The sequence below is a fragment of the Orbicella franksi genome, chromosome 7 (assembly GCF_964199315.1).
Source record: "Orbicella franksi chromosome 7, jaOrbFran1.1, whole genome shotgun sequence".
Classification (NCBI taxonomy): Eukaryota; Metazoa; Cnidaria; class Anthozoa; order Scleractinia; family Merulinidae; genus Orbicella; species Orbicella franksi.
This window is the reverse complement of record NC_138151.1, coordinates 8385554-8456334: the sequence shown is the minus strand read 5'-3', so window position 1 is coordinate 8456334 and position 70781 is coordinate 8385554. Positions and strand designations below refer to the sequence as shown.

General features: G+C 40.4%; 6 protein-coding genes across 6 annotated transcripts in view; 3 read left to right on the top strand and 3 right to left on the bottom strand.

The window, feature by feature from the left end:
• LOC145493315 (beta-1,4-N-acetylgalactosaminyltransferase 3-like) overlaps window positions 1-623 on the top strand; it is a 13938-nt gene extending 13315 nt beyond the window's left edge. The window contains exon 5 of the mRNA XM_081472754.1: window positions 1-623. This exon is cut by the window's left edge and continues 1739 nt beyond it. The gene's annotated coding sequence lies outside the window, so the exon portion shown is untranslated.
• Window positions 624-1402: 779 nt separating this feature from the next.
• On the top strand, window positions 1403-10243 carry LOC145493322 (cholesterol 24-hydroxylase-like). The gene is made up of 4 exons (XM_081472765.1): window positions 1403-2173; window positions 4223-4556; window positions 5961-6033; window positions 6666-10243. Exons 1-4 carry the CDS (start codon window positions 1571-1573, stop codon window positions 7159-7161), a joined length of 1506 nt encoding a protein of 501 aa, XP_081328891.1. The 5' UTR covers window positions 1403-1570; the 3' UTR covers window positions 7162-10243.
• Window positions 10244-11996: 1753 nt separating this feature from the next.
• On the top strand, window positions 11997-21636 carry LOC145493349 (etoposide-induced protein 2.4 homolog). The gene is made up of 10 exons (XM_081472812.1): window positions 11997-12329; window positions 12797-12866; window positions 13845-13911; window positions 14642-14781; window positions 15723-15796; window positions 16139-16214; window positions 17084-17189; window positions 17450-17561; window positions 18239-18310; window positions 20742-21636. The coding sequence occupies exons 1-10, from the start codon at window positions 12124-12126 to the stop codon at window positions 20857-20859; spliced, it is 1041 nt and encodes a 346-aa protein (XP_081328938.1). The 5' UTR covers window positions 11997-12123; the 3' UTR covers window positions 20860-21636.
• Window positions 21637-22020: 384 nt separating this feature from the next.
• On the bottom strand, window positions 22021-27219 carry LOC145493317 (heat shock 70 kDa protein 12A-like). The gene is made up of 4 exons (XM_081472757.1): window positions 26247-27219; window positions 24222-24449; window positions 23868-24033; window positions 22021-23249 (listed from the first exon to the last, which is right to left on the bottom strand). Exons 1-4 carry the CDS (start codon window positions 26544-26546, stop codon window positions 22171-22173), a joined length of 1773 nt encoding a protein of 590 aa, XP_081328883.1. The 5' UTR covers window positions 26547-27219; the 3' UTR covers window positions 22021-22170.
• An 11-nt stretch (window positions 27220-27230) lies between these two features.
• Window positions 27231-64033, bottom strand: LOC145493293 (multiple epidermal growth factor-like domains protein 8). Its single transcript, XM_081472722.1, has 34 exons — window positions 62878-64033; window positions 60141-60304; window positions 58515-58727; window positions 57037-57211; window positions 56238-56329; window positions 55222-55435; window positions 54320-54509; window positions 53693-53832; window positions 52453-53345; window positions 49734-49934; window positions 48682-48915; window positions 47501-47604; window positions 46784-46915; window positions 45640-45750; window positions 44308-44376; window positions 43649-43807; window positions 42873-43027; window positions 42027-42237; window positions 41149-41761; window positions 40064-40387; window positions 39638-39727; window positions 38775-38946; window positions 38000-38163; window positions 37447-37591; window positions 36777-37090; window positions 35981-36473; window positions 35147-35395; window positions 34375-34573; window positions 33815-33998; window positions 32761-32925; window positions 31964-32097; window positions 31102-31210; window positions 30652-30977; window positions 27231-30089 (listed from the first exon to the last, which is right to left on the bottom strand). Exons 1-34 carry the CDS (start codon window positions 63044-63046, stop codon window positions 29303-29305), a joined length of 8094 nt encoding a protein of 2697 aa, XP_081328848.1. The 5' UTR covers window positions 63047-64033; the 3' UTR covers window positions 27231-29302.
• Window positions 64034-65582: 1549 nt separating this feature from the next.
• Window positions 65583-70781, bottom strand: part of LOC145493295 (histone-lysine N-methyltransferase 2B-like) — a 26681-nt gene continuing 21482 nt past the window's right edge. Inside the window, exons 27-33 of the mRNA XM_081472725.1 lie at window positions 70157-70206; window positions 69766-69888; window positions 69018-69107; window positions 67954-68083; window positions 67386-67481; window positions 66582-66649; window positions 65583-66008 (exon numbers count right to left, since the gene is read on the bottom strand). Coding sequence (XP_081328851.1) covers window positions 65903-66008; window positions 66582-66649; window positions 67386-67481; window positions 67954-68083; window positions 69018-69107; window positions 69766-69888; window positions 70157-70206 — 663 coding nt within the window. The 3' untranslated portion in view covers window positions 65583-65902. The remainder of the gene's footprint in view (window positions 66009-66581; window positions 66650-67385; window positions 67482-67953; window positions 68084-69017; window positions 69108-69765; window positions 69889-70156; window positions 70207-70781) is intronic.

Genomic DNA, 70781 nt, shown 5'->3' with positions numbered 1-70781 from the left:
CCCGGTACCCTGTTCTCCCATTTCCCGTTCCCGAACCTTTATCTTCCGACTCCCGGCCTTGTCTGTCTTGCTCCCATCCCCTGAAAATAAGGAGACTCAAAACACATTCCTTAGGTGTTTTTTTTCCCTTTGTTTTCAGCCTTGCTCCTCTTACTCACATCTTTTGACAACTTAAGTGACAACATTTCATGACCTAGGACATCACCACGGGAAAATGGTTTCCAATTTTACCGGAAGTAGGCCTCAGTTTCAACCCAAGGGGAAATTTTCATTTTTCTGTTGGTCCAGAAGTCTCAAAATAAGCTAAACGTAAATCAAAAAACATTTTGGGTTCTTATTTTTGAAAGTATTTTAACACTTAATAAATGATTCCCGCGTTCTTAAAACTCCCGCTTCCCGCCCTTTCCTCTCCCGCTTCCTGCCCTCTCCTATCTCGCCTACCGGCCCTATTCTCCCGGGCTCCCGCCCCCTGTCCCCCCAACCCTATAATTGTTATTGTTTAAGAATATTATGAAATTATTGCTATCAAATTGATGTATTATTTGTTTTTATATGTATTAATTTATATTTGAGAATTAAAGTCATCATTCCTTTTACCCCTTGTGAGAAGGATAATATTAAAAGTGAAGCTGCAGATACAGTTTTGAGTTGTTTTTGATGCCTTTCTTATATCATGTATAAACAAGTCTTCATAGCCTGAGCTCTTTCAGGGGGTCAGTTAGTTGGCGCGCAATAGCGCAAAAATTTGCGCAAAATTAATTAGGCGAGAAGCGCGGCGCGGGAAGGCGAGAGAACCTGGCACCAGGCCTCTCTCTCCGTTTTTCGCTTAGCCGTTTTTTCGCGCCCTCGTTGCGCCCCAACCAACTGAACGCCTGAAAGAGGCGCAAATAATTCCTTGCTTACCTCATTTCCAGGGTCTCTCTTCTTTGAGTTCCTAATATTTGATCAATTTGCATGTTTACAGGTGACTTTGCGTGGTTATCACATGCAATATTTTTTTTCTTATCCACTTCGTCGATCACATCCCAACCGTCTTTGTAAGAAAAGCAAATTGATCCGTAGCCTGAGAGCAGGCTCACATTTGAGTCACACGCGCAAGCGGCGAAGAACAAAGCGATCCGGCGGGAAGGAGTCTGGTGAAGAAGCGCCAATATGGTTGGCGAAATGGTGCAAAATTCACAAAGTTTATATTCATTCACATTTAATGTTGTTATTATTATTCACGAATATATTTATTCACATTCAACAACTAAATTTATATTCAAGAAATATACTAATTCACATTTAACGACGTATTTCGTATTCACGAATATATTTACTCACATTTACGGGATGTATTCCCTCCGTTTCTCCGACCACGTGACCAAAAGAAACGGAGGCTCTGGGGACGAGAATGCCACTGTATGCTTATGTGACAATCTGGCATTGCGTGACCCCAAAACACGTGATCTTACGCACGAATTGAACAGGAAGTCTTTAATCATGTTCATATGAAAGCAGGCACGTTTGAACTGATGTGAAAAATCAAACACAACCATTGCGTCATTTTACTGAGCTTTTTGTTTTCTACATGATTTCTTTGAGTGTAATCTTGCTTTGGGTAGCAACAGCTATCTTATGTACGACCATCCTTGTATTCACCGGCTTTGTTATCTACTTGTACTATTTACACGGAAAATACGACCATGTGCCTGGACCAAAGAGAGATGACTTCTTCAGAGGCAACATGAAATTAGTATACGAGAAAAGAACGAAATCCAAGTTAACAATCCACCAGATTTGGGTCGAACTTGCGCACCATTATTCCCCGATGTTCGTATTCTGGTTTTTCCATCGTCCGGTTGTCATGATCACAGACGCTGAACTCGTGAAAGAAGTGCTGATTACGAAGAATCTACCCCGAGATGAGTTCGGCTACAGTCATTTTTCCTCGCTGTTTGGTCAGAGGATGCTTGGCCGAGGACTTCTTTCCGAGGTTTCTGAGGAAGAATGGCATTGGAAGAGAACCACCTTGGATCCGGGTTTTCATCGGCCAAATTTGATGAGTTTAATGGACAGTTTTACAGCCATTTGCGACTCGTTCTTACAGAGGCTGGAAACGCTTGCGGATGGAAAGACGGAGGTTTCCATGGCTGAAGAACTCGTGAGGATAAACCTGGATATGGTAGCTAAGGTAAGCCTGTCTGCTCAGCTTGGGGTCGGAAGTGGGGTGGAGTTGCAGGTGGGTTGGGGTATTTGGTACTTCTAAGGTATAGGTAACATGTAAGGCCCACATTAGTCATGTGTCACAATACTTTTTCGGTTATTTTAGTCTCAAATTGTGTTACAGATTAGAGATATCAACAAACCTTCACAAAAAGATGGCAGAATACAGTCAGAGCATCCAGATTACTGCCGACCTGAAAAAAAGAAAGTTCGGGATTTTTAGTTCTACAACAGGGAAGGGATGTAAGATCAGAACTGCACTGTTTTTTTTGTTATCTTAATTGAATGCTTTTAATCATATTTCTGCCTTTAAAACATCAGCAAAGTTTAAAGTTTATTTATAAAACTATTGTAGCCTTTTTGCATGCCCCCTCCCCTCCACCAAAGCTCATCCAGCTTGGGTAGTTTAACTGAAAGCAAGTCAGAGCAGCTGCACTCTCTGAATGGTGTACAAAACAGATTCCCAGTCCTTAGCATTATATGACATTTCTTAATTTTCATAACTGGAATAATTACATCATCACAATGTTTTTCCATACACCTCACTTGCATGGGAGATTTCCCCCTCCCCCCCCCCCCCCCACCCCGCAAAAAAAATGGAAATTTTGGTTTTATTTAAACCTCCTTTAAGATTTTGCCTTTTCAAACCCCTTTCTTCTTGATATTTTGGTGGTCTTCCTTGGGAAAGATATTTCCTGGAGCCACACATGAATCAACCGAAATCAGATGTGGGCCAGTCCTAACACAATTCTTTCCCAGTTTCAGACCAAAACACCCTCAATGACACAACATTCAGTCAAAATTCCTATAAGGGCCCTAGAAGGGAGGGTTTTTTTCAAGACCTTTGTAAGTCTTGAAAAATTGATATAAAATCTGCTAGCTCATAGTTTAATCATGGCAGGGGGCTTAAAGGAAACTGACCTTTTAAAACAAAATTTTTCATTTGTTAAGAGGAAGACTTATTAGAGAGAGCACGGGAGGAGGGAGATTTTATATTACCTTAAAGTGCCTATGAAGTAAAAAATAATTGCTGCTGATTTGAAAGGCTTTTCAAAGTGAAGAAGAATGGCATTTTCCTTTTTGGAATATCTTTTTTCGTTTTAGAGATACTCACGTTTTTGTATTATAAGTGATGACGTCATAGGTGGTTCCACTAAAACAGTTCAACACTTAATCAAGAATATCTCTAGAAATATTAAAGCAGTGTTCTTTAAACTTGGCACCTGAAATGTAAATCACAAAAGAATCAAAATGACACCTGTTGTGCCGTCACCATGACAACAGTTATGCCGCTGGTCCTGTTTTAATTAAAAGTAACATGACCAGATTTTATCTTAAACAAGGATCATCCACTCCCAACAATCTAATGGGGAGAGTTAAGACAATATGGGAATCAGGTGTGTTCTGAGCAAGACCCTCTGTCCCTTTTCGAAGGGTTGCATATTGGCATATTTGGTTTTTCACAGAAAGAGACTGGAGCCAAAAGTGTTGCCATGGCAACAACACAGAAGGTGTCATTCTGTTTCTTTTGTGATGCACATTTGTGGTGCCAAGTTTGAAGAACACTGCTCCAATATTTCTAGAGATATTCTTGATTCAGTGTTTTACTGTTCAAATGGAACCACCTATGACGTCATCACTTTCCTCATTTGCATAATACAAAAACGTAAATATCTCTAGAACGAAAAAAGATATTCCAAAAAGGGAAACGCCATTCTTCTTTACTTTGAAAAGCCTGTCAAATAAGCAGCAATTATTTTTTACTTCATATGCACTTTAACGTAGTAATTGTGTTAGAGAGTAAGCCCTACCTTGGACATGGATTGGTCTTTTCAGACATAAATTTTAATCTAGATTATTCCAATTAGAAACAGATATTTGACTTACTGGGATATGATACCTTTATACATTTAGACTGTAAAAGAATTTGCTACAGTATAATACATATTTAAAATGAGATAATCAAATTAGCTGCATACAATGTTCATGTAACAGTGAGCTTGTTTGGAATTGATAGGTTGCCTTTGATCTGGATTTGAACTCGACAAATGATCCTAACACCCCCATTCCTACAAATGCCAGGATAGCTCTGGAAGGCCTTGTTCAAAGTTTCCGAAAGCCTTTCATGCGGTTCCAGCCCTCCACCTATGCTTATCAAGCCAAATGCAGAGAGGCTGTACGTTTCCTGAGGGAGGTGGCCCAAGGAGTGATCGAGAAAAGACAAGAGGAGAGCAAGACAGGGGAGGACCAACATAATGATATGCTGTCGCGCATTCTTCTGTTGCCTCAGAAGGACAGCCGCACTACCATGGAGGATATGATAGATCATTTCATCTCGTTTGTCGTTGGCGGTAGGTGATGATTGCACTACCCCACATAAGTTATTAGGGGTGGATCCAGGATTTTTCATGGGGCTGGCTGGTACCTTGCAGCTGCAAAATCAATGGGGCATATTTCCAAAATGTTACAATTTGAGAACTGGGATCTGACTGAAAACTTTTTCACTAGAAATACCAGCAATGGAACAAAGTAGAAATTACAATGAGGTACCTGCCTAGAGAGTTTTCCTTTATTTCTGCCATAATATTCACAACCTTTTTGTAATTTTTTTGTGTTTTGCTTCTCCAAAAGGGGAATGGCTAGCTGCCCAATCCATCCCCCCCTCCCCGTAAATGCACCCCTTGTTATATGGGTGTGTACTACCCCAAATAGTATGAGTTTTGGGTTGTTTTGTCTGAAAACTGGACAAAGAATTTGCTCTTGTCTGAAACTAGCTGGAACTTCAGTGATACCACAACCTTCTATGGAATTCTTTTATTTTAAGTTGAGCTGTAATAGCATGTCCCAAAATCTCACATCGGGCCCAGGAAGATGGTTTTTGGAGGATGACTGGGGGAGGTTTTAATCTTTTTCCAAGCAGATTTTTTTTTTATTTATATATAAAGCAATAATTTGTCCTTGGCTTGGCTGTTGTCATTGGTTAAATCAAAGGGCACATGAACACGGAAAGCCTGTTCAATAATAAGGAGGGGGATGAATAGGTTTTCAGATTGACAGATTGGGCCTTAAAAAGTGCATGGATTGTGGGTTTTTGCGTCAAATTGAGTGGATTCACGGATTTTGAAAACACAGTGGTTGTGAATCAGCTGTGAATTTTGGCGCAGATTGCGGATTCTGCCTGTCTTGATGTTCGGATCTTAGGTCCTAAATGAAATTTGGATCATAGATCTTTCTTCATCCTTGGTTGGTATATTAATGAGTTCATCCAAATTAGCTTTTTTTCCAACGAAGCTCATTTAAACAGTCATTGGAATTGTACTGTGTTATAGTCATCAAGGATGTTGCCTTCTTTACTATTTGTGCAAAATTAACAATGGCATTCACATTTACCAGTTTACCTTTGAACTTTTACACTTCTGTTTCTGAATGTGATTGTGGTTTCGGATTTGAACAAAAATATTGGCGGATCGATGGATTTGGCGAAAAAATGGCATGGATCGGCAGATTTGCATACCCCTATTCACCCCTCTCAATAAGCATGTATGACTTTGATTGACACTGAGGGTCCACTTGAAGGCTTTTAACCAACAAAAATTATACAACTTTGTACCACACCCCACCCAATTTTCTTGACCCATTAAGAGAGTGACTTTTTATGACTTGTTTATGGAAAGAACTGCTTCCTGTATCTTTTCTCAAGGAAATTGAATTTTCTGTATAATCTTAATAAATGGTGAATTACTTTTATTTTCCAGGTGAGGAAACTGACTCCACCCACTTGACTTACCTTCTCACTGCAATAACCTCCCATCCAGAGGTGGAGAAAAGGTTTGCTTTCGTTTATCATTTTCTGTATCTAGCATTAAGTACGTGAGGAGCCCAGTCACGGATGTTGAAAAACGTAGCCTAAATCTTTTAAGCTTGTCATTTGAAATCCCTTTAAATCTTCCCTAGTAGCAAATATCCATGTTCCTTTTTGTTTTATTTTCACCAATTAAGTATTCTTTCACCTTAGAAACTTTCTGTTTGAGATTTTCGTAAGGAGATTGTTATTCATTGCCAGATAGTCACTCGCGGCTACTCAAGAACTAAAACCAATCAAAAGTCGAAGCAACACGCGGACGGCGAAAAGCGCGGGAAAAGTTACGTCAGACAATGACCATTGGTCACTATGCGTACCATTGGCTTTGGTTTTTGCACGTGTGAATTTCTTCCCTGTGATTGGTTAATGAGCGCATTGTACGCAATCAGAAAACTAGTCGAAGAAAATTTTACGTAGAATTCAGCCTCTTTATGGAACATCGGTTGATTTTGCTAAAGAAGTTCAAATAACAGAAAATTTGCGCAAACCACAAAGACAAACGATGGCAACATGAATGTGAATTAAAACTAATAACCACCCGGAAATTCTGCGTTCAAAACTTGACTCGGTTGTTAACTGATTGACTTCTATTCTTTAGGATTGTGGCTGAAATTGACGAAGTTCTTGGCAGCAGGTGCGCAGTGAAATACGAAGACCTCGCTAAGCTTACATACCTTGAACAGGCAAGCAAGGAGGCTCTGCGCCTGCATCCACCACAGCCAGCGGTCACACGCATGGCAAATGAAAATATCACCCTGGGCGGCTACCACATTCCCGCCAAAACCAGCATCATGGTGAACGTGCACGTGCTACATCACCATATAAAGTACTGGGACGACCCAGAGAAGTTCGACCCAGATCGCTTTGCACCGTCCAATCATGAAGAGGTTGAGCACTACGCGTACATTCCATTCTCTCTCGGTCGCCATACTTGTATTGGGATGCACTTCGCTCAGATTCAGGCCAAAATGCTGCTGGCTCGGCTGTTTCAGACCTTCAAACTGGAGCTACTTCCAGGTCAAGACCTGAAAGAAGTAGAGCACATGACACTGAGGCCGAAGAATGGGACGAGGTGTACACTAACGCTCAGATGAACAAGCGTTTATCTCATAACCAGTTATAACTGCATGTAAAAACTGGTCAAAACTATGCCTAATTATTTTCAACAGCAACAACATCTTTTATGTAGTGCTTTTCAATTGAGTGTCCTAAAACCAAAACCAGAGTAATAACGCTGGCCAATCACTAAGGACACAGACAATCCAATTAACTAATCAAAACTCGAAGTAATTTTATGAAGCATAGCGCGGGAAAACGTGAACGGAACCATTTACGATTGGTTTTGGTTTTTCTTCTGATTGCATGAAAAAGTGGCGCGAGTTTTTTTTAAGCGATTCGTGTAGATGATTACCTATTGACACTCAAAAGAAAACCGCTCTATACGTGATATGGGTGAAAGCAAAGACTTGCGTGCCAAACTAATTTCAAAACATGTAATTCGCGGCTTATCACGCTAACTAGTAAAAAGGACATTTTTCAGTTTTTAACAACGCAACATTACTCACAAGGCGAAATAATTTACTTGCTAATTTTGTTGAAGTTATTTTGAAAATCCTACTTTAAAGAGGAAGGGGGGAAATGAAATTGTTTCTGGTACTTGTTAAAACGAATCATATTGCAATTATTTACTTTATATTATATTACTATTATATTTAATACTAAGTCAAATTATCCTCGTATTTTGATTGGTTCTTACTTATGGTCAATCGGAGGACAGATGCATAGATGACGTCATTAACACCAATCTATCGCCTTGTGTGCCACTTTTTTTGCCGTTATCACATTTTGACGTCATCTGTGATCAATTACTGGACGTACGCACGGCAACATGGAGTCTATTTATTAAAGACACTTCAAATCGATGTGCAAGTGCGTCATATTGAGAATAACTTTTATTCTTAATTATTCTCGGATTCAGACCCACATTGTTGTTGACGTATTCCAGTATTTATCGAGCTATTTACTGCGTGGTGAAGCTAGAGAACATGAGCTACCATGTAAAACATGGATCAGTCCTGTTACAATGCCGAAGATGTTAGCTAAAGTTTACAATACTTCCACATTATTTGCTTTCAAAGGTTGTCAGAGGAGCTAACGTTAATATATCGATCTCCGCTCAAGTACAATGGGGTTCAAAAATGCCACACTTGCTTTGAAAGGCGCAAATAAGTTTGCAAAAAGGGCAACTGATCTTTATAAAGATTTTGAATCAATAAAAGATACTCATTCTGCTATCTTTTTCTTAACCCATAATTAATAAGCAAGGCCAGCTAGGACTTGAGAGAAACTTGTAGGACTTGGTGGAAATAACAAATTGTTTTATAAAAATTACGCGCCCTCTCATCGGTCGATAGGTGTTTTTTAGATGAGACTACGTAGACACGGTTGTGACGTTTTAGATTCGCGCGTATTCTTGATAAATATTTTATAAAAGCAATAGAGTACTTTTTCCGCGTTTACACAGCCTCATCTAAACACTTAGGGGATTGGGAGAATTCTCGAAAGTTATGCAAACCCTCGCCTGCGTCTCGAGTTTGCATATAAAAGACATATAACTGACTCGAATTTACCATTTTTTATCAGGTGTATTTCACACCTGATTCAGGAAGGCCGTCGTGGTTCCACAAGAAGCCCAAGCTCGCAAATTAGTGACCCCGCTGTACATACATTACACAACAGTCAAAATATAAGGATTTGTATGGAAAAGCGGTTATATTCCTAAGCCTAAAAAATACGAAGGACTATGAATAGGGATTTATCAACCTTGCTTCACTTGAGTTGTTCCTTAGGCCCAGTTCATACGTCGCATTTCTGCCGTGTCGAATTCAATTCAATTAAGTGCGGCAGTAATGCGACTGTGGATTCATACGTCGCACTTGTGTCGCACCTAAGGTGGCCGAACACAGTTTCGCGCGCGCTTTTGCTGATGCAATTCAGCGCGCGCGCAAGGATTGCGCGCAAAAAACAAACGTGCCGTCAATAGAGCGATCATTTTGCTTACTCAACACCCGCAGTATCTGTGCTATTTTTCTCTATAATTGAACACAGCGTATTGATTGCTGTTGTCTTTTATTACAAAGATATGTTAGAAAAGGTAACGATGCAAAGAACCCAGCAATTCTCAGCTTTTTCTTTGTTACCGAAAGAACCCAGTTAAATGCAGCGCATGCGTAGTAAGTCAAAAAATTGCGATTGAATGAAAATTGAACTCTCGGAAATACGCCTATTTCTCGAGAACCACTCATTAGAATTTCACGAAATTTGGCAGGAAAATACTTTAGGAAATAAGTAACTGGAGTATTGAAAATAACTGAACTTTGACAAAGGAAATTCTAGATATTCCAGTGAACCTTCAACAAGGGATAATTAAAGATCTCTGTTAAATTATTAGCAAAATGGTGTTAACTTGTGAGAATCGTTACAAGCTTGTTCCATGCAAATTGTAAAGAAAATCTAATGACTAGATTTTCTGCAAATAAACAAAACCGGTTTTAAAGGCCTGTTTATATTTATTCATGTTGCCATGGCAACGGCACATACGTCAGTTTAACTATCAAAAAACCAAAGTTTGTGTCAACTAGCTTGCTGCCATTTTTGACGACCGAGGGATCAAGGGTTTTAGAGAAAAAGGTGAATGAAACACAGGTATCAAAAACTGTGTTCAGCCACCTTAATTCAGAATTTATACTGTCGGATATGTCGGCCAGCGGAAAATGTTTTAAACGTAGAGTATTCAATATGGCGGACGAAACTACTGAGCGACGAAGGACTTTAATTTTGCTAAAAATTGTTCGCCAAAGGAACAAGAAGGAGAAGGCTGATAACGCAGCAGTATGTGTTGCAATATGTTCAGGTTGCATTGGGTCGAGAATGGCCAAGTTTCTTCTTTTTCTTTGGCGGGAACACATTTACGCATGCTCAATGCATTAAGATAATGTATGCATTAGATTCGACACGGCAGAAATTCGACACCTGAATCGGTGTCACATTTCTGTCGGATAATGCGACAAGACCAGTCAAACGTGCGGCAGAAATGCGGCAGCCGATTCAGACGTCGAATTTCTGTCGAATTTAATTCGTTGAATTGAATTCGACACAGCAGAAATGCGACGTATGAACCGGAACTTGTTCCCGTGAGGTTTCTAGGCTTATTTATGGCAATTTAGGTTGTTTTTAGCTTCACTGCTTCATTCTCGGAAGATCCTTTCCCAAAGAAATACTTGTAGATATGACAAATGTAATAATTGATCACAAACGTGACAACGCCCTCAAGTGAAAATAAGGGTTTGACCACAAATTTGATAGAAGACAACCCTAAACAAGTGTCACAAATAATGCAAGATTATTACTAGCAACTCTTTCTATGTCACAATAGTGTGACTTGATAAAAAAAAAAAGAAACAACAATATTTGTGACTTGATAGAGAATCAGGAATATTTCCCTCGATACTTCATTTAATTCATAAATGCTTGATTGAACGTAGGATCTCACAGGAGATCTAATCAGCCAAACTTGAAAAGTAAAACGATGAGAAGTCAAAGACTACTGCAAAGATAACTATTACTACTAGTAAACCATTTCCTTCACCTGTTGAGAACGGAAAACTCCGCAAACGAATTCTGAATTACATGGTTTAAGGTAATTCCCCTGAAATAAAAGTGACAATAGATTTTTGTTCAAACTTTGTCCTTTGAATATTTGTCATATGACAACTTCAATTTTGAAATAAAAAAGGGGGTGCCCAGGCTCATTAAGGAGCAGAGAGGCATTGAAAATGCCCCATTTTGGCATTATTTAATGCTTATTATAAGAACACATTCCCAGTAATTGTAAAATCTTTGCGAGCCCAGACTCATAAGAACACGCATTAAACTACAGTCACTACATTGTGTCGGACACAAACAAACATTTTAAATTTGATTCAGACAGAAAGCTAAATCCTGGATTAAAATTTGAACCAAATATCTTGACATGGTTACCAAACTGCAAAATAGAAAAGACCACAGTGTATCTGCTATTTTTCTTATTTATTCAATTTTCAACAATAGAAATTAGATCAGTCTTTTCTCACGCAAAGCTTATGAATAGTTGATTACAATGACTGGAAAAAAAATTGGGGTGCCCGTGCTCGTTGGTGAGCTAGAGCCATTTTTCAACTGACAGAGCTCTATATCAAGGCAAATCCGTCATGTTTTCAATATGCGCGTGGACGAGCGCGCGCTAATGACGCCATTATGCGTAGTAAGGATGCGCGATGCAAATTTGAGGAATTACCTTTAGTTAGTCGAGAGGATACTCAACTTGTAAACAGCTTTAATACTAAGTGAACTTTCCATCTGCGCATGCTTGAAATACTTGGGAAAATGAAGAGTCTTTGAAGGCAGAACTGAAAAGATAAAAGCTGAAATAGGAAGTATTAGTCTTTCCTGAAAAAAGTTACTCTCTTATGTTTTTTAGTTGCATAAACGCTCGTATATTAATCGAGCAAACCAAGAGAAAATGAGCAAACTTAGCTCTTAGGCGCAACGTGTTTAAATGAAGTGTTGTTGATTGATGCCAGGTATCGAAAAGACTTCTGGACCTTGTCGCTCGCTGTCTATTCAAAACTTCCCGACGCCATAGTTGTTTAAATAGGAAAAGTGTTATTTTCTGAATTTATCAAAAATGTGTTATAATGGGAACAGTTCACCAAGTATTTGTCACTGTTTTTAGCTTTGCTATGGCAACACATTGAACATCTTATGCACGCACTCCTGTTCCTTGAAAATTGAGGGATTTTTACATTAACCTTCGTTTCGGCGTTGGTCTAGCTGTCACAAAATGTGAAAGATGGGAAGAGTTAAATTTTTTTTCGAGAACTTCCGGCTGGGTCCCGGAAGTCCTTTGTAGGCTTACGTTTATGCGAGGTTACCTAGTCTAACGAGGGAGAACTGGGAAGAAGTTTCACGCAAAAAAAAATAACAACAAAGCAATTCTACGAGTATCGTTTGGAAATATGAGTGAATTAAGGTCAATAATTCTTGGTATTGGGCATGGATTGAAAGATTCTTTATTGGGCATGACTGCACTACTTAGAATAAGTAGTATCCAGGGTGAAAATCACACGGAAAATAAATTAAAAGCTGACAGCCAGTCGTCCTTTCGACGAACAAGACACAGAGCTAGGACAAGTTTAAATGCGCCAGAGAAGAAAGCTGACAGGTAAGGTGTTCTTTGCACTACGAACAGCCGTCTAAATAAGGCTTAAAATGAACGGAACTCATTCACTCTATGTTGAGTTTTTGTTGTTGAAAAGAAGTGATGGAGGGGCAGAATCGACTGCAGAATCCCCAAACATTTTGAAGGTATGCTGAAGCTTATAAGCTTATTTCCTGAAAAGGCAGGATATTTTTAAACTATAAGTATTTGCTATATTTGTATGCCAAAGAGGTAGCAAGGTCTGCATTACTTGCGTCTCATGAATACACAGCATTCGTTTATTTATTATACTGAGAAAACGATGCTTACAAGAGGTTACATTTTTTTACGTTTTACACCAGGCCATCGTAACATCCTTTGTTATTTACTTTCTTGTCATATTTTTGTGCCTATATAAATGCACAGCAATGTTGTTCAACTTGTGGCATTTGTGGTTTCACACTTTATTTGGGCACTTTCAATTTGCTTAGTTCTGTAGGCATGAAAGAAATTTACAGCAAAATGCTGCAATGCTGTCTTCTAAATGGAGGGATATTTTGGGTATGTTTTAAACAACAACTTGTACATAAACCGTAACACTATTGGATTGAAACATATATTCATTGATGTGTGTTCCTTTCCATTTCTTGTATTAAAACTATCAATTAGACAGTCAGACCGCAGCATGACGACATCATGCAAATATGCTGGTTGTTAATAATAGAATGTAAACTTCATCTTGTTGATGCCAGGAAATAGAGATGAGATGATATTATCTCACCACCCTGTAATTTCAGACAAACATTGTTAGGCATGTGAAATTTACTCATGTTCACCCATTTCCCTCCCCCCCCCCCCCCCCACCCTCCCCTTTCACCAATGTTGCAAAATGCTGCCTCTTGTTGAGCTGGAAGAGAAAAGATGACAGAGTGGGGCAGAGTATGGGGGAGGTGGGGGGGGGGGGGGGGAGTGAAATGGAGTGAGAATAAGATAGCTTAACTCTTGAACTGCTGAGGTCCCTGCGGAGTGCTTGTCTGTTAACCAAGCATAATTTCTCCCTTCTTGTTCTACTGACATGGTAAATATGTTTTTTGCATTGGCCTTTCTTGATCTTAAAATCACCTTGATTAACTAGGATAATACTTTACAGTCTCTTGGTTAACAAAAATTACAACCCTCACATTGCACTTGGAATGGGAATTGGCATTTGGGGAATGCCTGTTTTCAAGAGGGAGATGAGCATCTAAGAGACGACCTAGTGAAAATCCATGACACAATAACACCAGCAACTGGTTCACTGACAGAAGATTATGAAACACATACCAACATGGATTGAATGGGTACATTGCGGTTAACTAACCTTGCCAACCTCATACTCTCTCAATAAGTATTTTATCCTTTTAAACCTGTTTGCAGTACCAAGATTCTTCTTACATCTTGGCATACATTCCTATGAATGACAGCTCTGAGAATGTAGTGGTTAATCCAACATCTAGAGCCTGTCACCTGTGCTTATTGTCTCTAACTGTTTTTCCTTAGATGAGTATTTTCCTTTTTGAGAATTATATCATTCCTGGACTTCAGAACCTCACTTATTTTATATTCAGTAAGTATACCTTTATTTTTCCTTCTATTTTCTAAGTCATTGCTTTATGTAGGGTTGTTTTGACGCCAACTCCATAGACAATGCATTTGGTAACACAAGATTGTTGATTGTATGTAATTAAGAGCATGTAATAGTGGAAAAAAATATGGAATACTGCAATGATTCATTTTAGTGCCCTCTTTTTTTTTTCAAGAAAGTCTCCCTCTCAAATAAAAGGTCCTAACAATTGAGGGAGTTTATGTTATGAGTGCCTTTATAGCCATAGATGCACCTTATTCTGATAAACACTGCAAAATATTCTTTCTTCAACTAGTATATTTATTAGAGACAATTGCAGTGTAGCCAATAAATTATTGATAGTTTGTAGTTTGGAAACTTGGCAAATGCTATTTTGGCAAGTATTTTAGTCTCTGTGTACACGTTTACTTCCAATTAATTATTTGAAGTATTCAGGTGACCATTAATTGTACAAGTCAGTCTCCAGTCAATTACTACTTGTTTGAACAAGGCAATAGTATGAGGTTATCATTTGAATTACACGGTATCATTATTACCAAGTGGGCATTGTTGATACTCATTTTCAGCAAGGTTTTCAAAAACTTTATCCTGGATTATTGCAGACATAATGCAGTTTTGGATTTATTGCAAAGCATTATTGTAGGGGTAAGTCAGTGCTTGACAAAACGTCTTGTGACAATTTTTATTTCACAATGTGCTATTTTATTCCTAGATGTGCTTAGTAGAGGCAATCCTCAGCAGAGTCTTTGGTTATGGAGATGGATGGGACCTTTCTTATCATATTTGTTCAGTGCTTTTTGGGTGTTGCCTCTTTACTGGCTGAGCAAACCACTCAACTCATTATGGTATCAGGTAAATGTCATGTGAAATCTGTATGTCACATGTTTGAGTGAGAAGTGTAGGCTATAAGTAGGACTTGACAGGCTCTTTAACCAGTTTGATCATGTGAGGAGTGAAGGCCAGTTTGGGTCCAGACTCTGGTTTGAGGGATCTCCCAGGCAGCTAGTGGTCAGTACATAACTGTTCTTGGGCACAACACTCTACTATCACAGTCTCTTTCTACACCCATGTAAGGCTCTGTTTCTTTAAGAGTATGACCCGGGGTTACTCCAATACATAAGCTATGTAGGTATGTGGTGCTGTGATGGGTATTTCTTTTTTTCTGTGATGGTTATGGTTTTCAGACAGTTTAGTCTGGGATAGGGTATAGAAATCAGACAGTTTTGCTCTAGAATGGGCTATAATTTACCGGGAAAGTGGCTAGTGGATAAATAATTTAGCCTAGAACAGGGTTCTTTACCCGGAGTCTTAATAGAAATTGAAACTCGGAAGTGAATTTGTAAGATATTGGTTTAATTAACATATATTCGACTACAATAGTGGTAAAGTTTCTCCATATTGAAAATATAGCTAGTCTGTGATACAGTAGGAGTTATTGGTGCCTAGTCTAGAATAGGGATGCAAAATCAAACTTATTATGGTCTAGTATAGGGTGAAGGCTTCAGTGTCCCATCAGCACAACTCTACCCAAAGATTTATAAAGTACCCCTCTGAGGAGTAAGAGTACTTATATTACTGGTAAGTGCAAGTGAGCCTGATGTGAGACTCAGAGGTTTCTCAATGACTGCAGCTGAAAATGGATTGTTTTAAAATTGTTGCCTTAGTAGTGAATCACTATAAATAACATAATAAAATTTAGAGTGAAAAAAATAAATAAAATGGAAAAAACGTAAACATGTTGTTAAACGGCATTTGGAAAATAGTCATCTAATATGTTGTTTCTTATTTTTTAGGAAATTGCTGATTCTGCTTATCGTACTACAAGAGGAAGACCTCTTGGATTCTTAGCTTCCTTTGGAAGAGAAAGGTAAATATCTGTGTATTCTGACACTAATAAAATTTTATATCTCTCAAGATGGATTCTGGACCCATGGTACCAGATAACAGTTTCATTGACAATAAAGTGTCAAAATTGGGTTTACTGCTTGGGTGACCTCCTCTGAAAAGCATCTATGAACTTGTTATGATCATCCTGCCACTAGATAGGCAATTGTAAGGTCAAGTGATTTATGTAAGGAAAAACAGTGCCAAATAAAGTTGATTGATTGATTGACAGAAAAAACTCTTTGAAAACTGATGATTATAATTAAGTTGTAATTGGTTTACAATATTATTATAATCATAGTTTCTTTTTTCATTCCTTTCTCAGTTTGTCATCACATGTTAGCAAAACAGTAGCAGACTTTTTCTTTAGCTTCTTACTTCAGATGTTCTTTCTTGTTCAGGTAAAAAAAGATTCTCTTGATCTATATGACTGTTTATACGTTAAATTTTGCAACCTTGGTGTCCGTTAAGCATTGGGGTCTGGATTTTCTTTCATTTAAAAAACTTTAGACAATTTACTGTGGCAAGATGTAAAGTTTGAGGCCTTTGGCATTTTGACTGTGAAATTTACGTTTAGAATTTAAGTTTCTGCTTGCTGGCAACTTTTGCTACACACATCTTCAATTTTTGAAACTGCTTTTAAACCAAAAGTGAAGCCTTGGAGCCGACAGGCTCATAGCTGCCGGAGCTTATCCTGGCTTCTGTAGCATGAAGTGGCTAGGAGTATTTCTACTTCCCTTGGACGGAATGCTAGTCCATCGCAGGTCACTCCCCCACCATTTGTTAGGTTTCCCCAACAATTCGCTTTTTTTTATACTCCTGGGTTGACAGAGGCACTGTGAGAGTTAAGTGTCTTGCCCTAGAACACAACACAGTAGCCCCGGCCAGGGCTCAAACCTGGACCACTCGATCCAGAAACAAGCGCACTAACCATGAGGCCACTGCGCCTCCCACGCTGTTAAACCAAGCAGAGCCTTGAATATTGCTGTTCATATTAATTGTCATTTGGCTGATTCACATGGCCGATCAAAGGAGGGCAAAGCTTTATATTCCTGATGTATTGATGGTTGGCAAGGACAGAAAAGGCCTCAAATATAAAAGGATTTCGCATCTGATTGGCTGGGGAGACTTTGTTTTGATTGGTCAGAGTATACCCTGACCCATGAGACTAATTCCGTGAACCAATAACTGGGTACAGCAATAAAATATGATTTAGCAAACAATGGTTGGGTAGCTACCTGCTTGCAAATTTTCCTTTTTTGTTTTTCAGGCCATGGTTGTGAGCTTTCTTCCTATCCTGGGACCTCTTATCAGTCTAGGACATATGTGTCTTCTGTATTCACTTTACACTTTTGAGTACAAATGGGTGAATATGGGTAAGCTTTACTCTGTTGTGTTGTTGTTAACCCTTTAAGTGACAGAGGCATTACTAATAAAAATAAACTCTAACCAGGTCAAATTTATATTAAAATTCTTTTCAATTCATTTAAATAAGCCCTGCTAACCTCCTTTGAGGGTAAAACTTCTATTGAATTGTCAACCAAAAACGAGGTCAGTAAGGTTAATTATAATACTTAAGAAGGGATTTTATTATTGGTAGCTATTTATGAAAAGGGTCTTTCTTTCGTATTTCTAGGATGGACCGCACCCAAGCGCCTCATGTACGTGGAATCTAACTGGCCATACTTTGTGGGTTTTGGACTTCCTCTTGCTATTTTCACCTCATTAGCACCTTCTTTTGTAATCAGGTCAGTGTGAAAATACCGTGAAGGATCATTTGAAGCAGCGGTCCAAAGTAATCCCACTAAGCGGTGGGAAAGGCAGAGTCGGGGGGGGGGTGGGGGTGGGGGGGGGGAAATTAAGCATCAAAATATTTTGTGGCTAGCAAGAAATGGCAACGCAGAAAAACGTAACCGGAGGAAAAGCGGGGGAACAATCTGACGAGTTCAAAGCACGGGATAACATATACGCGCAATGATAAGTGAAAATCGCGGAAAAACATGTAGCCAGTGGAAAGGGTGGAAAAAGAAATAACCAATGGAAAACGTGGAAAATATCTAACTTACAATGGAAAACATACAATAAGCCACTATTTCTCGATTGGTTAACTTGGTTTCTTGCACCTAGTATAATTGTCTGAAATGACAGCCCTTTCGCCCGGATTAGCCGGCATGCTAAACTCTCTTCTTCTTTTATTAAAAACGAGTTGACGCTTTGTCAAAGGAAAACCAAACCTATTGTCATTACTATGCGGTGGAAGTCAAAGTTAACCATCTTCGTATATGTGAAACTAGCGGTTTTTTTTGTAAGCAATGGCTTAGATTTCGGGCCAAAAGCCTAGAGAAATGCTTTATTTAAGAAATCTGCACGTGAGTTTCTCTTCAAGTTTTTAATATAATTTCTGTTTTTTTCTCTTCAATCGTAGCGGCTGTGTTTTTGCTATACTTTTTCCTCTTTTCATCATCAGTGGAAATCAAGCAAAAGTTGTAGAGACAAAGTAAGTCATCATTGTAAGTTTTAAAGTGCATCAGATATTTACATTAGCTCATGGTGCGTGGAGTATCGGATCGCTTTGCTGTTCGCCGCTCGCGCGTGTGACCCAAATGTGAGCCTGCTCGCAGGCTAAAATGATCGATGATAGTTGCGTTTCTAAATTTCTCCAGCGTATTGTGGACAGAAAACATTTGATGCGTTTTCAGAGTTAAAAAGGTCCGTTTTAAAATTTGTCCGGCGAAGTGTACACGGAGCTTTAGGGACATTTCGCAAAACACGACGGCAACGGCAACGAGAACCTCGCCAAACAAAAGGTTTAATGAGCAGAACAATGGATGTTAACGTGTATTGTGGTGCATGTGTCTACATTTCGTAGCCGTCCTTTGCACATCAGCAACGTGAAATGAGCAATGTGCAAGTGTTTACCCACAGGGAGCACACGATCTTGTTGGGTGGGAAGAGAGTTATAAAGGAATGAAAAGAATATACAATTTACCTTTGTCTACTGTTGTCATTTCTTACCCGACAACCGCTACCTACAAGTCCTGCGTATTAAACACTGTAGCGCTAAACTCGTACCTAGGCATTTTCGCGCTCTGCAAAAATATTTTTGGTCTACATATAACATTGACAAGGTCAATGACAAACAAATGACATATAACATTGACAAGGTCAATGTTATATGTATTAAAACCCAAAAAATTTTGCAGAGCGCGAAAATGCCTAGGTACGAGTTTAGCTCTACAGTGTTTAATACGGAGGACTTGTAGGTAGCGGTTGTCGCGTAACAAATAGGGAGCTTAAGCGACAACGACGGCGACGCCGAGGACAACGCCTAGTCAAAAATAAATTTATATTTTACCTGCAAAATTCGCGATTGCCTAGATCTGTTCAGTTCGTCAATGGCTCTAAAAACGCGCTTAGGCTAAATATGCAATGACAGCGTTCAATTCCAAATGGAAATACGAAAAACTAGCGGTCGTCGTTCGCGTTCATCAGACTACGCACAACTTGGTCTTTTCACCTTGTTTTACAGAGGACGGCAAAGAAATGTACAAAGATTTATAACGCACGTGCACAGCTATTGTTTTGCTCATTAAACCTTCTGTTTAGTGAGGTTCTAATGACAACAGTAGACAGAGGTAAATTGTATATTCTTTTCATTCCTTTATAACTCTCTTCCTACTCAACAAGATCGTGTGCTCCCTGTGGTTTACCATTACGGTCAACTTTTCGTATTTCTATTTGTAACTTAGAGCATTTGTAGCATATTCAGCCAGGGCAAGTTTTTATAGTGACAGACACACTGAATAGATCTCGATGACTGCGAAATGTACACTTCTCGCTCAGCGATACTCAGCTCGGCCGCGTGTTGTTCAGTGTCTACTTAGCTTGACTACTACTCGAGCTTCTCAAACTCATTAATAATGCATCAAAATAAAGAAAATCGCAGCCGTGAGAAGGAGCTTTGGATATCCGGTCTTAATTAGCTCAAATTTTGACGATTTTACTTATCCGTTTTCTCCTTAGATTTTGTTTCGATTGAGAAGATATATCAAACACCCGAGACAGTGTTTCATCGGCTATCCAAAAACCTCGAATTTCGTCAAAAATACTCCGCGGCGCGTCGTTTTTTCAACGCTCTTTTCGGTGTTTGAAAATCCCGATGAAACACAGTCTCTCGTATTATTTGCTAGTATGCTGAAAGTGTGTTAGGCTTAGTTCACACTGGGGACATGAGGACATAACAAAAAAAAACATAGCGACAAAAGAAGGACGTTATGTTGTTATGTTTGCAGTGTGAACATCCTGACATAATGACATACTAGCAACATAACAGCATGAGCATAACGACATTAGGAAACACCCTGATCTTTTCCTTATGCTTTCATGTCGATGTTAAGCTTACTATGTCGTTACGTCGCTAGTGTGAACTAGGCCTAATAAATCCTTGTGTCATATGATCGCGTCAAAAAACTCGCGATTATATGGAAACACACCAATGCCATCACCTGGGATCACGTTCGCAAGAGTGTAGGAGATGGAAACATGTTGTCATGTTGGCTCCTACCTTCTGTACCATCTTATTTGCATTTTAGTTTTGCGCGTGGAAGACTAAACTTTTGTGAAACTCTTGCATTTCTGCAGAAGCTCTGCTATAAACCTACACAAATTACCGTGCGGAAATGTGAATTAGTACGATTATAAACCAAATTTGGGATCAAGGAAAAATTTGTTTGAATGTCGCGTGTATGGAGTTCCGTAAACGGGCGTGATCTTGCGCATTTTTTGAATATTTTGTCATTTCAAGTTGTTTTGCCAAGTTAAGTCTATATAACGCTGCTCGCGGAGCTATAGAACTACGAACTAAACAGTTTGACTAACGAACCTCTATCTATTTAGAAGAGTTACCTGTCGCCTTCTCTTTTTTGTAGTCAAGTCCCAGTGAAGCTATTCTCCATTGTTATCTGGTTAACGAACAAAGTTTTCACAAGACGACCAGTCACAAGTAAGACCCAGGCCTCTAGCTCCGACTCTACCGTGGGCACGTGACCGACTTCAGATCTTCAGCTACTACTGGTTACCAGTTCACTTCAGCAAATGCGCCAGCGATGTGAGGGAAAGTCACAAAGAAGGGAAACATCACCATGGGAACCTATTTGGGTATTTTTTTAACTCTTTGGCAGAGATCAGCCTATGCTGATCATGAACAATGCTTGTCGAACGCTGGACGAACGAAAATCACGCGAAATATTTGTCAATCCTAAATTTATACGCGTTTGAGGAGTGTCAGGAGTAAAATGACACTGTGCATTCTGGGATTGGATTAACTGACCATAACTGGCGTCTTTAATGACATGTTCTTAAAGGGGCCCAGTCACGGTGTTTTGCCTTCTGTTTTTGGCTACGAACAAAATCTCCTTTAAATGGAAGGAAACCTGAAAATAATAGTTTACTAAGATAGAAAAACATCAAAGAGATAGTAATAAACAATAAAGGAACAAGGATGGCTAAGGATGGCGAAGATTGACACGGATTGCAAACGACGAATTTGAAAAATTCAGGCTAAACTTTTCAAAATGTGCAAACCGTGACAGAGCTCCTTTAAGGGGCTAAGCTCACGATAATCGAGGAGATCCTTGTGTATAGGCTTCAAACTTCGAATGACAGGGAAATTTTGATTAGACAGTGATACTTCATTCATACATTGAAACACTAATGTAACGAAGTGTCAAGGGACTGGGGATGTGTTCGTTATCCTAGGGGCCTCTTTATCAAGCAGTTTTAAGAGCTCTTTTCCAGGGTCTCTCCCTCTCGCTCCAGGTGAGGTCGGGGGGGGGGAGGGTGGGTGGGTTGGGAAAGAAGAGAGACTCGGGCAACGAGGTTGAGAGTTTTCGTTACATCTGGCTCACACTGTTTCAACTTCTGTTACCCAGTTTTAATCTTGCTTGTCCATCTTCCTTGATATGGCAACCTGCAACCTACAACTTCAATTCTCTCTTCCAACGTTTTTAAATTTTAATTGGCGTTTCCAACTTTAACCTTTAAATGACACAAATTCTCCTTAAATAGTGTGAGTTAGTTCCAAAAACGTATAATGCTTCACGGGGTTTCCTAGCTGTAGTAGCTAACATGAAAGGTTTTGACGAAAATCGGGATCAGTCTATGAAACTATTTTTTTATCATCTCCGTGAAGGGACCGAACCTGATATATTTTTGTCATTTTCGTACAGAAGGTCGCTAGGGTTACTTGTCAGTATTTTATAATTTATAATTAAAAATATAACGAAGACTGCAAGTTCTAAAAAAACGCTACTGTTTGATCAAACGTAATGGAACGTTTCCTTTTGTTGTTCTGTGACGTCATGTTAAGTTCTTCGTCACCAATCTCAGCGCGGCCTTGGCAGAACTACCGGAAGTGACGTCAGTAGCTGTAACTTTAATCTCAGTTCCGCCGAAGTAAACGTTCAGTTCTATGTTCCGGCGTAACCCTTTGGAGACATCAGGGCTGACGATCTGGAAGGCCACATTTTCAGCCATGACACCAGGGTCTGTGACGAACTGCACGTTCTTGTTGTGCGTGCTGAAGAAACGCAACGAAGCTGTTGTCTGCTCGGGATGAACGGGCGAGAAGAAAAATGATCTCTTTTCTCCAACTTGCACCTGCTCGTCTTCCTTCACAAGAACATCAAACACATCTTCACAGTAGCTGACCCCGCAAATGTCGGTCTTCTTCTCTTCGGGATGTTTGTTGGAGTCGAAAGCTTCATTGATGTCGATTCCGTATGTTTTGGCCATGACTCGCGTTGTTAGCAGGTCCGGTGCTTGCGCGAACATTACCGCGCCTTTGATGATGGCGAGCTCTGCATCGCGCGGGGTAAGAACTCTCTTGTCCGGGAAGGCCTGGGTTATAGCTTTCCTCAGGGGCAGCGCCTGCGAGAAGCCGCCGACCAGAAACATCGTGTTTACATTCGCGTGCTCCATTTGCTCAAAGAGAGACCTGATGACGTCTACAGTTTTTTGAACGACTGGTTCGAAAAAGCCGCTGATGACCTCGAGACTGAGGTTCAAGTAGCCATCACTGACGTTTACTTGGTTATTTTTGTAGTTAGTCTTCAGCCGTTCGTTAATATCGTCGTCGCTTCCTTGGATGCGCGAATAGGCATTCACGAAGTTAAACGGCAAGACGATGCTGACTTCGTCGTTATCGACGCCCTCCTCAGCTCGTTTCTGAATTTCAAAGTCGTTCATGATTTTCTGCCAGTCGTTGGGGAAATCCCGTCTGAACTTGTTGATGAAGTCCTCGCCGAACACCGCCATGAGCATGCGTTGGAATTCCCTGTCCACGTGCATGCCACCCAGTTGGCCACCCGCTGGACAGTGAATTTCGCGGATTGTACCGTCCTCCTGAATCTCGTGTACTGTTATGTCCAAGGTGCCCCCTGAAACGTCAAAGAAAATTGTGTTGAAACATTTGGTGCTTGCGCCGTTCTTCCAGACGTTTAGTTAGTCTGAGCGCAGCGCGAAAAACGTTGGAGCGAAAAACGGAAAGAAAGCTAAGTCTTGATGCGCCGCGCTTCTCGCCAATTTTTCGTACGCGTTCTTCGCGCGTTGCGTCCCAGCTTATACTCACTGAACGCCCGGAAGAGGCTTGTAATTTGTCAACACCAATTTACCGTATACTTAATTACCATTAAGGTTTGCAGTTTGTTCACCTCACATCTGATCGGTTTTCCGTCATGACACAATAACATTCCACAAATGATTATTTTTATTGTTTTCATATGAAGTCAGGGCAGCCATATTGGTGTCCCAAAACAATCCTGTGGGAGTTCAACTATTTTCTTATGAAAACACTTTATTTTGTTTTCATGGCTTCTCGTCATTGTGAGTGGAAACGCTCTACAGTGTTCATGCTTTTCCAATTCGCACTCATGGCCGTGCAGGGAATAAAATACGGTTGATTGAATCTATAGTTAGTCGAAGACGAAACACTTTCACGCACTATCAAAGCACAAATAATCTCATATTTTAGTTACCGAACTAAGAGAAGCTCTAACCTCCGTTGTCAATGACGACGTACGAAGCAAGGCCTTCGTTCACTGATTCGTCGCCAGTCTCCCCTAGAAAATCCTTCATTTGTAACGTTCTGCAGTAAAACGAAGCTGCCTCGGGTTCAAGAGCGATTAGCAGTTGATCCGGGTCATCAGGTGACGCCAGTCCTGCCTGTGGGAAGAAAGACATTCACGTGACTGACTTACGTGACTCCAAATAAGCTGTTATCACGCCAGTCTATTTATCTGGGAGCACCTGTTCAAAGCAGGATAAGCTTGACTTGTGTTATGTCTGAGGTGAACCGTATAAGAGATTAAAATAAAAAGTAAGTAAATTTAAACAAAGGCTTTTTTTCTCACCTTGTAGGCTGCCTCTCTCATAAATTCTTTGGCGGTCGGCTCCCAAATGGCGGGAACTGTCACCACCCACTGCACATCACGTGACTCGTAGGTCTTTGCCCGCTGACCACTGGCATTTATGCACTCCATTGCCTTATCACCAAGATACGCTAAACAAACCGAGAACAAGTCCAGTGCCTTCACTACGGCGCCGTTTGACGCCATCATACTAGTGTCCTTGGAAAGGTCCTAAAAATATAGAATTCAGTGTTTTTCAGTACATAGTGTTATTATTTAAAGGTCCTCCCAATCGGTCCCTCCCGAAAAATGGTTAACAACCTTTTTTTAGTTTGCCTAGTTCCCTATACTCTGCGAGGGGCTACAAACACTTCAAGTCTCCCAAAATTACGATAAAATGCGACCATTGCTTTTTGTCGAACAAAGATGTGAAATTATCGTCGCAAGTCTTATTCTTACTTCACTCGCAAGGTGATTTAATTTGCTACCTGACACTGCTAAGGCGAATTTTGGATTTAGTTTTGTTAGTTTTATTACTAGAGTAACTGGAAAAAATCCCGAGAGAAATTGTATTACTGGCCTGCATAGCAAGCCGTTTTAGAGTTCCAGGGGGCCCGTTTCTCGAAGGTCCCGAAATGTTTTCGCACCCGGAAAACCGTCGCAAAATCTCAAACCTTATGATTACAGAGCTGTTTCATTCACATACTCTTAATATGAACAGAGGTTCTCTTCACACAAGAAGTTTCAGGCGTATAGACCTCTCTGTTTGTACATGCAGATTGACTAAAAATGGCTTTGCGGGCCCGCAAAGTTTCCGGGACTCTCGAGAAACGGGCCCCAGGTACGAAAAGCTTTGAAGGCATCTGCAGGACTCCCGCAAATTGGAGGAAAAAAAAAAAAAAAAGAAAATGGGCGAACAGGGGGTGGGAAAGCGAGTTTTTTTTGCTCTCGTTCTAGTTTGCACTGGGCCAGAATGCGGAAAAAACGCGAACGGGAACGCTTGCTGGATGGCTGTCAATTTAAAATTCTTTTGTTTAATTTTTTTTGTTTTAAATAGGCCTTCTAACCTCGTTTGAGAGTAAAAATTATTTTGAATAATGAACTTAAAAACGAGGTCAATAGGGCTTATTTTTAAAATACTCACAAAAGAATTTAATACACGCGGTAACAACAATTAAGAGCGTAATAAACCACATGAGGTCTTTGGAGTGACATGCAATAGGGGAGAAATTTGTTTACAAACATTGTTTTTGTTATTTAAATGTTCAAAACGTTAAACAAAAGAATTCTTTGTTTTACCAGCTAATAGTTCTCTGGTTAGCATATTAATAACAATAGGTGACGACACTGATATCTTTGCTATTAACCCGGTCCAACAAACAGAGGAAGGAATCTTGTGCTTGGTGCATAAAAAGAGGTAAGGCCTATTTACAGCACCAAGTCTATTAATAACGGGACAAGCTTTATTATTTTTTTTCGTGAACCTTCACGACAACGATCACTTTCCGGTGTAAGTAATCTGATGTGGCTAGACGGGAAATCTGCTCAGGAGAGAGTGTGGAAACGGGCGTGTAAAAAGTCATGTTGTCTTTTTTTCTCCCCTTGTTTCACGTTTCCGAAAACCTCTGAAAACAACAGTCGAAAATATGGCGCGCTTTCCCAGAGAATCAGCGGGTAGAAAATTAATCTCAATGTCTCATTCTAAGTGCTTTTCTTTCGGTAAGTATTATTTTGATTATCAGAGACAATCACCAAGACAAAACATCAGCATGCCCTTTTATTCAGTCTCAAGTTCACACAATCTTGCAATAAAATCTGGGCGCGCATCCCTTCGACTGAAAATCTTTTGTAGTGAATCATTGGCCTATTTTCACGCGAAAGCAAATTATCCGCACAAAAAAAACTATTTCAAGAGCAAGAATTTTCTAGCACTAAAGCAGGAAAAGGTGGGATTTAGAAAACTCGAGCGAAAACTGGAACAAAAGGGGACTGCAATTTAGAAGAAAAAAGCATAAACAAAGCACTTACCTTTGTGTTGTAGAGCACTAGCTTAAATCTCTCGAAATAAATGAAATCCTTGTTGTCGCCTTTGGCGAGATGCTTGGCATAAGCCTCGACAGCCGCGTGACCGAACTTATTAAAATTTCCATCGGGCGAGAGGAGAACGCACGTTGGGGTTTTGTAGAAGCTAAAACCTTGTCCGCGTCCCCAGCCACGAAAAACCTGGATCCCAGACTCGCCCAAAACGTTTGCTTCAGCGAAACCAAACCCAGAATACGTGGTACCGAAGTCGATGGCTACCGTGACCGAACGTTTTCGATTTTCCATTTCAGCTGTGTAAAAGCGGTGTGGCGTCTTCTGTGGCGAGAACCGTTTTCAAAACAATTGAACGATCCAGTTCACTCTTTGTGGCATGACAGTCGAGAATCTAATTAGATGGAATGCTGCTCGATGGTCATTTCAGGGTCATGTTAGGCGTAAATAGACATGACCTCAAAATTCATTGCCTATCCAGAAATGTGATGCGAAGACTAGAAGTTACTAGATTGGAGGTGTTGACAGCGAAATTAATAACAGCATGTTTGTTTCATTGGGTACCGACTCTACTTAGCACGTGACAATAATTTGTGTCATGCCAACTTTTCTGGATTTCATTTTTAAACAGTGATGTCTCCTCCAGATGTCTCTTTCCCCAAATAATGAATTTTGATTGGTATCAAAATCGAAAACAAACAAATAAAGAAAACAACAATACTTTTCAGTTTGAACACAGATTTCCGCAGCCTATGTGTAGCTGTACCCATCCCCAGAGGAAAAACGGGACGTTCCCGTTTTTCGTCGGGGGGAGGGTACGGCTACACGAAGATTTTCGAAAGTAAGCAATGAAGAGCGCAGTGGTCAAGGCAGACCCATCTAATAAAGCTGTATCCTTTCTCAACCACACCACGTGCCAAAAGATAGCCTCCTGCACAGAGGCTCTTGGGCTCGTCACGCAATCTTAATCCCTACGTGACGAGCCTACAGCCCAAGAGCGCCTGAGTAAGGTTAAGAGAGTTAATCTCCCATATTAGTCTTATTCCCAAGGTAATCCCACTTACGTTTTTTTAAGATCACTACCCACTTGAGAGATCCAGGAAGATCTGCAAATAAAAAATCCTGTGAAGCGGATTCTGTTCGCGTAGAGAGGCCGAGCAGCACTAATCTGCGATCAGGCGTTCTTTTTTAACAGCAGGAGGAGGAGTTAGAGGCACACGTGGTATTTCTTTTAAAACTGGGAGTTAAGCAATATTTCACATATCGCGGGTTGACCTTTATATTTTGCGACTCCAGGGGAAACAAAGCGGAACATAGAGAGACGCGATGAACCGATTACACGAAGAGCAGGCACACGATGAACCGAGCACACAAAGAGTCAGAGACACGAGGAACTGAGCACACGAAGTGTAGACACCATGAACCGAGTACAAGAAGAGTCAGACGCGAAGAACCGAGGACACGAACACCACGTTTACCTCCAAGTTTCCTTGAAACACAGGTTTCTTTTGGAAAGCAAGCTAAATTCTACTCCTCTGCGCCGTCTGTCATGATAACAATGACACCATCGGTGATACCACGAAAGGTAGAAGAAATGTAGAAAATACTTTTGACAGGTCACGTAAGTGTGCAAAAATGGATAATTCCTTTCAGGAACATTCGGCTTTTTCGATTTACTCATCTACATCATCTCCTCAGACCGCTGCAATTAAATCGATTGAAATCGATCTCAAAAACTGTTCACGAACTTGTATTGTCGTGCCGAGCAAGATTGTTCAGCAACGGCGTAAAAGCGCGCCGCCACAATGCCGAAATGTATTACGAGCATTGCTAATGCACCATTGCTGTGATCGAAGTTCACATCGTTTCACTTTCATTCACAATGCCAAATATATTACACTTCCTTACTGCAGAGTTGATTGCGAGGTTCTACCTTTCGCCAATGTCGCGTAAGCTTTATATAACTGTTTTCGAGGTGACTTACAGAGTGAAAGAACCTTGTTCACAGGTTCCGCCTTCCTCTCGCCCCCTAGAACAAGAAGACGGGGCACCCTAGGAAACTGCCGTTTTCCCAGGTTCTTCCATTCTCTCACCCCGCCTGGAACAAGAAGACGAGAGAACCTGGGAACGAAGGAAGTTGTGAACATGAAACTGAGCGACTACTTCACGCAGTTTACAAATTACTGCAATTTGCTAACTTTGACCGCGTGACAGGATACACTTTACCTACAAATCTATTACCAATCCTCCTTCATTATTGTTTAATTAAAAAAATATTACTTCTTACAAATTAGGGGGATGGTCCTCACTATGTCGGACGAGAGTTAAGTCGAAGAGTTAAGTATAAATTTAGTCCCACAGGTAAACAATCAAGGGTATGTACATTTTTTGTACAATGTACAAGGGTACGTACATTTTTTGCTGGTTGACATGGAGGTTGGCCCGCACAACTTTTAGTTGTTTTAACAATGAACGAGAACCTCTGGGAACATATGACGTTAGGAAAATTAGAAATTAGAAAATTACAATTTTCAAAATGGCGTTTTCCACCAATGTACTATTCATTATGATTTCACCACATTTATAGCTAGGTTTACCGAGGTGACAAAGAAACAAACTCGAAAATATTGCGAGGTTATCTCCTTCTGTCTTGCAAACTTGAAAACTCATTTCGGTAAAAAGAATTATTTTTAACGCCGGAGCCACTTGGTTTTCGTTCCGACAAACGATATAAAATGGACGTAAAAAAACGTTTTAAAACACTATCTCTAATTTCTATATTTGCTGCTATTTGACTATTTGGCTCTCTTGAACCGGAAATCTATCGAAATTTAAAACAGTTTTGACTAGTCTAGCAAAGGCTCCGAGGCCAAGTCTTAACGTACGTGAATTGAAAGTACTTCGGAAAGTGCGTGACAGAAGTTTCTCACACAGCGGTTGCATTTGGGTCGTCACGCAACGCTTTATATCGAAGTGTTGTGCGACGCACCAAATAAAGACTGCGGATGAGGCAGCTGTGTTGAACTATTTACAAGTTTGTATATTCCTTATTAACTGGTAAACGTGACCGTCCGTCTTGGGACAAATTTACGTCCATTCTGCGCGTGATGATCACCACCACCAAGCGGGCGTTGATGATTGACGACAGTTAATGCAGAGCCCAGCAAAAGCTGAAAATCTGAACACTCGTTCCCCGGAAGTTGAAAGACTACCGTGGTGACGCACGCGCGTCCGTCTGCAGTGGGCTCTTGACTCACAGGGGCTATGACAGGTCGCTGTCCTACGTCCCTGAGTCGAAGATGGTGGTCTTTAGCCAACGAGGAGTCACGCAAGAGGACAGCCGCGGTGTCACGCTTAACGCGCCAGCAGCTCGGCTGAGGCCTTTTCATCTGACAAAGGAACGAGTACGTGGCAAATGGCCTACTCCTCATGGTTTCCAGTTGATGTTCTCGAACTTCAATGACTCTTCTGCGGGTGTGATACTGTTTGATTTTCCAGCCGAACACACTCACCGACACCACGAGGAAGAACGCGGAGAAGAAGACAGAGAAGAACACAAACAGATCGATTTGAGACAGGTCCTGTCTGAAATACACCAAGCCTCTACTCCCAGACGTGTCCCGACCAATAAACACTAAGTAGAATCTTGTGTCTCGGAGTTGGTGCTCTCCGTAAGGAAATGTTAGAATAAGTCGTTTCCGAACATCTCGAACAATAAGCGCCCTGTGATATTCATTGTACGAGACGAAAGTGTTGAGTTTGACTTTTGATGCTGTCACTTCGTCCACCATATTGTCGCTGTTGTTGCTGTCGTCTTCTGCGTCTCGCCGTTTTCTTCTAAGGGTGGAAGACGTAAAAGACACAGCTGTCAATAGTTGCTTAGAGATCGGCACACACTAGGGGACATGTTGAGGGAACATGAAACGACAACAAGCCCCTTCGTTTATACGCATAGGACGCATCTTGCAGGGACAGTTTGCAAGAGCAGAGCACACTGTGCGGCATAGAAATTGAGTTCATTTTGTCCCTGCTTCATGACGCACGAATTCAAGCCAGCTGAATTTCATGCAGTGACAGTGTAGTGCTTCTCTCCACTCCAGCGTATATAAATGGGTACTAGACAATTAAATGGTGAGGTTAATCCTGCGATAGTTTCCCATCCTAAGGGTGGGAGGGGGGGGGGAGTAGAAATACCCCTGGTATGCACAGTAATAGGAGATGTGCGCCGGCCTAACGGACCTTCAGACTCGATCACAGACGAACCTAACCTAAATCTGTCGTGAGGTTCATGCAGATTAATCGTCACCTGATGTCTTCGTTGTCTTGAATAGCTGCTGGCCGGGCTTTATAACCGTTTCCCTCTATTAACTATGGTTTAGCTGAAACTATTAACACTCACCTTGAGGCACTAGCTAAAGATTTAACATTGACTTGATGTTGAGCAGTGGTTTCGTTAAATATCACAGTGAACTGGTCGTTTTCATTGGCCACGTACACATCCACTGCGCCCGCGAACAGATCAATCGTCATGCGGATGTCGACATTGGTAAATCTTGGGTAGATAGCATAGAAGATGGCGCGGCCATGTGGCAGAGGGCTGACTTGTTTATCTTCAGTATCCGCGGTATGACTGCCGATTACGAACTCTTGCACGACGCTGATCTTTCTGTAGCATTGTCGATTGTCGGCTGGCTTTCCCATAAAATTTTCTTTGCATTTAATGCACTGTGTAATATCAATAGTTATTCTATTAGCTTCAATAAATGCAATTAACTCTTAAGGAAATTTGTACCACATAACACCGATAGCCGATAGGAGCTACCTACACATAAAGATATTTTAGTTGTACCTGATTTCTGTAGCAGTCTGATGTACTTGGGCAATCTTCCATGGTGTTGTTAAGACATTGACAAATCCCCTTCTCATCACATGAATCTGCGTGTCCGTTACACAAACATCTAAAACAAAAAAGAAAATGAAGCAATAAAATCAAAGGATTGGTGAAAGTAAAAGATAAATACTAGTATTGGTAACTAACAATTGTTTTCATGGGTATTTAGTGTTGTTCGGACCTTCACAAGTACGTGGTTTTGTCATTAGTCCTACCTAATGAAGCGGAATCCCAATAACTCGGTTTGAGAAATTGGGTAGTAAACGTTTGAAAAATCGGGGGTAAAATTACAGTGATAGACTGAGGGGACTCTGACGGGAGGAAAACGGGTTTTGGATCGAGTTATCGGAAGGTTAAAAAATTCGAGGGTTCAAGAAAATAGGGATTCCACCGTCGTATGCTGCAAAGGTTTCCAACTACAAGCTAAGTGACTCTGAGATATTAAGTCTGTTCTGACATAGTCGGTAAAAAACCACCGTGTGAGGTCTCTGCGCTTCAATGCACCAGAGGACATTATTTTCTTCACGTGGTACAGGTGAACCACTGTTTGGTCAGAGACTGGCGACATAAACCTTTGGTTAAAGAACTTGGAAAGGAAACGAGGACGGCCAAGGCAAACATGGAGGTTAACAGTGGAAAGAGAACGCGCTGAGACGGGATTGATATCATGGACCGCAGTTGTAGCTGTGGCCAAGAACAGGGACAAGTGGAGGCAACTCATTTCTGGTCCTATCCCCCACCAGGGCTAAAGGAACTAAGCTAAAATTTAAAACAAATTAAGTGTTAGAGAGAGTGACTCCCTTTGAAGCATATCACAAACCTAGTGCAGGAGTCGGCAAGGTTGAAAAAGCCTGAAACACAGGAGCCACACTTGGGCCCTTTGCTGTTGTTTTTACACAAACACTCCCCTTCACGCTCAATCTTGTATGGACCATGCTGCAGCCAGAGCTTGACCTGTATTAGAGGAAGTTCGGTTACAGTCAAACTATTTCTAGCACCTTTACAGTGTCTTGTCAGTGGTGTCAGTGGTGTCATTAGGTTAGGTAGGAACAAAAGGCGGTGGAAGGGTGCAATTCGATTGTCATTCAGAGGTCATTCTACAGTGCCACAACGGACAACTTGTAGCGAATCATAAGGAAAGAAATCAACCAATGAAAAATGTTAAAACAACGAAAGGTGAGGAGCCTTTTCTCAAACGGACCTATAACGTTGAAGCGTCGAAAGAAATTTGCTTACAGCACACTTACAAGAAAACAAAGTTTCTGCATACTTTGGAGAATTCTGTAACTTTTTTATTGGTTAGTTTCGATCACAACGTTACGGTTTCGGTGTGGCCGTCACAAGAACGCATTTTCACGTTGCATTTTTCGAGTAAATTTATAAAAATTATGACATTTTGCCGGGTCTTTTACAGGATCTATATACTATAAGAGAGCAAAAGAGAAAGAAAGAGAGCATAGACCTAGTGTTTTCTATTAACGTTTTGTTCAGTCAATTTTCTCCCAAACAGCGTCTTTCAAGTGGTCGCCAGCCGGTTGATCTCTGGGTATGCATGCTATAGGACGGAATAATCTCGACAAAGATCTCGCTACATATGCTGCAGTAAAATTCATTTACCTCAGAAGGTTCAAAAGAGAAGTTCTGATTGCGGCCATACTCCAGCTGGGTCGAGTTCATACACACATTAGCTTTGTGACTACACACGTCATAACACGACTCGCAGCTACCGTTGTTTCTTGCATCTCCAACATACAAAGCTTCACAGAACTCACAGCTCTGACCCTGAATAAATCAAACAATGACCGTTGGGATTATGGATTTCCACACTCAGGACAATTAAAATGTAACTAACGTTAAGCCGAAAAGACGCTTGGGTAAATTCCCAAGGTTCTTAGCGCGCGCTCGGCAAAAACACGTGTGCTTGCTAACGCCAGATGTAAGACAATCGAAGTTATCTTGCTCGTTTGTGACAAAATAGATCATTTTTTCCTTGGATCCTTTAAGATTTAAGACCAGTTCATTGCCCTTCGTCGCTGGACAAAGGTATTTGTAACTCGTTTTCGCTCTGATTTATTGTATTGTCGTAAGATTTTCTTGTATTTTGGCTTGCACATGTACTCGCGAACGGTTCAGTTTCTCATGGAATTTCGTCATGTATTTGCTTTCTAGTTCTACGGTTCTATCCTGCTGAGGAGATTAAAGAATCTGTAATTCTGCCAGCTATGTAATTGTTGATTGTCCTTTGGATCATTTTGGATGAATTTGGAGTCTATTTATCGAGCGAAAGGTCGCCGGTAACATAAAATCTAAAAAACTAATATCTTTGGCTCGTTTTTTGGGTCACCACAGTGCTTTTCGTGACGGGAAGCGTTACGGAACGGATGAGTCACGCAACACCCTTCCGAAATGCACCACGCGTCCGGCAACACTGCGAATTGAGAGTGCAAAGCAGCGCGTGATAATGTCTTCGGCAGCTGTTACACAAGACCTCCTGTGGGGTGAAGCGTTGCGTGACGAGCCAGATTAACGCGAAAACCAGCGCGTGACAACGACCTACCACAGTGTGGTTACGAAAACACGTATCCCCTCATGGGCCGTTACTGGGTTACACTTAGCGTGACGCATACGTGACGCAACTAACAGCAAAAACAAGTACGTGAGAAACACCTACCACTGTGTGGTTGCGACAGTCGTGACACACATCCAGGAGAGTCTCGTTGGCACACTGCCCATGTTCGTTGCACTGACATTTCACAGAGCAGTTAGGAGACGTCCAACCGAAGTAACACTCACAGACTTCAGGAAGGACACAGCGTCCCTGGAGGCAACCTTTCGAACAGAGCGGAACACAGGTCCTGAAAAGAAACCAGAACTGAATTAGTTGAAACTGCAGCAGCTTGTATGTCTTATAACATAGCCCTTACAATTTCAAAAGATTTATTTACTACATTGTAAACTCAGAGGCTCAAAGGATTCTATAGTCCAGTTCCGGTCCTCTGTCTGACACACAGCGTCACCCTCTCCCCCGACGTTGCGTGACAGTGAGAGGACCAGAGCTGGACGAAGTATAGTAATGCGGCCGATGAACTGACAGTACAATGACTTGAGTTTAAGCTCGTCTAAATTAATTGTAGTCCTGAAATATGCAAGAAATGTGACAATATTGGCAATTTTGAATAACAAAAAGAAAAAAAGACCCACTGCTCTGGGTACACTGTGATTCAAACTTACCCTGGATGTCCTGTGTCGTTGTATCCTGGTTTACAAATACACTCGAATGATTCTGGCCGGTCCTCACAAACCTGTGTAGTCATGTTACAATTGTGCCGTCCATTTAGGCACTCGTTCTCCAAGGGGCACAGAGTGGAGGCCCACACGCGAGACACGTGATTAGTAGCGTTCCTCCCTTCACAAGTCTCGAGCAAAGGACCTTTGAGAGGAGAACAACGCAGTAAGCAGAAGGAAACATTCACGTGAGCTCTGTCGGTGAATATCAGCACAGAGAACTCATTTATAAAAAATGGTATTTATAAGACTACGCAAAATTTAACGTATTACAGAATCTAAGATTGCGGTTAAACGAGACTGAGAAAAAGAAAAAGGGTATTACGGTCTGCAGTCTTCCCATCTCTACAATTTTTTCTTTTACACGTTCACTTTTAAAGTCTTGGCGAATCTGCTGGCAAACAACTGCCAGCTTCTGTAGCATGAAGTGACTAGGAGTGTTTCTACTTCTCCCTGAATGGCATGATAGCAAGTACATCACAAGGTTACCCCCCACCCCCTTCCATTACATTCGTCAGTACCTTTTGATACACCTGGGTGAAGAGAGACACTGAGAGTAAAGTGTTTTGTCCCAGAACACGACACAACGTGCTGGCGCTCGAACCCACGCTGCCCAAGCCAGAGTCCTGCGCTATCCCTGTTAGACCACCGCTCCTCCCTCCAGTACAAGACCGCTGCTAAACCTCCGCCAATCATCTAAGATAATTTAATGACTTACCATGTACTCCTCCCTCAAAACACTGTCCCTCGCCAGTAATCCCCTGCTTGCCACACCAGCCACAGTTGTAGTTACTCATACAGCTTGAGCATCGATCATTAACAACACAGCTGTCCAAACAATTCGATGACGATCCTCGAATAATCCGACCGCATCTTCCTCCCAGACACACCAGTGGTATAAAGGAAGGAGAAAAACACTGGCCAAGAGTTTCACTCCACGCGCATTCTTTCCAGCCTGCATCAGCACCTGAGGAAAACAATGACAGCAAACCATGCAGTTACCTCAGTGTCCATGACTAGACTTGAAGCAATGAGATTCCACACAGGACATTTTCGACATAGCTGATGCTAGCAGACTACAGGACACTTGTGAAATATGAATCTAGTTGAAGACCTAACTGAAGCTTGTACGCTCGTTTGCAACAACTGAAATTACATCTTTCTCAAAAGGTAAGTCATCAGAAAACATATTTGAGACCTCCTCCCTTCACCAAAATTTTCATCTGCTACTGCATTTCTAATCAAATGTGCTTTATGAAATCCTTGTTCTGAATCGAACGCATTTGGTGTTACGTCCGCGAAATTGTTTGATGTTTTCAGGCCCGGAAAGAAGTAGATGCTATAGCTCAAACACTACAGATCAGATCTGATCAAACAATTATTCAATAGGCCGTATTCGAATTCTCGGTGTTGGAAAGGGACGAGCTTGCAATGGCGGTGCTGCCCGCTTTTGTATCCGAGGAAAGATTGTTTGACAAGTCTAGAGAACTTCTCTGTAAAAGCGAATCGTGACGAAAAGTGCCAGAAAAGTGTGGCACAAGATCAGACTCACCATGTGAAGAGAGGCAAGTGGAACAAGTCCTGTGTGCTGCGCATAGCTGAGGACAAGTGTCTGACGTCTTGATCATGACTGTCAAATTTAAGCTGTCCTGGTCCATTAGATTTCCCCAACAGTTCCATTTGTAATCGTAAGGAGTTTTGGAAACGAACACGAACGCGTCAACGTTCCACTTGAGCTGTGGAGTCCATAAACATTTGCTAACGAGACCAAGGCAAGCCGAGCAAGTTGTAGCTTCGCAGTTGTTAGCAAGACAGTTGTCTAAGTTTAGAAACCGGATTTGTCTAGTTTCACCACACGGATGTCCCACACTGCAGTTTTCGGATGATTTAATACATTTCCCCCCCGCTTCGCAACCAACACACCAGACACAGTTTGGTTTGAGGCTTGTATAAGGGAAGGAGGCCAGGCATGCGCTACACGAGGAGAAAGTACTGCATGCGCGATCAGACGGCTCAGAGCAGTCTTTACCATCGTAGAAAACAACCTAGAATTGATAACGAAATAATGAACAAGTGATTAATTGACTGACTGACTGACTGACTGACTGACTGACTGACTGACTGACTGACTGACTGACTGACTGACAGACCTACTGACTGACTGACTGACTGGCTGAGTGATTGACTGACAAACTGACTGAGAGCTTGTTTGCTTGAACGATTGAGTCAGTCCAATATTTATCATTATATTTCCGAGATGAATATTTACGAAGAAAGGGCTACCATCATGAAACTGTTCCAGTGCGTCAGCGGGGCACATAACAATAGTTAAGTTTACTTAGCTTTACCTGCGTGACATTTGGTTCCGCGTAACAGATGGCAGGCACTGGTGAAGTCACGGAGAAACAAGCACTCTTATTAGTGGCTAAGGTCTCATTTCCACCTTGCGTGACATTGTACACATCACACCAGCTGCAGGTTCTGACAGCCGTACAGTCCTCCTTGGAGTTAATACTTCGACATAGATCAGCGGGGAAGGTCAATCTGAATACGGTTGCTCGTGTTTGACCGTCAAATCCACCAAAAAGGTAAATTTTTCTGGAGATTTCCACTGCTGCGGTAGATAAACGTCCTCCCGGTTTATTACCCAGTAAGCGGTTATCTACAGATCAGAAAAAAAGGCAAAACGTTAGCCCTGATAAGATTGCGTGACACAGGTTAACGTGCCTGTTGCACTCTTCGGTTTCTGTAAACAATAAAAGTAATGAGGATCTTACACTTTCTTTGTGTCCGTTTTGCTGTTTTCCCCAGCAAGACGGGGAACGATCGACTTACTGCAACTTCTTCGCTTACATGTACCATACGCGCTTTAAAGAAGTTGACTTGTAGCAAGTCTACGACGATCTCAATGATTCTTTTTGCGACAATATCCTCTATGCAAGGGTAATTTTCGCCGCACCCCGGCTGCTCGCATGTGTGCAGAATAAAGGGTTATGTGGAAAGCCAAGACAATCATACCTGATAAAATTTGCCAGTGGTTGCATTTAACGTTATACACCAAGAACTGATCTGAGAAAAGCTGATCATTTGTATCACTCCTTCCTCCAAACACGACCATCAAATCGTCCAAGATGGCTGCTGAGTGGAAATATTTTGGTTGTGGCTGCAGGAAAAGGGCAAGAGAAGGGTTTAAAAAAAGGGTAGACTATGAGCCCCTACCCCCCACCCCCAAGGTCCTTCCCTCTGGCTGTGCCAGACGTTGCTATGATTCGTCACGCACTCCTCGACAACATTCGCGGGAGAGGAAAGATTGCGTGACGACCTTAAAGAACTTCTGTGTAGGAGGCTACTTCAAGCGGTCAGTTGAGCTATTATTAACATTATCATTTATTTCTTTCCACGTCTTTTACCAAAGCCCTGATGCAAAGATTTTGGCTCATCGCGCATTTTTTAGGAAAAAATAGTAGCTAATAGTGCTAAAAAAAGACATTGACAAGCACAACAAGTAATTCTTCTTCTCCTTGCTGTTAAAAGCTGAAGGCAGGTTAGATCAGGATTTTGCGGGGCTCACCTCATTGGAGGGCAAAGCCTGTAAAATATTCCACTTGCCGGTAGCCAGGTCTAGAGAGTACAATTCATTCGATGCGCTCACGGTGTGAACCCTAAATCTGTATCCTCCAAACACCAAGACAATCCTTTTAGCGGGGTAATACACGGCTGTATGGCCATAGATACCTGTGATACAGAAACAAGTGATAAGTAAGCTTTCTCCCAGCTCTTGATCTCTTAAGTCAGCACAGTGAGTACCTCCTTCAGACAGAAACCTAGCTCTTAGAAAGTCATCCTTAAGACTACGAGTAACTTCAAAATTTCAATAAGATGTTTCAAAGCGCGGGAGGAAAGCGAAGTGTGTAAAAATCAAGATGCAAGCAGTAAAGCTAATCTTGGCCTTTTTTGTATTTAAATATTGACCCACATAAATCTCTCAAATGCGACCAGTATAACAACTTAACAGGCATCTTCAGCTTACAGGTTTTCTGTCCATAGTCAACGATAAAACTTTCAAACAAATACGGCAGTTCGAACCGTGTTTGCAACGTTATAAAAATGTTGGAAGACAACGCACACTGTTTTCTTCAAGATTGTGGCCAATGATAGTATCACAACAGTTGCTAAAACCAAGGTTTCATGAAATCATCTACAAGAGGCAATACAACTGAATAGCATAAAAGGATCTACTACAACTTGTCGAAAACATTTAAGAGTTGTTTACTTAATTTTCCTGTGGCAGAGAAAACTGTGGGATTAACCGTTTGTTAAAAACAACATCTCTGTAAGGTACAAACCTTTGGGAGAAGGTCCACTGGTGGTCAAGTTTGTCCACTCCTTAGTGTCAATATTATACTTGTAAGATCTTTCACTGAAGCCCAATATCCGATCATATCCCCCAATAATATACATCTCGTTACCCACGAGAGTTGCAGTGTGACCTGCTACCTTGGGGCCTTTACTGATCAGCTAGAAAACGGAAAAACAAACACAAGTAGCTACAATTTTAAATCCACCATGACGGATCTATGGGTTATTGACCAAGCGCGAGGTCAAGATAACTGGATTTTTGTCAAGTCCGTTTTTTTGCATGTTTATGAGAGACGTAGTCGTACTTACAGATAAGTTATAAATCATAAATAACACCACTGTCCTGCGGGACATAGCGGGTAATCTCGAGTGAGCAATTGCCCACTCGGGCTCGGAGGGACCCATGTACAAGCAGCTTGAAGGAGCAGAGAATTGAGAAGAAATTTGTGCAGACGAGGCTTGAGATGAAGTTTGAATATCAAACGCAATCAAGCATAAGGCAAGCCGTACTGTAATACACGATAAAAACAGGAACGGCCGTTTAAGGTAGTCTCTAGTCACTTTGTCCCAGATTCAAACCTCTGGCTTGTGGTACAATTTTCTAGGGTCGTGCTATTTCACCCTAACCTGAGATAACATATTCCCTTGTTAAGAAGGTACAAGAACGAGGTGAAAGGATCAGCACATCGTTCAATAACGCTGAAAACCGTAATACCGGGGAGCTTTTTTCTGAACACGTCCGAGATTCGACCATATAAGTCTCATTCCACGACGAAGCTCCACAGAAATGCAGTTTGTTTCAATCATGGCTCCACTGAACATTAAATACACACTTAACATTTGTCCATACCTTACTCCAACGAAGTGATGTTACGTTAAAAGACCACAAAGAGTCATCAGTGCCATTCTCTGTCATCCCTCCACATATCAGCATAGAATCCTGAAAGATTCGCACAAAATAAATTATCGCGTTGAGAATCAAGAATAACGAAAAGGTTCATAAGGTTTCAAGTGCTTTACTTCGCATCACTGTGGCATGAACCGACTAAGATAACATCCAGGGGATTTATTCGTTAAGTATCTGAAGCAGTGTCTCAACTAGAGTTCGCTCCATGAGTTGGAGTGTTGGAGCTACATAAAAGTTTTATGCTATACAGTAAATATTTCGGACGCTTAAAAATTTCGGACGGTTCTATTTTCGGACTTTTTCGGCTTTTCTTGTTCGAAATTAAAATCGTCCGAAAATTTTTGCAAGTAATGTATGGTTAATACTCACGATATAAAACACGGCAGAGTGGAGATATCGAGCAGAAGGAATTCTACCTTCCAGCTGATTAACTTCTACAAGTGACCAAGTACTGGAGCTCAGATTAAAACTCTGAAGATCATTCAACAGTCCATGGGTGAGTGAGTAACCTGCATAAGCCAGTAAGACTCCGGGAACATGTACCATGGTGTGGCCCATCCGTGCCAAGTAATCAGTGCTGATGTTACGGCTAGGTCCATGACTGAGGACTTCCCACAGGACTGTACCGGGAGTGATGACCTGACTACAGTCTGGACCGGTGAAACCATCAGCGCAGATACAACCACCTAGAGTCTGTTGATGACAGTTTAGTGAATGAGTGCTGGGACACTGCACCAGATAGCTCAATTTTCATACGACTGGCATGGGTAATCGGATACATACATAGTTGTGGTTTCACTTGGGGTGGAGGCTAGGGAATGCTCAGTTACTGCATGGTGAATTGGGGAGCATTTATGGTAGTGCTTGGAGTGACAAGGGAATGCTTGTGGAACTGCTTCGGGGAAGGGGACGGAAGCTTATGGTGCTGTTTTTTGGGGGAAGTGAAGAGAAAAGAATGCTTATGGTACTGCTTAGGAAGCGGAGAGGGACATTTATGGTGCTGTTTTGAGGGGGTAGGTGGAGAAAAGGGAATTGTAATGTTACTACTTAGGGGATGAAAAGAAACGTTTATGGTGTTGCTTTGGGGAGGTGGGGTAGATAGAAGGGAATGCTTATGGCATTACTTAGGGGGAGGAGGAGAAACGTTTATGATGCTACCTCAAGGGGGTAGAGAAAGAAGGAAATGCTTATGGTACTGCTTGTTTTGTAGTCTGTCCCTGTTTACACCTGCCACACAGGCTACAAAGATCAATGTTCAGGTTAAACAGAAGACGTCTATTGAGTGGGAGAAGAATCGTGTGAGTGTGAAGAGGTCCGCAAATCAGATAGCCCGCGTTGCAGGCGTTAACGGGCCGCACTTTGCCGCCCCCTCCCCTTTTTAACGCCTGCTACGGAACCAAGATATGGCAGAAGCTTAATAATGCTCATATGCCTGTTACAAGTATTCTACTTACAAGGTTGCACTGGCCCTGACCCAGTGATAAACTGCAATTGTTTGGACACACCGGCTGGTCACAGTTGTCCCCAGTCCACCCCTCTAAGCAAACACATTCCTCCCCACGGGACGACATGACACATCTCTGATTTCCATCGCAGAGGCCGGGGCATTTCTTCACACTGAACTTTGCACTGAAACTCTTCGACAGTGCATCAGAACTTAAGTTAGCTGTGATAAGAACTACCATGTTCCCTAGTGTGGCTGTTACGGATTTCAGTTCAGCTCCATCCCAGCCGCAGAACGAGCCAAGCTTGTAAAACGACCGGACTGGTGACGAGTCGCCCAGTATGAATGGCGGCAAACCGTCATACACATCGACGTGATCCGTCAAGCAGCTGATGCGCAGCTCCTTAAAAGTGAGAGTTATCTGTCCTCTGCTCTCCAACGGTGGAGGAGAAGGACCATAAACCACACCATGACTGCTGTTACTTAATGAGGAAATCAGCCACAGACAACTGGCTGTTGCTTTGATCGTGACCCCTGCACCCAGCTGTGTTGAAATGAAACCTTGAGTGACGTCAGTAAGGATACTTCGAGTATCACACTCATGGAAACACAAGCCACCATTTCTACAAGTAGGATTCCAGAGTTAAAGTTAGTCCTGACAAAACTAACTTCGCTCGCTCAAAACGGCAAGATCTCGGTTTGATATTTTCCCATAAAGACCTCACTCTCGGTTAATAAGTAGTTATTATTTTCAACTGACCATTTGGAAAGTTTTGATGTGATTAGAGTGGTTCAAACTTAACTGCCGTGAATTATTCGCATTTGCATTTGCCCGCGGTCGACGCAAATTATAGATTTAAAGAACTAAATGCAAGTTCAACTACTTACTTGGGATCTCCTTTGAGTCCTGGCTTACATTTTTCACAATTGTCCCCCATGGTGTCGTCAGCACAGAAGCACTTCCCTGTCACCATGTCACAAAAGTCCTGCTCTGGATCACCGTGACCATTGCACTGACAAGGTTTACAACCTTCAGCAGTGGTTGCATTACCAAACGTTCCTGGAATGCAAAATTCACAGTGCATACCTCGAGTATAATCTATGATAAAGAGCAAATGCATTGACGTACTAGAAAGGCATGTCTCCCGGGGAGGTTGCAGTGGGTAAACGTTTAGACGAGGAGTAAACATCTTGAGTTTGTTGAAGGCCATTCACGGTTGAAGCTCTCGTAAGCAGACAGCCATAGTACAAGAAAAACTGTCCGCTTAGAAGAGGTGTCATGTTACGTAGGTTAAGAATGTAGTGTCTGTACGTGGCAGGGACCAAGACGAAGTGTCCACTTATTTAGTGTTAACCTACAGAAGGTATCCGTTCGCAAAGGTTAGCAATAGGAAGATTTGAAACTGAGGATGTTAGTTGGTCGGGTGGGCGGTTGGTCAGTTGATTAGTCAGTTGGCCAATTGGTCAGTCAGTCGGTGAGTCAATTGGTTGGTCGATCCGTCGGTCAGTCGGTCAGTCGGCCGGTCGGTCGGTCACGTGCTCCATCAGTCCCCCCGTCAGTCAAACAGTCAGTCTGCCGGTCAGTCGGTGGGTCAGTCTGTGGGCCAGTTGGTCAGCTGATCGTGTGGTCAGTCAGTTTGATGACAATTTCAACCAGGTTTGTAAGCCACGAAGGCGGGTTTTAAGAAAAATTTCTTCTGGCTTACAACTCAACTTATTACGATATCCTTTTACCTTGACACTTGTCACAAATACCAATGCCCTTTGAACAGTCACTGTGTCCATTACAGCCACAATCAATACTGCAGTTTTCACCCAACCAACCAAGATTACAATCACAAACGAAGTCAGCTCCACAAACACCATGATCACCACAGTCATGATAGCATCTGAATTAGAAAAAAAAAGACTGATTAGATTTATTTTCGTTAAACTTAAGTATGTTTCCAACACCAATGGCAACCTCTCCTGTTAAAGGAACTACGTCACAGTTTCGTATCTTGAAAAGTTAAGCCTAAATTCTTCAAGTTCATTGTTTGTAATCCGTGTCAATCTTCTCCATCCTTAACCATCCTTGTTCCTATATGGTTTATTATTATCTCTTTGGTGTTTTTCTAATGTAGTAAACTGCTATTTTCAGGTTTCCTCTAGTTTAAAATTAATTTTATACATGGCCAAATCAAATCCCTTGCATGTGCTTTGTCATTCATTCGCGGTGCGGGAGTTGAACTCTGGGCCACCGAGAACAAATCCAGAGAGAGGAAGGGAGGAGGATTTGAACCAGGGACCTCCAGATTTCAAATCCAGCGACCTAAACCACTTGACCATGCTGCCTTCACCAAACTGTCAAAAGCATTACGTTCACTTGTCAATTCAAGTGGGCAAGTTAATTGGGTATTTTGACCCAAAGTCAATTTCCTAACCTGAACAACGATTGAATATCTCTAGGTTTACAGAACAAACCGGTACCCACCAAACATATACCACACTTCCTGTGAAGTATCACTTACGTTTTGTTACAAGCTACTGTACCATCACCAGTGAACCCTCTGTTGCAGATGCAGTTAAACGAGTTGGGCATGTTGACACAAGTTGCATTATGGTGGCACTGAGCAATGCCTAACTTACACTCGTCCACATCTGGACACTCTGGATACGACCAAACAGTGCTGGAAAAAAAAAATAACAGTAGATTTTAAGATTTACATCTTCAATTGGTATGTTTTCAGGTGTGCAAGGGTTTCATTAAGTGCTGGGTACCGGGTAAATTGACTGGCTGTGGGGATGATTTTGCCCTCCTGGTTTGACCATCTGGAGGAAAGTCGTTCTTATGAAGAAGTTTGGTTCCAAAAGTTTTGCCCACATGTGAAAACCAGTTACCCTCCTGCTGGCCGGAACTAATACAGATATTTCATAACGGAAAACGCCATATTTAATCTTAAGTGGAATTCACTACGGTACCCATAAAATTGCAAGGGGTAGAAATTTGAAAATACTAGCACTTAAAAGCCAGTTTTAGCTCCTGTTCCTCTGTCTCCAAAACTGAAGTATTATAATGTGAGTGAGTTACACAATTATTTAATAATTTCTTTCTCAATCTACTGCACACTGTGAAAACTAAGTTAGTGATGTTTAGTGACAAGGAAAACTGGTAGCAATCTGAGCTTACCTTCCATTTGTTGGAAATATATCTGCACACTGTCCACTGTAAGGTGAGTTGAAATCCCCTGCATAACATCTGACAGAAATTAACAGAAGATGCATTGTAAGTAAAAAATCATGGCAACCATACGCATACGTAAATGGACCTTGTTACCAATACGGCGGCCGTTTTAAAATCCATTGTTTCAAATAGTTATTATGGGATGTTCAGGGGGTAAATTAGTATGTGTTTACCCCCTGGGCATCCCATAATAGCTATTCAAAATGTCCACCATATCGGTAAAAAGGTCTATTCTCCTTAGCTTGTTTCTATTCATGTCTTATAGTACTTGTAGGGAGAATTTGCTTGGACATGACCTAGTTACTGGCACAAAACAGAAACTGAAGCAGTCACAGGCCTAGTGGCACAAAAATGATTGTAATTCTACCCAGTTTCCATTTAAGATTCTTGGAACATTCTCCCAGCAAAAACACAAGCGCAGATATCAGGGCTCAAAGTACAGACTGACATCAAAATCTCAAAGTCCAGCATGATTACTACAAAACAGGGCAACATGAGAAACACTTTTTCCAGTTCTCTTAGAAAAAAAGAAGAAAACTTTAATGTTTCTTGCTAACAATGAGTCTTACAGTCAAAGTGAGTATTTGATTCTAATTTAAAATGTTAAGCCGAATAACTGTAATCATGATTTGCTCACAACCTCAAACCAATAGCTAAGAATTACTGAATGTTTAGACACAATTCAAGATGGCATAACACAATTGTAGTCCACGCTGTTTTCGGGTGTTTCTCTGTTTTTAGACCAATTTGGTAGTTGCAATAAAGATTACGGCAACAAAATAAGGCTATGGTCAAAATGGCAGGAGTGTTCCAAAACTAGCACAGACTTCAACAGAATTACAAGATCTGGATTTGTGTAAATATGTTCCACTCAGTGAAGGTTATTTTACAATTATTCCACAAGTGCATGTTGGAAATGAGATGATAGCCAATGAGACGCTACAAAACGCGTTGTCTATAATCGTCTCATATCCAACATACGCAAGTGGAATAATTGTTTATTAAAATGCCCACAAAATATAGAAAACTAAAATAAAATAAATATAAAACACCCCTAAAAACTAGGCGTATCCTTACCATACTTGTAGAGCATGGTTTAATGGATTATATACCATGATAGCTAAGCCAATGAAAACTCTTGAATTGCATTATCCAATGATCCAGTCATTAATTAAGGTTAAGTGATCTCCATTACTCAGGGTGAGATTTGAAATTTAACTGCTTTGAGAAAAATAACAAGAAAATGAAGAATACAATAGCAGATTGATTTCTAAATACCTTCCAATACGTGGGTCATAATCATTTCCACACCAGCCACATCTGACGTCTGCCAAACAACTTTTACAATTTGTATGCTTGCTACAATTCAGGCATTGTCCCTCCTTGGTACTAAAATAGAAATTGTGCATTTGAAAAACGCAATTAAACATAAATGCCAGCAGCCACTTAATAGAGGTGGCGGGTTAATAGGGGTTTTCTTTGCAGTATTTTAATGACAATAACTTCATTCTTTCATAACTGGCCAGTTAATAAGGGTGGCCGCTTAATAGAGGTTCAGCTGTATCAATAAATAGCCTTCATTTACCCTGGTCAGTGTGTATAGCACAAAGGCTAGCTGGGCCAAGAGATTTTGAGAAACAAATAATTTGAATTAAACACGGCAAAATTGTATCTCTGAGACTTTCACTTCTCATCTATAAGAGTAAAAAGTTGATTTCTTTTTTGAGGGTATTCTTCTGAGGTTAAAATTTATTTTAAATTAACAGTGCGGCAAATTTAATTGTGGTGCATTGATGTTTTTGCATCACAACTACAACATGTCTCAAGGTGCAGTTGCAAACCAAAAACATCAGTTTTCCATATTGACATTTATTTTGTTAATTCCTGAAGAAGGCCAGTTAAACTAGCCGCCAAAGCATCAATTTAAAATCAATTTTAACCTGGAAAGAATCCCGAAAAAAGAGAAGACAACTTTTAATTTTCATACACACAGTAGCATGGTTAAAAATGCCAGTTGGCAGAAGGCAGACAAGTTGGCTATTTACAAGTGTGGCAGAGGAGTTAAACCTGGTTTTACCATGGAATAACTCAGCCAGGATGCTTACATATACATAGTAGACCTGTTGCTAAAGTAAAGTTAGTTGAGGGGACATTTTAAAGGGTGCTTATTATAATGGAGCCACCTGTTAGAATTGAGGTGTTTTACTCGAATAGAGGCCCTTGTTTGAATGACGTTATTTTTTGGTTCAAATGTTGTTGTTTATAGTGGTCAAGCACTAATTTAGCTACACCTAGCTCAAGTAGACTGACATGCCCCACTTAATTGGAGTAAGGGCATGTATTAGAAAAAGAGTAACCATAAAAAGACAGAATTTGGATGTTAGATGCTTTAAGAAAGAATGACGCTTTACATTCGACCCACCTGTCAATCCAGTGAGAACACTGCCCAAAAGGATAGCGTGACCTGTATGTTCCAAACACAAAACAGCTCTGTGTTTTGTCACACCAAGCACATCCAACTTTGTCACTTAAACAACTATTACAGGTTTTGCGGCTGTTTCAAGACAAAACATATTAAATGGTTACAATTTCTTCAACCATTTATAAGAAGAAAACTATAACTTTAAGTTTGGCTGCAATTTTAAGCTACTTAAAAAAATGTTACTAATAAAGTAACATTAATCCTATAATCTCCCATACCCAAAAGTTTGTAGGTAAAACATTTTCTAGTAACATAAAAAGCTGCCATTGAGTGAAAAAAATCAGACACGTCCCAGTACAGGTTAAAGTTGTTACAGGCCAACCAGGTGAGGTTGCCACAGGAGATAATCTGTTTCACACAAACATGCAATGTACATTAATTTTGACCAAATTCATTCATGTTGATGAGACAGAAGACAAATTCTAGTCCCTGTTCTGTGCAATGCGAACACCACCCCCCAGCACCCCTCCACGAGAGATTTTACATGATGGAGGGTTAGCATGTTCCTCCTTATCATTTAACAGCCAAACTCACCATGGCATTAGTAAGAGCATTCTACACTTAGAAAAACCAGTCTGTATGAAACAGAATTGTCACAAAATTTTCACAACACTCAGCTATTTAACTTCAATGAATGATACATCACAAGATTAATACCTTGAACAAGGGCTACTGCAATTCTGAATTACACTGTCTAATGGCCGTCCTTTACGATGACAGCCAAGAATAGGACTGGCTATGCCCCAGTCACAGTCACCACTCTGAAAACAAATAAAAGCCTCAAATTTCAACCCTGAAAATCAATCCCAAGATCAAAAGATCAATCCTCCTTTGGGATCGCCACATATTTCAAGTAGTCCACTCATTTTGAGTAGTCCCTCTTTCACTTAGTCCGCCGTGCATGATGCGAAAGAAAATCATGCGAAAAACTGGCCGTGTGAAATCCTTGAGGTGAGAAGCACATGAAAGGTGACGGTCTTTCTTAACGGACTGAGCACAAGAGGGACTACTTGTAGTCTACACATTTCTCTTAATTTCAGCTTTGTGAATTGGGTAATCCATGTACATTCCCCTGTCTGTCTGTCTTCAAATGTGTCTCTAAATAGCTCTGGAAAATTGCTATGGAGGCACAATTTGTCACTTTCTTCAGTCTGGTCTTAAGACCTCAGCCAGAGGACAGGCAAGTGGGCTATATGTCAGAACAGCAGCTGGTAAACTTAAGTTCATTTCAGTAACAAAAGGCTGGTCTGTATTAAAGCCTAGTTTTTCATCAGGCTGGTACTTAGCTCTGCATTCAGAAGCATGAAGTGACCAGCATTTTTTTACTCCCTCCTGGTGCTAGTCCATCACAGGGTAACCTCTTTCAGTTTGCTACCACCCACATATACAACTGGGTGGAGAGAGGCACCATGAGAGTAATGAGTCCTATCCAAGAACATGACACAATGACCCTGGCTGTGGCTTGAACCAACAGTCTATTGTCCAGTGTGCTAAACCATTAGACTACCAGTTGTGCCTCCCTTAAAATAATCATGCATCAAACCACACCACAGAAAAAACATAATTTACACTAGTGAGATAACAGTGGTTTGCAGTTGCTTTCATCTTAAATTACTATGCTAAGCAAGTGGCTTAAAAAAAGTTGTCGCACATTTCCCGAGTTTGGTGTATGCTGCATACATGTACATGTTTTGACTGATCACTGTATTGACCTGATCGTCTGGATCACTTGTGATTGGCCAGAATAATTACTTTCATTGGTTTTGGTTATACGACACTCTAATATGACACTCTTAATTTCCCTAAGCAATGCCTCCCTCCAAATATCTAATACCTACCTGAACACAAGAGTGACAGTCCACATGGTCTGAACATAATGTGCATGCAGTTGCATTCAAAGTCAAATTTCTTGTATTTCCGTCACTGTCCTGACATGACCCAGTTGGAGTATTTCGTGACATACATGATGTCACGCACCAACCACAGGATGCATCAGTCATGCAAGCGAGGCATGTAGTATACACAGAACAATCCGAACTGGCAAAAGGTTGAAGGAACTGTGCAGTCAAAGGCTACCAAACAAGAAAAAAGATTACAATAAAATTTTATACCTTCAAAGCTGTCTGCTCTCCTGACCCCTAAAAATGTGTATATTGTAAACTGCCACTTAGCCCTCAGCTTATACAACTTCGTAAGGGGTTTAAATGTGGTTATAAATGGAGGGGCTTATATCCAAGGGGGCTTATAGCCAGAATAAAAAAAAACATTTTGAAAAGAGGTACTAATAGCTGTGTTGATCGAAAAAGGTTTTTTATTTACTGGTTTTAATCAAGTTTTAAAACATCATCGTTAATATTAACACAAATTCAAAACAAGTTGAGCTAAAGGGGGGGGGGGGGGGGGCTTATAACTGAATTTTTTTTTGGCTTATTATAAGTAGATGGGCCTATAACCAGGGCAGGATGCTTATAAGCAGGGGTGGGGGGGGGGGGTTATACATGTCAGCCGCAATTTACAGTAGACAATCTCATTAAATAATAAAACATATGATATAAAACAAATAGATTCCACGTTACCATGCATCTGTTCAGTACTAGATCACAGAAGAAGTCAAAATGTGGTTACGGAAATTTTATACACTGTAGTTGTAAGTTTTTTGGTGAGAAAAACTCTGTAAAACTCAGTAAAACTGTTCTTGTCATGACCTAAACAGGCCAAAATCTCATGTTGTTGAGGGGATGGGGAACATTACTGAGTGGGGGTACTGTAGCTAGAAAATTGAGGAATAACAACTTACAGGTATTTTTTATGAGAAGTATAACACATGTGGGTAGGTTTTTGGGCAGTCAATGAATAGAATAAGAGGTAAAATTATAGAGATTGAGCTTACCACTGATACGCGAGGTGTGGCATTTCGATTCCATTCGATACTTAAAACAGGATTTGTTAAGTCCGAAGATCCAATCAGCTTGTCAATGTCTACTCTGATATAATATCTCTTGCCTTCTGACGGAGATGGGAAGAGGGACTGATTATTGCTGCGCATGGCTCTTTCAGAGCATGACCGAGAATTACAGCGAGCCACCAACTCCTGATCAGAAAAGAAAACAGTGTTTTTAACAACAAATACTATGGCATAGATGAATACAGTAAAACTAGTGAAACAATCTCAGATAGTGCAGACTGCAATTGATAGCTCTGGCACGGTAGTCCCATAAGTACTCACCCCTGCTTGGTTGACTTCCAGTTTGTATCTACCTTGGTAGTCTGCTAGGGCTTTTCCCCTTAGTAGTGAGTATGTTTCAAGGTTGTATTTTCATTCAAGGTCCGAAAATTACGTACAATTATTACTGTTTGTCACGACAGCCTTTAAATTTTACTCTGGTGTTTTAAGATGATTTTCGTTCATTTTAAATTCAATAATACGTTGAACAAACGTGACAATTTAGCTCTTCGTGCCGACTTTGTAACTTGATACTTTTGTTTTCCTCACAAAGGTATGTAACATGAAACTCGTTTTCTCCAAAACACACGGAAGATGAGCTTGTTTTGGGGGATAAATGAAAGAAAGTTAAATATCTGACGAAGAAATGGAAGAGAAACAATTTTGTTTTTTCTCAAAACGCATATTTTCTTATCACAGATGAACAAGAACTAATTTAATTAACAGATAGTCACGGAATACCACTTTCTTTTTTTGTTGCCACCTTTGTTGTTAACAATAAAACAATTCAAAATTAATACACAACAATATCGATTGATACCACTGGGAAGCATTTCAATGAGAAGTATTGAGGGTAAACAGCGCCACTTGGCCGATATTATCCTGCATCGATGAATGAGTCTTCTCAAAGACTGATTAAATTAATTTGCGCTTTCATTAGGTGCCACAGAGTCTGCAGCAATATTTGAGCACTTTCCTGGTTTCTTTTGTCACAAATTTACAATTTGCAGAATATTAAAGCCACTAACTCAGGAACTTTTTGGTCTCTCTTACAGATGCAGTTAAGGCAAGAAATAAATAGGCCGCTGATGAGAAACTTCACATTTCCCTTCTTTATTTAACATAACACACTATTGTAGTTTGAAAACAGCAGATGATATTTGTTGAACTGACCTGTGGGTAATTCTAAAAGATACGTTTAACTTTTGCACTAAAAAGGGAAAAGTGGCACTACCTAGTACCTGACATTGCATGACATAGAAAACCATGAGGAAACATGATATATAACAGTTGCGATGCTAGAACGCATGCCTCTTACATGTTGGGTTCTACCATAAGGAAAACTACTCAACATTTGTGTCATCCCGTATGCAATGTATCCTCTACCAAATGTGTAGAAGACATGAACGCTAACTAATCTGTGCATGCATTTAGAGCAAATTGGTTTTGTTCTTAAGAGAATAGTACCACAAGGAGAGCAAGGGGTTACTTGAAACAAATATATAGCTTTGTGATGTTTACTCCTAACTGACGCAGATAGGACATCTTTTACGTAGGGTACACGTGTATCTTTCCCAGCTCACCCCCACCATTTCCTTGTCTCTAGACTACTTAATTAATTGAAATTAATTAATTAAACAAACATTAAAGTTTACACCTTAGCACCTTAATAATTTATCGCCTTAGTGGCAGGCAGCCCCCAAAACCATCCCAATAGTGCATTCTGCACTAAAAACTGCACATAAAAACCTGCATTTTTCCAACTAGCCTCAAAAGGTTCTCATTAACAATTAGACCCATAGCCCGCAAGGACTACGGGTCAATAGCCCATGAGGCAAAGCCGAATGGGCTATTGACCCATGGCCCTTGAGGGCAAAGGGTCTAATTGTTTTAGTATCACCCAGCTAGTCGGACAGAAAAGGCAATAGTAAAGTTAGCAAATACAAGTTGAAGAAATATTTATTTGGGAATAAAATGAAAGAAAGCATCATGCTCGATTGCGCCAATTGCGCTACTCGGGGACTACTAGTAATAGGTCCTCGAGTAGCATCGCCAATTAAAATGCAGGATTTGCATTAATCCACTAGTTGGGTGATACTAATATACAGTTGAACCCCTATTAAATGGCCACTCCCAGGGAAATGGATAGTGGCCATTTAAAACGGGGCTGACCGCTTAATAGAGGTAAAAACAATAGAAAAGACCTCTTCGGGACTTTGATTACTGGCCACCTAACCAATATAGGGGTGGCCTTTTAATAGGTGGCCACAGGGGTTCGACTGTAATTGGTGTTTACATGTAAGGCGTAAACAGCTTCTTGTTTTCTTACACAAAAATGTTTTTGTTGCTGGGGGTAGGGGTAAACAAAAAAGACATGTTAAAACAAAGCTCAAAAACAAATTTTTCTTCCTCTGCAATTGGCACATCTGAGATTTGACTAGAATCATTCTAAACTGATGATGTAGCTTTAAAGGAACCCTCTTGAGGGGTGGAGATGAACTTAAGCCACACCCACAAAACAAGATTCTGGCCCCTTTTACAGGGGGTTAAAACTTTCCTACAAGCAACTCTATCATATCACAGGGGAGTGTCCTCCAGCAGGAATGGGAGGAAACTTTTACTCACTCAGACATGAAACACTAGTTTGGAAGGATGCTGTACTTACACTATTTGCCTCTGTATCATCAGTGCTGAGCCACAATGAAACGTCACCGTTTCCGGCATTGATAAGCACAAGATACAATTCGTAAGACTTCCACGGCACTGGCTGGTACCTAAAGGGATATACAAATCCCTTCAGCTGAGTCACACGCACTTTGTCTAATACCCCCTCACGGAAAATTTTAACTTCTGATTGCGAGACAATCCTGACACCATCGGGAAAAGAACTGTTTGGATATTCAACATTCTCAATAACAGTGATTCCTGGTGGATAATCCCTGGTTTGACACTCGTTTGGCGATGTAAGAAAATGTCCTGTATCACCCCACCAGCCTCGGATTGTCTCCACATTACTGTTAGTGACAGTTTGACAGGCACCTGTCCGTGAATCTCTTGGGTAACATCTGCTGTCCTCGACACACCACCCACATTTTGCACCACCAACTAATAAACAAGCACTGCATTGCACATGCACAGCACATGGTCCAGGACAGGAACTTGTCGAGAGAGTTGCACTGCAACTTGCTGATTGATCTAAGCTGAGACACTTGGATGATTTGCTACACCACCCACATTCTGGGTCTTCTATGCAGCTCTTCTCAGTACTGTAACCTTCACAGTGCCCCCCTGAAGAACTCTTTTCTGCAATGGCGATAGGCAATTTAAAACCTAAGACATCACCCAATGGCAACCCACTAAATCCTCCCACAACAAGCATGACTGATCCATTCCGCAGTACAGCTCCGTGAGAGAACCTTCCTTGCTGTGGATTGCCGGAGGAAAGAGAAAGAGCATCAAATGTTGATGGTGAAATCCACTTGTGGCATTTCAGATGGTAAAACAAAAGCTTGTTGTCATGACATATTTCTTCTTCTCTATGTTTATGGACATTTCCACCTGATATTTAATAAAAAAAACACACCCATCTTCAGTTACTGGTAAAAATACATGTAGTCTGTTTTTTGCTATACATTCTTTTTCTTTGAGCACGCAGATCGAGTGCAGAGTACAAGAGCGGCCATGAAGCAGTCCCAAAAAAATTACCACCCCCTTGAATTCAATCTTTTTTAAATCTCCTGCGGTAAAAAACATCCTGTTCAAGCCTAATTTTTTTTCAGGCTTAAATTTCACAGCTTCTTAATTAAGTTATGCATGTAACTGCAATGATCATTCAGGTCTTCAATAAATTAAATATTTTTCATTATGTATCTAAACTATTCTAGTACAGAAAAAAATCAACTAACCATAAATAACTAAGTAGTCGCGCACCAAAACTGCAGAGTGAAATGAACGACCTCTGGGAATATCTCCTGTGACAGCAAGCTCAGTCCACACTTGATGATCAAGATGAAATGCCAGAAGTCTGTTAGAGCGATCACTGCTCCTAAAAGAAAGAGAAAGGAATCATTGTTAGTGGAAATTTTAATTTAGCTAGAAAATTTACCACTGACTAAATTTGTTGTCACCTATTCCACAGTTTGTTTACAAGGTCTTAAACTTACCAACTAATGCATTTCCTTGTTTTGCAAGTGGAAGGATATCTTAGTGGCAAATATGTCTTGCTAGTGATTTCCTGGGGTACTAAAAACTTAATTTAAAGCCCTGTTGACAGTCATCATCTTCACCAATGTACAGTTCCAGAAAATATCTATGGATACTCACCCAAAGGGGGGGGGGGTTGTTGAAAATTCCCTGGGGGATCTCAAAATCTAATAGTTTTAAAGGAGAGTTTGAACTCAAACTGGATATTTCTGGAGGGAATTTGGGAAGTAGGGTGGGGGTGGGCAAGACAAAAAAAGCCTTCCCTAGTATGGAAGTGGGGATGGATGTTTTCTGGAACAACAAAATAGTCTGAGAGGAAGTTAATATACCTTGCTCTGTAAGGAACAAATCCACCAAAGACAACAAGAGAATGCAGATCAGCATAATAAATTGCTGTATGTCCCAACATACGCAAATGCAGTTCATTCCCACTGTGGTATAAAATCTTTGTCCAGCCAGTTTTACTTGATAATGAATATGAGAACATGTCTGAAGAAAATGGGTCACGACTGGTACGACCTGTTGTTAAAAACACCACCAACAACTTAGTTATAGTACATTAAATGCTCAAAAGAAGCTGGTTAACAGCAAAATCACCATCTACTTCTTAAACTCATTTTAATGAATTATTAAAATAATTGAACATCAAGTTTAAATAAAGGAAATCATGACAGTGATGATGTTTGGATATGATCTGATCAACATAGATTTTTATGATTTTATTTCTCCATTTTCTCCTTAGTTTCAGTTTCACTCAAGACAGTGTTTTACTACATTTCAAAACACCTCAAGGTTTGTCAAAAATACTCTGCTGTGTGTCTTCTTTTCAACTCTCTTCTCAGTATTTGGAAATGTGGTCAAACACGCTCTTTCATGTTTTATAAATAACTTAACAATGTCAGCTAACAATCTCAGCTAACAATCTCTACCGGGCTTTTTGTCTGATTCTTTAAAAAGTCAAAATCAGCCACCTACTCCAACAATAAACCCACCAATTTCAAAATGTTTGACAACCCTGGATGCGCAAATCGTTATTTTAACCTCAATCCGAGCATTCAATTGGCATCTTTGATTTTGATCACTAGCAAGTAAGATTCAAAGAACCAAACTTTCATTAACTGTCATTCTTCTTACATTCGCATACATGTAGACCTGGCTTTTATTAATCCCTTCTGAAAAAATTCATAATTCAAGATTCACAATCTGAAGGTACATGTAACTCGAAACTCACCACCAAAAATATAAAGTATATTGTCCACCACAGTGGCGCTGTGTTCAGCAAGAGGAGGTGGTTTAACAGTATCATTTACAGCAAGCTCTGTCCATTTGTTGAGAGTTAAGTCATAGAGCCAAAGATCATTGGTGAGGTTACCATCCTGTAATTCTCCGCCAAACACCACCATGGCGTCAAGATACAGGTTTGCAGTGTGAGAAAAGCGCCCAACCTGAAAGAAAAAAGATAATATAAAATTATTCTGCCTCAAGCCCCGAAGCGGCAGCCTTTATGTCAAACTCCTACAAGAGACACCAGTCATTACATTGTAATTTGAGATTCAAAACCTTTTAGAGGCTCACTGCTTCTGGGTAGAATACTATCTATTAGTAACTACAGACTGAGAGGGAAGATAAATAATATTACCTCTAGACTGCAAAGATACCTGCAGACAGATTACTTCAAACTATTATCCCAAATGAAAACCACTTATTGTAATAAATTCCTAGACAGACTGTAGACATGCAAATACTTATCTTTCACATAATTATTAATAATATATATATTTTTGTTACTATTAATAACACAATAAGTTCTTTTTATCTAAGTCGTTAGATTGAGATCATTGGAGGTTTTCTTTTATTACTAATATACAGATAGAAATGTACATTTGAGGTTGCCATGTTCAGAGCAGATCATTACTTCTAAAGAGAAGTTGCAAATTGCAGGATTTACAAGCAACTATGAAATTTAGATATTGCTGTTTTCAGAGCTTTTCAATTAATTCTCAAGAACCATAAACATTATATTTCCATTCACAGCATTGTCTACATACTACACTTTTGAACAGGCAAGTACTGAGAATAACTACAGAACTGTAATTTTTTAAGAATTATGAAGTAGCGAATATTGTTTTGATACACCACCAATATTATTATTCTCATATTTTAACTAACTTAAAAGAAGTGTACAGAAATCAGAATTATAGAGAAGTGATATTTCAATCACCAATGAGATAAAGTTGAGTTACTCACAGGTTTAGGAGATCCAGCATGAACCTCACTCCACAGACTAATAGTAAAATCAAACTGCAGCAAGTCATCCAACACTTTATTTAAAGAGTAACCTGAAAGAGACATGGCAAGTAACAAAGTTAACATGAGAGATTTTGCAAGAATTTGTTCTTCAAAGTTGCACTAAAAATCATGATAGCCTGTCTGTTACAAAAAGAAATCCATACATTAATTACTGTCACTGGAATCACTGTTAGTAATTAAACGTTCATGGAACAGATATTACTTCACAGTATCTCTCTGTGAAAAGGCTGCTCCCTTATAGTAAGGCACAATTTACAAAGCACATCACCATTCACATATTTTATTACCAGAAAACTTGTTGAAATTGTTTTAAAAAGAGAAAGCAGATCTTACTTCCGCTGTACAATTAAATCAAGAAATACCAACAAGATTTCTGCCGATTGAGTTAATACCCACAAAACAACTTGAATGTGATATTCAATTTAATTGGGCAATAAAAACTAACACTTGTGACTAGTACAATATTTACTAACACTTTTTACCACCTACATGTATGAATTATAATTTGTATCAAAAACTACCAGTATAAATGAGAAAATGCCTTTTGCTAGCACAGTTTACCAAATGTATCTTTTATGTTGTTTATGTTATGTATCTATATCTATATGTGATATGGTTTTAATTTATATTCTAAATCTGCAATACACATTTTGACAGTGAAGACTGTCAAAACATGTCTTCCAAGAATCTCAAAAGTGTTATCAATGTTTTTTCCAAAACCAAACAATGTACATACCTCCAAATGCAAGTAATGTATCACTTTTCTCAACATAAACAACCGAATGTGCTGTTCTGGGGCTAAAAACAGATGATGTCGATGAAATTGTGAACCAGTTATTGGATTTGGAATCAGTCAGTGTGGAAAGAGAACAAGACTCTCCTATGAAGCCAGGGTTACACACACAGTGGGACTGCAAATGAAATCAAGTATATACTAGTTATGCAACGCTTTTTAGTGGTGTACCAAGGAATATCGCACCATTCACTTGAATTTTGTTGGTTTACACATGAGCCTTTAAGTGAGTGTGTATACTGAGAAAATACATATGACAAGTGGGATACATATTCCATGGTATACCACGAGAGAGCGTTGCATTTTATAAGATACCATAGAAAATACAGTGACCATCACGATCAATGCGGCATATGAGTGGCACATGATGGGAAGGCTGGATGCAATAATGTCAATTATTATTTGGCTAGCTCCGTGAGTGGGCACGATGAATCAAATCCTGCGCTGTGATTGGCTATCCAAGCGGGCAAGATGGAGCTATCTTGCCCGCTCAGGACTACCCGCCGTCTCTCGCAAGAGAAATTTCTCCGAAAGCCATATAATAAATCCTTTATTGACCAAGCTTGTTCGGTCAAGATGGCTGGATATTGTCCTCGTTCTTTTTTTGCGAGTTTATGGACCTCGACTCCGTCTCGGTCCATGAACTTGCAAAAAAAGAACTTGGCCAATATCCAGTCATCTTGACCTCACACTTGGTCAATAACCCATATATAGACAACAGCTTTCCAGCTGCTCTGTCAATCTGTACTATTGTTTGTAAACCAAGAAAATACCAGTGACAAGTGGGATATTTGATGGTATACCACAGGAGAGCATTACATAACTATTTTATACCATGCCATTGAAAATAAAGTGGCCAACACAATCAAAGCGACATATGCACCGCACATGATGGGAAGGTTGGATGTAATGATGTTGAGTATACAACCGCTTTCCTGTATTCTGATTGGCTGTATCTTCCATGGCATGGTATAAAAATTAAAATATATTACAAAATATATTTCATTTACTTTCTTAGAGCAACATTCAATTAATTAAATACCCGTATATTAGTGAACAGTATTATTTAATATAAAGTGTTCACCTGACCTGATGTTTCTCTATATACAATTTAACACTACTTGACTAACTCATAGACATAAGGTTCACAGCTAGAATCAAGGTCCCTCCGTAATAGTCAAAAGTAAGCTCCTTTGTTTTTATTCCAATGGACTCTAGAGTCAAGCTTAGAATTTTACTAAAATTGACATCTACATGAACACTTCATTATTACATGTACAGAAAGTTTTTTTTGGTCCCTGCTCGCTGAATGTCCATAATGTTTTCTTTATTTAATTTGTTATGCAGATATTTATTAGCAGTTTTGTGTTATTTTTGCTCACTGATAGTGTGAGAAAGCAATTAGTAAATCAGAAACTTACTGCATTGCAATCACCCCGTCCTTCTCCTGCCAAACAGAGTAATGGACATGCTTCTAAGTCACATGCCTTGCCCCGCCAAAGATTATCACACTGGCAGAAGCCATCCTTACAAGTGCCCTGATCAGAACATCCCTGGGTACAATTCTCTATTGTGTAGTTAGCAACAAAACCTTTAAGGGAGTAGTTGAGGTCACTGTAAAGATTGATCAACATCTGCAAGAGAGAAAGCAACAATCATTCCCTGTGGAGGTCAGATTCCCCAGGGTTTGCTCACTCCTAATTTTCTTGATTGATAGCCCAAAAATGAAGGGGAGACAACAATGATGATAGGTACATGCTGATAGGCACATGCAAAAAACACCCATTGAGTGGATAAAGCTAGTTACAGCGATTGATATTGGAAGTATACCAGATCAAACACAAACTATTAAATGAAACTGACTTTTTGACTGTCTTTGTTTTTGCCATGATGGGTGGGAAATCTGACTGTGACAACACCACAACTCATTCACTATGTTATACGTATGATACTGTACATTGTATGTATAAAACACAATAGAAGAGACTTTAGAGCACAGCAATGAAGTTTCTAATACACATACATCTAGAATATTTATGTTACTACCCCAGCGTAAACGTAACACATGCAAATAATTAAAACTTTCTAACTTGTAATTTATTTACTAGTTTAATTAATATCTATAGGCAGCAGCAATGACAAGTATTTGTTGATTAAGTCAGGTTGGGCTGAACAGGAAATTAAAAAGTATTTGACTTCTAGTCATTTTGCAAGGACCTCACAACCCCACCAAGCCAAACATTTCTCTGACAATCCTGCCCCTTCTCCCAACTCAGTCAACAAGCTCAGCTATTTCCCCCTGGGGGACTCCCATATGAAAAGGTCAGGGATGCTTGTTGGAAAATCTGAATTAAACCCCTAAAGGAGACCAATCTGGGCGTGGCTGGAGCTTTATTTGACTCCTAAAAAATGCCACTTAAAATGGAATAGGCTTGACTACCAGCTCCTGTTTAGGAGAGGAGCCTGCACTAGAGAGAGAGACCAGTTGAAATCAGGCCTAAAAATGGAAATAAGATCATTTCTTTTATTGTTATTTCATCGTGTGCACCCTAAAAGATACTTTGACAGCCAAAAGTAGTGCTCTTTTGTCATCAACACCCTAAATGAGACCAGTATCCTTGATTTATACCACTAAGCAAGATGATAAGCATCCTCAACCTTTTCATATGGGAGTTCCTCCCCCTGGGTTATTTCCATCCTTGTAAAACTACAGTTGTGGAGGTGCAGTTGCCTCGTGGTTTGTGCGCTTGTCCCTGGATCAAGCGGTCCGGGTTCGAGCCCTGGCCAGGAATACTGTGTTCTGTTCTTGGGCAAGATACTTACATGTAACTCTCACAGTGCCTCTCTCCACCAAGGAGTATAAATGGGTACCAGTGAATTGTTGGGGAAACCTAACAAATTGCGGGGGAGTGACCTGTGATGGACTAGCATCCCATCCAGGGGGAGTAGAAATACTCCTAGCTGCTTCATGCTACAGAAACCAAGATAAGCTACGGCTGCTATGAGCCAGTCGGCTCTAAGGCTTCCCTTCTTAAAACTACAGTTACCTGTCCTGAGTGGGCCACAACTGTTTGAACCAAATTCTTTCCACTGACGGCTCCAATGAGAGGAGAAAGGTACGAGTCACCATCGTGGATGAACACATAGTCATAAGAACATTCTGTGATAAATTCTTTAAATTCTAATGTAATAGTAATATTGGGATATGGACCTGTTGACAAATAAAGACCAGCAGTATGATAAGAAAGTGGAAGAACTCAAAAAATTGTTTTCTAACAACAAAGATAAAAATACACTTGAACTTCTGTATTTTAACTCCTCTGCAAGAAGGTATCCATTTACAGGGAAACATTACTCTACCCATGATCCAGCTCCAGACTTAGCTCTTATTAACTGAGCAGGAAGTCCGTATGGGAGAATCTTGACCGAGGTCGTGAGCACAGACTGAATGCAGTGAGGTCTGTACACATGACCAAGGTCAAGATTCTCCCATACAGACCAACTAAGCTCAGTTAATAAGATGTTTTATTAATATATAGCAAAATGAACAAGAAAATTTTAATTCTTTCAATGTAACTGGTTTGTACTAGCTGACATTTCGCTTGCCAACAGTGATAAGCTGAACTTAAATCTGCCAAAGTTTGTTCGACCTCTTTACTTTTTTTTCCTCATCAGGTTTTTTGACACCTCTACTAATATTTTAGAAGAAAATAGTCAACATATTTGTATTTTAGTTTGCAACTTTTTCACCGCAAAATGTTACTTGTCTAGCTAGATGTCAGTCTAGATCGGAAAATCTAGACTGTGGTTAATATTGATTTCAGCCAACCAAATTTGTGAATTCTGTAGTTCCCAGTCCTTGTGAGACACAGCCATATAATGAAAAAAATACAAACACTACAACATAGTTCACAAGTCTGCGCTATCAAACTCAGTTTATGTAAGCCTACATGTACAACATAATCCAATGATACAGGCTCATGGCATATGCAAGGTCAACTTAACCTCGCGATTTCTGTTGGCAATGTTATAGATTCAACACTTTTGGCCGAGCATCATCAAGTTATGACCTGATGATTATGTTGTGATCTCATGTGGGTAACAATAGAAAATCTAAGCCAAGATCTTACCCATCTCAGAGGGATTGTCAGCAAGTTTTTGGCCACCAAGATTTTTTGTGTTCTTGCTAGATCTCAGTACATGTAGGTTTAGCTGTTATTTTCAAAGAAATTCTTTGTGCAATTCTCTTGATCTCTTTAGGATCTTGGCCAAAATTTCGAACAGTAACATACATGGTTTTTGGTCCATTTTGACCAGGAGTTATGGAATTGAACATCCATAATCAGTTTGATTGTAATGATACAAGTGTTTTACTGGAAAATACACCACTCATAACATTCATTCAAAAATAGATCCAAGACCTCAGTGGCATATTTTCCATACCCTCACTAGTGAAGATTTTGAATATGTCATTTCCCACTTTTCACAGTTGTTTGTGCAAACAGTCACTTTGTCTTCACAATAACACGCATCAAATTCAAAACTTTTGTTGCATGAATAACTGGCAATCTTAAGTGATCTTAAGCTGTTTGCACAGTTCCAGAAACTATTGAGCTGTACACTAAGTCGTCTTAACAAGCTATTCATTGTCAAAGGAGCATGACACAGGAGTTGATAAGCAGGTTATTAAGCTTAAGTTCTAATTCATCTAAGAAAAGTATGTTTATCTGCAGCTGGCTTGCAGTTTGCGAAGCTCACACTGGATAGTGTGCCACTGTGGTCTTGGATGAAGCCAATTTTGGTTTAAATTGTCTGTTTCTTTTATCGGTCAGTACTTTTTTGAACTTTACAATATTTCTGTAGTTTCTCTCACAAATAAACAGTGGAAAAGTCACAATTCACGTACATGATTCACCAAAAATATTAAACTAGAAATATTTGGTTGGGTGCAAACGTTTCGCATGACAAAGCACACCACAAGCGAAATGCTGACGTGGTTTGCGCATGCACAATAGGAAATCGAACAGTTGTGAGCAGAGGTTCCCTCTCGTCTCTCACCAAGCGAAAGAGAAGGGAATCTCTGTCTCCCAGGGTATAGCTTATGATGCTGAGTGCTGTTAAAAGTGTTATACTAAACAATATGAAGAACCAACATCCACAAATAAACTTAATTGAACTAAAGCCACTGACAATTAACGGGTTCACGTGTTATGACAACAAAATTATACTCACTTTGGCACTTTTCCCTATAATTTGGACTCAACGAATCAAGTTTTCAAAACAATGAATTAGAATGCTGCACAATTTTGCAACTGTAAATTAATTTAACCTTCGGATCCAGACACAAATTCAAAGTGTCTAATGCAACGTTGTTATCCGTTTCCTCTTAATGTGGCATGATTAATATAATTCTCAAAATAACCCTCCAGTCGGAAATTAATTCACTTTGGCTAGCGATATAAGCATAAACTAAACCTGATACTTGCTAATGTTTTAATTTACACGATTAAATACCGGGGAATAAAATCAAAACCACCTTTTCATCACAAACGTTTCAGCGACTACATGTCTCATTAATTGTCAGGTACATGTAGCTAAAAACATGTGTATCGTTTGTTTTCCCACCAAATGTTGAATGCAGAAGATATCTTCGAAAGGTGAACGGTGGATTACACGCACGCAACAGGAGTATTCCGGGTTCACGCGTGCTTCGTTATTCCCTACAGCTTCCTCGAAGCCATCAAACAAATTTAATACGTAAAGCTAACATTGAAACTCACGTACCTCTAATGAGCCATTCACATAACGTGTTGTCTGGATATTTAGACGGTCCATCCTGAATAGTTCCCTGTAAATCGGTTAAAACAGTTCTTCCACCGCATTTTGGCTGTGAAGTTGGCAGGCACGAACATAGCACGAACCAAACCAAGCTGTACCACTGTAGAGGAGCCATTAAGATGAGAAGTAAACTTTTGTAAGTCTTCGTTTACCACGGAAATGTCACAATAAGTACTAAATATCTCTTTCAGAGTAGGAATTAATATAATTCCCTTTTAAACAACGGCATTCCACCAAGTTCAACGGCGTAAAAAGCATTATACACCAATCACTTTGTTATAGCTACAACATTCCATATCCGATTTTCTTTGAGTCATGGCTCACGATTCCCATCCATGCATGTTCGGCATAGTCACAGTTTATGGACGCTTTGCATAAATTTTGGTCATCTACGACACTTTGCCGACATCACTTCCAGCATAAAATCTAAGAACCCCGACGATCTAAACTCTCGAAATGTTCACGTCTTCTAAAATTGTCTTCAAGGTGATGTAAACACTCGGGTTCCTCGTCGAGTTGAGTTTGATCACGTGACTGAAGGCATTTCGACCCTCACGGCGACATTACACAGCATATCTCTTTTTTCCCGGGGTGGCCCCGGGGTAGGGTTTTTGCTCCCGCAGCTGAAAGGAGCACAAAGTGCTTTTTGAGCAAACCCGTAGATTTCCCATGACCAGTAGATTTTTTATAATTGACACGAGCTACCTCTGTCTAATATTACACATTTCACAAGAAAACTAACTATAGATAAAGCTTCGTTAACCAAAAATAGTACAACGGAACGGGAATACCAATACAGCGAAGGTCGCTAGAGGTCGTCGATTCGGATTACGCTGCTTCATAGAGGTAGCCTGTGAACAGGCTCTCTAGTCGAGGAAGTGGCGAAGAGAAAGCGGAAAGAAAGATTGTACATAGTTATTCTCAAACTGGCTTGGGGGGCGAATAACCTCTCCCCGGGTGGTGGAGATTTGGCCGGGTCCGAACAAGGAATTAATCTTAAACTGGCTTGGGCTTAAGTAATTCCTTCCCGGTAAATCTCCACGAGGTTTTTTTTTTTCGCTTGTCTAGTTTTTTTTTCTGATTTTTCCCCAAATTGTATAGTCTTAATCATTTCCTTTTCTCTGTTTTCCGTATTTGTATAACTTTGTATTTCGCCAAAGAGAAAACAAAAATGTATTTTGCGGCACTATTAGCCCCCGTGTTACATTTAAAGTTATTTTCCTATTCTTGGCTTTAACTTACTTCTACCTACATAGTTGATATTTAATTAAGGGCATTTTTAGTTTTGTTCCAACTTTTTCTGTTTTAATTTCTCTTCGCCGGTTTCTGAGGAGGTGCCGAAAAGGTAAAAGATAGATAGATATAGATACATGAAAAGAAACTTTATTGAAGTGTCAATGCCTTGTAGCCTGGGAAAATCCCATACTAATTTGGGCAAACAGGTTAAGTCTGCATACGAGCCAAGTGGCCCATCAGTCCGGAGCCCGGCCCGGTTTCTGTAGCATGAAGTGGCCAGCAATACAGTCAAATCCCTCTATAACGGCCACGTTGGGGACAGATGAAAGTGGCCGTTATGGGGAGCTAGGGGTGTAATAGGACACCTGTTTTCTCAGAGCGTGCAACATTTTTGTATTTAAAAACTGCTGACTGTAGTATATAGAAATACCTAACACAATCAAAGTAAATCATTAAAACAGAAACCAAACAGAAGCAGAGACCAACGACGCAAGGTATGGATCAAGTTTCGGGACCTTTTACAAAATAACAAGAGGTTTGGTAAACACCATTCGTCGGTCGGTGATTAATTGGCCGTTGTGGAGAGGTTATTTTGGTAGTTTGGGACGCGCTTTAGTGGCCGTTGCCGTTGTAGTTAAGTGGCCATTGTAGAGGTTAAAATAAGTGTAAATGTATGGACCATCAGCCGGGACGAAAAAAAGTGGCCGTTGTAGAGAGGTGACCGTTGTAGGGAAGTGGACGTTAATGAAGGTTCGACTACTTCTACTCCTCCTGGGTGGGATGCCGGTCCATCACTGGATTATCCCCAGCATCAAATTCGATGGTACCCATTTATACACCTGGGTGGACAGAGGCACTGTGAGAGTTAAGTTTATTATAGGGCCAGCTCTGTGAGCTGGCAAGATGAATCAAATCCTGCGTTGTGATTGGCTACTCGAGCGGGCAAGATGGAGTTATCTTGCCCGCCCGGGACTACCCGCCGTGTCCCACAAGAAAAAATTCCCCGAAAGCCATATAATAAATCCTTTATTGACCAAGCTTGTTCGGTCAAGATGACTGGATATTGGCCTCGTTCTTTTTTTGCGTGTTTATGGACCTCGACTCCGTCTCGGTCCATAAACACTAAAAAAAAAAGAACTTGGCCAATATCCAGCTAGCTTGACCTCACACTTGGTCAATAACCCATAAGTCTTGCCCAAGAACACACAGACCGCTCGATTCAGAGTCGAGTGCACTAACCACCGCGCCCACTGGGGTAGAGTTGTACTTTAATATGTGCACTTGTGGTTCTTCTTTTACTTGTTGGGCGAGGGCGTTGTCTTGCCATATTTATTATTTTTCTTTGAATGTTTGTTCGCAGCTATATCATCAACAACAATAACAACAAAAGTTGACTCAATACCAAACACACCTCATCAAGACATCTAACCAAAAATTTATTTTCGTACCTACTGATAATTTATTACAGTTGAACATTACATAATTTTTCCTCTGATCTGTCATATATTAGGAGAGTTCGAGAAGTACAAATCTGTTGTAAATATCATGTAACATACAGAAAGTGTCCCAAACAAAAAGCGAAAAAGGCACATATAAACTAGTTACACTCTGAATATTCTTGGACAAGCCGTAGACAAATATTTTACACCTTATTATTGTACATTTGGCTCATAAATAATATATTATTTTACAAAGGGTCTATCTAGGTTGGAAAATTTGAGGAAAGAGTTGAGAATTAATTGAGGTATTTGCGGCAGTGCTTTGAACCACACAAGCATGTCAGCTTCTCTTCCTCAATTGGGAACTTGTAATCATAGGTAAGCTCTTCACCTCTAGAGATACTGAAACAAAAACCATCAAATTCTTCGTTAATCTCATTCACAAGGGACGGACCATTATTTTTTTTCGAGGGCGGGGGCGATTTTCCAAAAAAAAAAAATCCCTGTGCAGCAAAAACTGCTGAACAAAATTAAACATAAAAATAAAATAAACACGTGCAAGGGGAGTCATGGGGAAAAAAATCGGGCAAGTACGTTCTAGTCTGTGGTTACTGAACTACATATGCTTCTGTAAGAAACCGAAATAGGTTCTTTATGTTCAAGCCATAGCTTGCGCATGCGCTGAATCGTGAAATTTTCTCTTCAGTGAAATATACCATGAAGGTAAAAAGCAAGTGACCAATCGAAACGAACCGCACGCTTTTACCTCAACCAACCACAGACAAAGCCAGAGGCAATTGTAAGCGACATGCACATTTTCCCGCGCTCTCTGCTAATTGGTCTAGTATCTGTCTACGTTTGTTCTGATTGGCCAGATTTGGTGTTACGACATCAACTAAGGTTTCCCGCCAACAAACATGCTAACGGTCAATCGTGTGCGAACTAAGGACGCAAAAAGAAAAAAATTGTTTATACCTTCTGGCGGCGAAGATGATGATTTTCTTTTGACCATCCACGGTTATGACACGAGAATAGCAGTTAGACTGAAAAGCAAAAATCAAAAAAAGACAAAAATTTCGTAAGAGTAACGAAGAAAGCAGCCCAGCCACGGTTAAATCATGGTACACTTGAATAACATGGAATACAATACAGCGAAACGCGTGGTCAAATTCCACTCCATTAAATCTTTACCGGTGTTGGTTTTCTTAATTCACAACCAATGAAAATACCTGCGGGAGCGGTTGCTGTTTCTCTCGCTTTCTTGGCTGAACAAGTTTGGAAAACCAACAGAGTAGTCACAACGAGGAGTTTTGCTTCGCCAACAATCAGCAAAAGCACAAGGGCCCATACAAACAGAGAGAACCAAGCGCAAACACAGAGATCAAACATTTCCACAATTGTGCTTACGTTTCTCTGTGTTTACATGAACCCTTGCGCTTGCCCTAATGTTTGTGTCGCTAGTGAAAATCTACCTTGGTTCAAGAAGCTTTCTCTTTTCTGTTTTACAATCAAATGTAAGCCGCAATGTCGTGGCGGCTTCTCCATTTCAAAAAAAAGCTTAAAAAGGAAAGAAAACCTCTGGAACCAGGGTATGGAATACCAAGCTTAGGTCAACTGGTTTTGTTGCGGGGGTAATCCAGAAGGAAGTTGGTATTCTCACTGTTTAAGGAAAAATTCAGCTCAGATTCGAATTTCAACCTTAGCGACGATATGCGACTTCTTTTCTGTTGGGGCTGAGCTTTCTACATTAATTAAACTGTACTAAGTGGAGTCCAGTACCTCGCAGGAATGATTGATGAAGCGAGCCGCGTTGCCGCACATTGTGGCGTCGACAACGTACGTTCCGTCCACACGAAACATGTAACATCCGATCCCCTGAAAAACAAACACATGCAATGAACGCAGTCAGACGACAAATTCCAGTTAACGAGTTTGTCTCGCAGTCTCGAAGATCATTTATCTGCTTCAGCTTTCGGTTTCGGCAAATATTTGATCTGCTCGGCAATGATAAATCAGAGGCGAGAATTTGAGAATTAAACATTTCTCGAGTTTCGTCAAACTCTTTCATTTGATTTACATGTCTTTTCCGTTAAATCCACTATAAACGCTACTATTACTAACACATTTAATATTCCCTTTGTTAACGTTATTGAGTTGGTATAGAACAGTTTTCAGTTGAGTGACGAAAAACCAAAATCAGAGTAATGACAAATTACAATGACAATACAGAGAACCAATCAAAACTCAAAGCAAATACTAACTACACATTGCTTTGGACATTAAAATGAAACTGCTCCAACACATAGTATATAGTTGTTAGTTAAGTGTTAGACTAAAGATGTCTTACCTTGCTCTCGTAGTACTTCTCTCGTTTGTCGGTGAGAACCGAGCGGACCAGCATTCCAGAATACTCGATCACCATCTCACCCGCGGCGATATTGCGAGTGCAAAACAAGCCACGCCCGTGAATTGGAGACCTTGGTTGAAAGAAAAAGACATTTACTTTCTAAATCCCAGTTTTAGGCTTTCCAATCTTCGGATTCAAGAGCGAAAAAGCTCATGAAAAGGGCCGTAACTTTGCACCAGCAATTTTCATTGACCGTGGAAAGTAACTGTGTCTTGCTTTCGTTTTACATTTTCTCGGCTCTGTCACAGGTTCCAATAAATCGTGCAATGAACTTGCTCTTAGAGCTGTTTTCAGTTGAGTGTCAAAATTACTTTGGTTTTACCACGTTTTAAGATTGGCTGAGTAGTCTAACTGGTAAGTAATTGGTTTGGTTTTGGTTTTGCGAAACTCAGTTGAAAACCGCTATATAAACAATCAGAGCAAGCAAGTTGGTTTTCCAAGCAATCACGATTAAACCAAAACTCGAACTGGTTTGCTTTTGTCGGTTTTCCCGCGCTTGACACGGGCTGCACGGTTTTTTCTTTCTGATTGGTTTACAGCCTTTACCGCGTTTGTTCAGTGTAACAGAGAGAAATACAGTGAGCCAATAAGTCACGATTTTGGTTTTAGTTACTTCTGATTGGATAGAAAAGTGGCGGGAAATTTTTCAGCCAATCGTGTAGCCTAGAAAAGCAAAACCAACTACTTTCCTATATTCAAATTAAATCAAAACCACTCTAATTGGTCACAAGTTATTCTCCTGGTTTGGGTTGTCGTAGCCATTAGGAAGCAACAATCCTTTCATTGTTCACTTCCTTTCTACTCGCTCGCCCGTTCATTTGCTCGTCCCCGTTCATGTAGACAAACTTGAAGAGGGCTTTTAAGAGCGTTTAAACCGGGGCGTACCTGGGTAATTACAACAGGACTCTTTTCGAAAGTTTCAGAGGTCTTGAAATGCAAAGTGCTGTATTCACCCTTCAGGGGAAAGAGGATCAAATAAGACAAAGATCAAATGACACACAAACCTGTACACAGCAACCGCATCCTTGTTGAAGGAACACTGTTTAAGGTGGCGATACCTCATGGCCATAGGAAGGTCCAGACATGTCGGGCGCCTGTGAAATCATTGCAGAATTATTCTAAATACACGCGAACCTATAGGATAATCTGTGATACAACTTGCTCCTAACACGTAGCACGGCGCATTATGACAAGAATTGGCGTTTTCGAGCTAAAATTACAGTGGAACCGACACCTAGAGTAGGCGGAGTAGCGGACACTTAGTAATGGTCCTAGCCACAGACAAACACTGCATTTTTAACCTGACATAAGCGGGCACCTCTCTTCAGCGGACGCTTTTTTTGGTCCCGAGGGTGTCTGCTTACAGGAAGTTCGACTATACAGGCCTGGCTATTTTATCCGTCACTCAAAAGTTACCGCGTCATTTGGGTTTGATGAAATTAAACAAGCTTGCAGACAAACCTTTCTGCTAAATAACGCTGTCACAATTTAACTCTGTGCCGCTGAAGCCCATGTGTGTAATGTGACTATTCAATTGTAAATAGAGCAGTATTTTCATGTGGTACTGGTTGCTGTGTCACTTACGTGGATGAAACTCTGTTGTGTGACCATTCAAATGAAAGCTAATAAACAGTACTTTCAAGCTGTACTGTTTGTTTTTAAATGTTTTCATTTTTGCATTTTAAAACTTTGGTTTTCTTTCCTATTTTTAATTTTTTAACCTGGGCCCTTTGGCCCCAGCGTTTCACGTACTTAACAGTGAGCGGTCCTTCTCGCATCTGTTCTGAGTTCTCTTGTTCCTCTGTACTTTCCTCTAGCTGCGGAGCCACGCGATGAACAGAAGCCAAGAAGGCGAACATGTCGTACTTTTTAGTCCTGAAAGAGGAATGTCAGAGAAAAAGAAAAATTACCGAAAATTATTACAACCGTTTCTTAACATCTTTCAAACTGCGCGGCACAAAAAATTACGACAAAAAGGCGCCAAAATTGCGATAACCTCGTACACGGTTCATTTGAGCTCAAATCTGATTGGTTTAGAAGTTTTTAAGCTGAACTCTCGAGACAAGAAACAGACTTTTTGCAGAGTTCCCTTAATAACAACAAGACTTAAATTGCCGTCAAACACCCTATTTTTTTTCCTTACCTGTTGAACACCTCAGCTCTTGCACAGCCATGCGGATTCTCTTTCAAAACCTGTGGAAAAGGTCCCATTAAAGGTTTTGACTGAAATTTTAGAATATGCTGTCGCTCTACAGAACAATCAGTTTAAGATAAAAGTCTTGTGAATACTCCTTGATTATTACTCGTAACATTTCAAGGAACACTTTAAGGTTACTTCAAACCTTCGCGGGGCTACGTTGGTCGATTTTTTTTTGGTCAAGAAAATTAAAGTCCGCGAAGCTCAAGTTTGCATACTGTGAACGCTAGGGGTTCTGTTATTTCATTGGCTCGCGGCTTTTCAAGTTAACACATTCCTCTGTGAAGGCGTGATATGTTTATGAATCTTTAGAGGGCGAAAACTCGCACTCGTTTTTCGTGAGAATCCCTTCTCTTTAAATGAGTTAATAGGGTATGCAGATTTGACGGTTTTCCATGAAATTTGGTCAGAACATTCACTGATAGATATGGAACAAAAGCGTGTCAGCGAATTCCTTTATTTTAATACTTTCCTCGTGGCGGCCTTTAACGCAAGAGGTTACGCGAATTTTTCGATAGTCGAACTTGACAGATCTATAAAAAGATAACCAATAGAAATAAAAGAAAATGCT

Coding starts and splice junctions, on each gene's coding strand:
- LOC145493322 (XM_081472765.1), top strand. CDS start 1,571: ATGATTTCTTTGAGTGTAATCTTGCTTTGGGTAGCAACAGCTATCTTA. Junction 4,557..5,960: donor CATCTCGTTTGTCGTTGGCG/GTAGGTGATGAT, acceptor TTTATTTTCCAG/GTGAGGAAACTGACTCCACC. Junction 6,034..6,665: donor CATCCAGAGGTGGAGAAAAG/GTTTGCTTTCGT, acceptor TCTATTCTTTAG/GATTGTGGCTGAAATTGACG.
- LOC145493349 (XM_081472812.1), top strand. CDS start 12,124: ATGAGTGAATTAAGGTCAATAATTCTTGGTATTGGGCATGGATTGAAA. Junction 12,867..13,844: donor TAAATGGAGGGATATTTTGG/GTATGTTTTAAA, acceptor GTTTTTCCTTAG/ATGAGTATTTTCCTTTTTGA. Junction 18,311..20,741: donor GCAAAAGTTGTAGAGACAAA/GTAAGTCATCAT, acceptor TCTTTTTTGTAG/TCAAGTCCCAGTGAAGCTAT.
- LOC145493317 (XM_081472757.1), bottom strand. CDS start 26,546: ATGGAAAATCGAAAACGTTCGGTCACGGTAGCCATCGACTTCGGTACC. Junction 24,450..26,246: donor TAGTGCTCTACAACACAAAG/GTAAGTGCTTTG, acceptor CTATATTTTTAG/GACCTTTCCAAGGACACTAG. Junction 24,034..24,221: donor TGAGAGAGGCAGCCTACAAG/GTGAGAAAAAAA, acceptor TTCTTCCCACAG/GCAGGACTGGCGTCACCTGA.
- LOC145493293 (XM_081472722.1), bottom strand. CDS start 63,046: ATGGCTCCTCTACAGTGGTACAGCTTGGTTTGGTTCGTGCTATGTTCG. Junction 42,238..42,872: donor TATTTGTGACAAGTGTCAAG/GTAAAAGGATAT, acceptor TCTTTATCATAG/ATTATACTCGAGGTATGCAC. Junction 30,978..31,101: donor CAGACTGCTACAGAAATCAG/GTACAACTAAAA, acceptor GATATTACACAG/TGCATTAAATGCAAAGAAAA.